At 43.6% G+C, this 60,348-nt stretch overlaps 1 protein-coding gene and 1 non-coding gene across 2 annotated transcripts; one reads left to right on the top strand and one right to left on the bottom strand.

Moving 5' to 3' along the window:
• Positions 1-11,740: 11,740 nt before the first annotated feature.
• Positions 11,741-12,100, bottom strand: LOC137300320 (histone H2A type 2-B-like). The gene has a single exon (XM_067969409.1). The coding sequence runs from the start codon at positions 12,098-12,100 to the stop codon at positions 11,741-11,743; it is 360 nt and encodes a 119-aa protein (XP_067825510.1).
• Positions 12,101-13,271: 1,171 nt separating this feature from the next.
• trnag-ucc (transfer RNA glycine (anticodon UCC)) lies at positions 13,272-13,343 on the top strand. Its single transcript has one exon. It is a non-coding gene; the product is annotated as a tRNA-Gly (tRNA).
• Positions 13,344-60,348: the final 47,005 nt, after the last annotated feature.

Genomic DNA, 60,348 nt, shown 5'->3' with positions numbered 1-60,348 from the left:
CTCTGGTACCGAGTGTGAGTGTGGGATTCATTGTGTATGTCTCATTCTCTGGAACAAGGTACAAGTGAAGGATTCATTCTGTATTTGTCAGTCTCTGGTACTGAGTGTGATTGAGGGATTCATTCTGTATCTGTCAATCACTGGCATGGTGTATGACTGTGGGATTCATTTTACATCTCTCAGTCACTGTTCTCTATGTGAGTGTGGGATTGATTCTGTATCGGTCAGTTTCTCGTAATATATGTGAGTAAGGTATTCATTCTGGGGCTCTCAATCTCTGGTACTGTGTGTCAGTGTGGGTTTCATTCTGTATGTGTCAGTCTCTGGTACTGTGTGTGAATTGGGATTCAGTCTGTGTCTTTGTCTCTTGTACTGTAAGTAAATGAGGGATTCATTCTGTTTCTTTCAGCCTCTGGTACTATGTGTATGTTTGGATTCAGTCTGTATCTGTCAGTCTGTGGAACAGTATGTGAGTTAGGGTTTTGTTTTGTCTATGTCAGTTTCTGCTACTGTGTGTGAGTGTGGGATTCATTTTGTATCTGTCAATCTCTGATTCTGTGTGTGAGTGTGGGATCCATTATTAACCTTTAAGTCACTGGTACTGTGTGCATTTGGGATTGATTCTGAATCTGTCAGTCACTGGTACATTTTGAGAGTGCGGGATTCATTCTGTAACTGTCAGTCTCTGGTAATGTATATGAGTGTGGGATTAATTTTGCATCTGTCAATCTCTGTTCTGTATGTGAGTGTGGGATTGATTCTGTATTGGTCAGTTTTTCGTAGTGGATGTGAGTAAGGTATTCATTCTGGGGCTCTCAGTCTCTGGTACTGTGTGTGATTGTGAGATTACTTCTGTATCTGTCAGACTCTGGTACTGTGTGTGAGTGTGGGATTTATTCTATATGTGAGCTGGGGTTCGGTCTGTGTCTTTCAGTCTCTTGTACTGTAAGCAAGTGAGGGATTAATTCTGTATCTGTCTGCCTCGGGTACTATGTGTATGTTGGGATTCAGCATGTTTCTGTTGGTCTGTGGAACAGTGTGTGAGTGAGGGATTCATTCTGTCTCTGTCAGCCTCTGGTACTGTGTGTGAGTGTGGAATTCAACCTTTATCTGTTAGTCTCCGTTGCACAATGAATCTTAGTCTCAAAGTATCAGTCAGCCTCTAGCACTGCATGTGAGTGTGGGCTTACTTCTGCGCCTGTCATTCTCTGGTACCGAGAGTGAGTGTGGGATTCATTCTGTACCTGTCATTCTCTGGAACAATGTACAAGTGAAGGATTCATTCTGTATTTTCAGTCTCTGGTACTGACTGTGGTTGAGGGATTCATTCTGTATCTGTCAATCTCCGGCATGGTATGTGAGTGTGGGATTCATTCTCTATCTGTCAATCACTGGCATGGTAAATGACTGTGGGATTCATTTTGCATCTCTCAGTCACTGTTCTGTATGTGAGTGTGGGATTGATTCTGTATTGGTCAGTTTTTCGTAATATATGTGAGTAAGGTATTCATCTGGGGTTCTCAATCTCTGGTACTGTGTGTCAATGTGGGATTCATTCTGTATGTGTCAGTCTCTGGTACTGTGTTTGTGTTGGGATTCAGTCTGTGTCTTTGTCTCTTGTACTGTAAGTAAATGAGGGATTCATTCTGTTTCTGTCAGCCTCTGGTACTATGTTTATGTTTGGATTCAGTCTGTATCTGTCAGTCTGCGGAACAGTATGTGAGTGAGGGATTTGTTTTGTCCATGTCCATTTCTGGTACTGTGTGTGAGTGTGGGATTCATTCTGTATCTGTCAATCTCTGATACTGTGTGTGAGTGTGGGATTCATTCTGTATCTGTTAATATCTGATATTGTGTGTGAGTGTGGGATCCATTATTTACCTTTAAGTCACTGGTACTGTGTGCATTTGGGATTGATTCTGAATCTGTCAGTCACTGGTGCATTTTGTGAGTGTGGGATTCATTCTGTATCCGTCAGTCTCTAGCACTGTATTTGAGGGTGCGATTCATTCTGTATCTGTCAGTCTCTGATACTGTGTGTGAGTGTGGGATTTATTCTGTATCTGTCAGTCTCCGGTACCATGTATGAGTGTGGGATTCATTCTGTAGCTGTCATTCTCTGGTACTCAGTGTGAGTGTGGGACTCATTCTTTACCTGGTCAGTCACTGCGACTGTGCATGAGTTTCGGATTCATTCTGCACCAATCAGTCTCTGGTACTGTGTATGAGTGTGGGATTTATTCTGTATCTGTCAGTCTCTGTTCTGTATGTGAGTATGGGAATGATTCTGCATCTGTCAATCTCTGGTATGGTATGAGAGTGTGGGATTCATTCTGTATCTGTCAGTCTCTGGTTCTACATGTGAGTGCAGGATTCATTCTGTATCCATCAGGATCTGGTACTGTGTGTGAGTGAGGGACTCAACCTGTATATAACAGTCTCTGGTATTGCATGGGAGTGAGATTCATTCTGTATCAGTCAGTCTCTGTACTGTGTCTGAGTGTTGGTTTCATTCTGTATAGGTCAGTCTCTGGTAATGTGTGTGAGTGTGGGATTTATTCTGTATCTGTCAGTCTCTGGTACTGTGAGTGAGGGATTCATTCTGTATCTGTCAGTCTCTGTTACTGTATGTGAGTGCAGGATTCATTCTGTATCTGATACACTCTGGTATTGTATGTGATTAATATATCTTCTGTATCTGTCAGTCTGACGTACTGTTTGTGAGTGAGAGATTCATTCTGTATCTGTCAGTCTCTGATCCTGTGTATGATTGAGGGATTCATTCTGTATCTGTCAGTCTCTGGTACTTTGAGACTGAGATTCATTCTGTATCAGTCAATCTCTGGTACTATATATGAGTGTAGGATTCATTCTGCATATGTTACACTCGAGTATTGTATGTGAGTAATATAACTTCTGTATCTGTCAGTCTGAGGTACTGTTTGTGAGTGTGAGATTCAATCCATATCTGTCAGTCTCTGATACTGTAATTGAGTGTGGAGTTCTTTCTTTACCTGTGAGTCACTGATACATTGTGTGAGTGTGGGATTCATTCTGTATCCATCAGCCTCTGGTACTGTATCTGAGTGTGAGGTTCAATGTGTTTCTGACAGTCTCTGGTACAGTGTGAGTGTGGGATTCATTCTGTATCTTTATGTAATTTGTATCTCCATTTACACTATGCAGTTCAAAACTGTAGCATTAATATCTTAATGTAAAAATAGTTTTTTGCACCTTATTTAATTGGTAGATATGGATATACTTATATATGCATATGATGCTGTAGGTTTTAATCGGGTAATGTGTGTGCTTTTTGGACTACTATTAAATCTGTATCTCTGAACACAATTTTGAATGACACTCTATCTTTCAAACTGATATGGTGACATTTTTACAGTGGTACATCATGTGTAGCTCTGTCTTTACTAATAGAATTGATAATATGTCTTTCAATCTGATGCTATGTGATTTTTGGATGGTATGTAAAGTGTAACTCAGTCTGAACTAATGTAGGTGACTGTGAGATTCATTCTGTGTCTGTCAGTCTCTGGTACAATATTGGAGTGTGGGATTCATTCTGCATCTGTATGTAATTTTTCTCTCAGGTTGCATTATGACGTTTGAAACTTTAGCTTTAATATCTTAATGTATAAACAGGTTTTTAATCATTATTCAATTGGTAAATATGGATACACTAGCATTTGATGCTGTCTGTTTACATCAGATAATGTGCGTACTTTTTAAACTACTATTAATTTTGTATCTGTGTGTGCACAATTGTGAATGATAATGCATCTTTCAAACAGATATGGTGACATTTTTGGATTAGATTGTAATGTGCAGTTCAATCTGTACTAATGGAATTGATACTGCATCTTTCAGACTGAAACTATGAGATATTTGAATTGGTACATAATGTGTAGCTCAGCCTGCACTAATGGGATTGATACTGTAAATTTCAATCTGATACTGTATCAGATTTTTGGACTGGTATGTTAAGTGAAACTTAGTCTGCCCTGATATAGGTGGCTGTGGGATTCATTCCGTGTCTTAAGTTTCTCCGGTACTGTATGTGAGTGTGGGTTTCATTCTGTATCTGTCAATCTGGAACTGTGTCTGATTCTGTATCTGTCCATCTCTGGTACTGTGTTTGAATATGGGATTCATTCTGTATCTGTCAGTTGAAGTCACAGATCAGCCATGAACTTATTGAATGGCGGAGCAGGCTCGAGGGGTCGTACGGCCTGGTCCTTGCTACTATTTCTTATGTTCTTATGTATGTGAGTGTGAGATTCATTCTGTATCTGTCACTCTCTGGTACTGTGTGTGGGCATGAGATTCATTCTGTAACTGTCAGTCTCTGGTATTGTATGTGAGAGTGGGATTCATTCTGTATCTGTCAATCACTGGTACATTGTGTGAGGGCGGGATTCCTTCTATGTCTGTCAGTCTCTGGCACAGTATCTCAGTGTGAGATTCATTCTTTACCTGTATATAATATGTACCAGTTTACAGTATGGCGTTCAAAACTGTACGTTTAATACCTTAATGTGTGAATTTTTTTTCCAAGTGTTTAATTGGTCGATATGGATAAACTTTCAAATTTGATGCCGTAGGTTTTAATCAGATGATGTGTGCATTTTTGCACTAGTGTTAAATCTGTGTCTCTGTCAACACAATTGTGAATTACAATGTATCTTTCAAACTGATATGGTGACATTTTTGAACTTGTATACCATATGTAGCTCAGTCTGCATGAATGGAGTACTGTATATTTCAGTCTGAATCTGTATCAGTTTTTTGGACTGGTGTATAATGTGTAGCTCGGTCTGCACTAATGTAGGTGACTGTGAGATTCATTCTGTGTCTCTCAGTCTGTGGTACTGTGAATGAGTGTGGAACTCATTCTGTATCTTGTCAGTATTGTGTGTGAGTTTGTGATTCATTCTATATATGCAGTCTCTGGTACTGTGTGAGTGTGAGATTCATTTTGTATATGCAGTCTCCGGTACTGTGTGACTGTGGGATTCATTCTATATATGCAGTTTCTCATACTGTATGTGAGTGTGGGATTCACTTTGTGTCTGTCAGCCTCTGGTATTCTATGTGAGTGTGGGTTTCATTCTGTATACAATGTATCTGGTACTGTATGTGTTTGGGATTCATACTTTACCTGTCAGTCTCTGGAAATTTATGAGTGTGTGGGATTCATCCAAATATGCAGTCTGAAATGTGAGTTTAGGATTCATTTTGTATCTTTCTGTTCCTGGTACTTTATAGGGGAGTGGGATTAATTCTGCATCTGTCAGTCTCTGGTACTGTGTGTGAGTGAGGGATTCATTCTGCATCTGTCAGTCTCTGGTACTGTGTGTGAGTGAGGGATTCATTCTGCATCTGTCAGTCTCTGGTACTGTGTGTGAGTGAGGGATTAATTCTGCATCTGTCAGTCTCTGGTACTGTGTGTGAGTGAGGGATTCATTCTGCATCTGTCAGTTTCTGGTACTGTGTGTGAGTGAGGGATTCATTCTGCATCTGTCAGTCTCTGGTACTGTGTGTGAGTGAGGGATTCATTCTGCATCTGTCAGTCTCTGGTACTGTGTGTGAGTGAGGGATTAATTCTGCATCTGTCAGTCTCTGGTACAACATGTTAGTGTGGGATTCATTCTGCATCTGTCAGTCTCTAGTACTGCATATATGTGTGGGATTCATTCTGTATCTGACTGCCTCTAGTACTGTATCTGAGTGTGATATACATTTAGTTTCTTTATGTAATGTTTCTCTCAGATTACATTATGGCATTTGAAACTGTTATCTCAATTTATTATCTCAATTTTTAAATAGTTTTAATTGGTAAATATGGATACAATTTCAGATTTGATGCTGTAGGTTTGAATCAGATAATGTGTGCACTTTTTGGACTACTATTGAATCTGTATCTCTGTGAATACAATTTTGAACGATAATGTATCTTTCAAACTGATATGGGACATTTTCTAATTGGTATGTAATGTATAGTTCAATCTGTACCAATGGAATACTGTTTATTTCAGTCTGAATCTGTCTCAGAAATGACAATGTATCTTTCAATCTGACACTGAGATTTTTGGATTGTATGTAATGTGTAAGTCAGATTGCACCAATGTAGGTGACTGAGATTCATTCTGTATCTCTCAGTATCTGTTGATTTATGCAAGTGTGGGATTCATTCTGTACCTGTCAATCTCTGGAACTATGTGTGAGTGTGAGATTCGTTCTGTATGTGTCAGTCTCTGGTTCTGTATGTCAGCGTGGGATTCATTCTGAGCCTGTCAGTCACTGGTACTGTGTGTGAGTGTGGGACTCATTCTGTATCTTGTCAGTACTGTCTGTGATTGGGCTATTCATTCTATATATGCAGTCTTGGTTATTACATCTCTCAGTCTCTGTAACTGTATGTGATTATGGGATCCAGTTTATATATGTAAGCAAGAGATTAGTTGGGTATCTGTCAGTCTCTGGCACTGTCTGTGAGTGTGAGATTCATTTTATATATGCAGTCTGTCATATTGTATGTGTGATGTGGAGATGCCGGTGATGGACTGGGGTTGACAATTGTAAACAATTTTACAACACCAAGTTATAGTCCAGCAATTTTATTTTAAATTCACAAGCTTTCGGAGGCTTCCTCCTTCCTCAGGTGAACGATGTCGAAATGAACGAGGATTTCATTTCGACATCGTTCACCTGAGGAAGGAGGAAGCCTCCGAAAGCTTGTGAATTTTAAATAAAATTGCTGGACTATAACTTGGTGTTGTAAAATTGTTTACATATTGTATGTGAGTTTGGGATTAATTCTGTAGCTGTCAGTCTCTGGCTGTGTGTGTGTGTGTGTGTGTGTGTGTGTTTCATTCTGTATCTGTCTGTCTCTGATACTGTGTCAGTTTGGGATTAATTCTGTATCTGTCAGTCTCTGGTTGTGTGCGTGCGTGCGTGTGTTTGTTTCATAAATTACCTGTCAGTTTCTGGTACTTTATGAGAGTGTGTGGGATTTATCCAGATATGCAGTCTCTGACATTGTGTGAGTATGGGATTCATTCTGTATCTTTCCATTCCTAGCACTTCATGTAAGTGTGGAATTAACTCAGTATTTATCAGTCCCTGGTACTGTATGTCAGTGTGGGATTTATTCTGTGCCTGTCTGTCTCTGGTACTGTATCTGTCTGTGAGATTCATTCTGTATCTGTATGTAATTTTTCTCTCAGATTGCATTATGGCGTTGAATAATGTAGCTTTAATATCTTAATGTTTAAATAGTTTTACTCATTATTTAATTGATAAATATACACTTCAGATAATGATGCTGTAGGTTTCAATCCGATAATGTATGCATTTTTGGACTCATTAAATCTGTATCTCTGTGAGCACTATTGTGAATCATAATGTATCTTTCAATCTGATATCGTGACATTTTTGAATTGGTATATAATGTGTAGTCTAAAGTAATGGAATTGATAGTATATTGTTCAGTCTAATGCTGTAGGAGATTTTTGGACTGGTATGTAATGTTTAGCTCAGTCTACACTAATTGAATTAATACTCTAACTTTAAATCTCTTACTGTGAGCGTGTTCTGAACCGGTATCTAATTTGTTTCACAGGTTTACTATCTTTCAGCATTTCTTAATCTGATACTGTACGTGAGTTTTGGACTTGTATGCATTTTGTATCTCATGGTACACTATTCGAATGGATACTGCATGTATTAAACTCATGTGTGTGTTCTGGGCTAGTATTCAATTGGAACTCAGAGTATATTATTGGGATTCATTCTGTACCTTTCAATCGAGTACCATGTGTGATTTCTATCCGGTACTTAATTCGTAGCTAATGTTGCCTTATTATGAGATTGACACAGTGTCTTTCAATCTGATAGTGTGATTTTGGACTGGGATTTTTGTATCCACCTGTCAGCGGTACTGAGTTCGGGTGAAATGGAAACAGTGTCTGCCTCACCTGCTCTGTTTGACTGTTGGATTGAAAATGTGTCTCTGGAACTTGGGATCAGTGTGGGACTAAATACTTCTGCAGTCTGAGACTGTGGAACTGATGATTTGTCTGTGCTCTGTGTGTGTGATAATGTACCTACTGTTGGTAAGAAGGAGCTGGCTGCACTGTTCCTTGTGCTTCGGGTGGAGGAAATATCACATTTATTCTGGGCTCTTCAAGTGTTCGCCTGTCAGAAGAAAAAGTATCTTTTGTAACTCAAGAACAGGTGAGATAGAAAATACAAAAGTGATCAATTTAATATCCACAAATGAAAACCAATGATACAAACAGTGTCAGTGTCTGACTCCACTGCAGTACTGCAGCGCTCAGCATCTGCATACCAGGTGTGTTGGGCTGTTTTACAACAATTTAGTGACATCCTGACACAACCCAGCCCCCGCACTGATCCATGAATGGGACTAAACGATGGGGCAGGGAACTTTGTACAGGTCAAGTTTCTAATCCCCTTTCCATGGGATCAACCGTTCAACCAAAACCAAACAGGTGCTGTTTAAAATGTGTCCTTCACACTTCTCACCTGATGCCTGCAATAGATGCTCTTTGTATAACTCCCCACATCCTTAATGTCGGGCTGTATTTCCACAGTTCACTGTCCAATAACAACAGAGTGAGACTGGCACTGAACCAGGAGCATTCACTGCTGGCCTGGGGAGAGAAAGCAGCCATGATTTTAAATAGCAGGTTCTTCCCATTCTGTCTCCCTTACCCTGGAAACACCCTGTACACACAGCCGAGTGTAGCTTCTCCCTTCCCCCGCTCACTCCATGTTCCGGGACCAGTTCCTGATCCACTCCACCTCTTACAAACAGGCCCCGGACTCCCCCTGAACTTCCCCCGGACTCAATGCCGATCTCTGAGCCCATCTGCGGACGCGGTCCCGGAGCGATGAGCTGCTGTAACGAGGCTGCTGTTTGCTCCCTTACTCCGGGGACCGTGATCTCTCCATTCCCGGCTGTTTTAAACCATCCTTCATGTTCCTATGTTTCTTCCACTCACTTTGGGAATGGCGCCCACAGGCTGAGCTGGGGGAGGGGGAGGGGGAGCGCGCATGTGCACCTCTGCACAGTAACAGTGCTGGGGATGGGGACGATGCACGCATGCGCAGATATCTGGTTTAATTCCAAATACAAAAATCGATGGGAACTTTCCCCAGGTGGAATTTTTCAGAGTCTGAGCAAAGGAAGTGGGGCTGGGGGAAAGGTCAAAGGGAATGGGGTCCACAGGCAGAGCAGGGACAGGCACCAGAATGTAAAACAGATGGGATTCCACCAGTGCCTAACGCTGGAATCCAGACTGACTTTACAATCTCTAACTATTAAACTAAATGTTTCCATCCCTGCTGTTTCTCTCGGTATCTTTTGATGATAAAGAGCCTTTCAAAGATAAAGTGGGCGGCTGTGAAATGAGCCAATGGGTTCTATTCATTCTTAGACTCTTCACTGATAAAACTTACGCGTAACGAAGAAACTGGAGGGGGGATTTCTCAAACCAATCCTGGAGAAACATGGGAGGAAAGAGTGAGTCGGTGGGACCGGTTTGTTGGGACCGTGTTGGTTTAATATCTGACAGCAACAGTCCAAGATTAATTTAATCTGAGTGAAACTCTCGATCACTGATTGTAATACCGAATGGTCCTGAGCAGCAAAACTGCAGACAGTACAACAGGCACGATAGGGTAAATGTGGCCCATTGTTTTTTGTCACTGAGTGTGGGAGTAATAGTGTGTCTGTCTCTGGTACAATATCAGTGAGAAATGGGATTGCATCTTTTATCTCCCCAACGGGATCATTCTGGATAAAACGAAACTTTACAGGTCAGTCTGCAACTGATACTGTGTATGTCTGTCTGTCACTGTGTCTGTCCGCTCATTCTGTCTCTCTCTCTCTCTCGCGTGTCTGTCTCCCTCTCCCTCTCTCTCTGGTGCTGTGCATTAAGGTAGGGTACTGATGTTGAGCATGATAGGAATACACTGAAAGGAAGTGTAAGACTGATTCTCTCTTTCTCTAGTGCTGGAAATGCAGGTGGGATACTGCCTGAAATAAAACAGAGAGAATGGGATGTCCGGGCCGAGTCTTACTGCAACTGGGGATGTTTTCGGCTCAAGTCCCAGTTCATGGTCATTTTCGTTTGACAGCATGGCAGGTAGTGTAAATAAATACAAGAAATCTGGTGATATGTGGACTGGGGTCCAAAAGTCACCGTTTAAAGTATCGGACTGTGTCGCTTCCCGACTCCAGTCTCATTAATACCCCCTCGTCTACAACGAGCTAAAAGCAGCTCAAAGCAACACAGCGTGATATCAGCGTCTCCCTTCAGACAGTAACTAGCCCTTTCACAGAAACAGTGGGTGACTCAGAAAAGAGCCTTTACACCGAGTTACCTTGAAACTACGGCACAGAAAAAGGCCATTCAGCCCAACTGGCCTATGCTCCACACGAGCCTCCTCCCTCCCTGCTCCATCTAACCCTATCAGGATATCCTTCGATTCCTTTCTCCCTCATGTGCTTATCTCGCTTCCCCTTAAATGCACCTGTTCTATTTGGTTCAACTAATCCTTGTGGTAGCGAGTTTCAGATTTTTACCACTGTCTGGGAAAAGAAGTTTCTCCTTAATTCCCTATTGGGTTTATTAGCGACTATTTTATATTTATTACCTGTAGTTCTGGGCTCCCCACAAGTGGAAACATTTTCCCTACGTCTACCCTATCAAAGCCTATCATTAACTGAGAGACCTCTGTCTGCTCACCCCTCAGCCTTCTCTTTTCTAGAGAAAAGAACCCCAGTCTCTTCAGCCTTTCCTGATAAGGATATCTTCTCATTTCTGGTATCATCCTTGTGAATCTTTTTTGCACCTTCTTCAATGCCTGTACGTCATTTCTATAATATGGAGACCAGAACTGTGCACAATACCCCAAGTGAGGTCTAACCAAGGTTTTATACAAGTTTAACATAACTTCTTTGCTTTTCAATTCTATCCGTCAAGAAATTAATCTTAGTGCGTGAATGGCCCTTCTTATGGTCCTATTAACCTGCGCCGCTACTTTTGTAATTTTTGTATCTGTACCCCTGGATCCCTTTGCTCCTCTATCCAATTTAGACTCTTATTATCCAAGCAGTATGTTATCTCCTTATTCTTCATTCTGCAAGTTTATTAATGTCCTCTTGCTTTTTGACGCATTCTTCCTTTGCATTAATTAACCCCCTCCACACAACCCCAAACCAATTTGATATCCGCAAACTTTGAAATTGTACTCCCGATTCCCGAATCCAAATCGTTAATGCAAAATGTGAACAACAATGGTCCCAGCGCTGAACCCTCTGTTACACCATTTCCCACGTGTAGCTCCCCTTAACCGCTATTCTCCGTTTTCTGTTTTGCAGCCAGCGTGCTATACATTCTTTTTTAATTATTCGTTCATGGGATGTGGGCGTCGCTGGCGAGGCCGGCATTTATTGCCCATCCCTAATTGCCCTTGAGAAGGTGGTGGTGAGCCGCCTTCTGCTACCTGTCCACTGACTCCACATGCTCTGAACTTAGCCATATGACTTCACTGCGGCATCTTATCGAAGGCCTTCTGAAAATTCAAATATATTACATCTACTGCATTAACCTTGTCTACTCTTTCCGTTACTTCTTCAAAGAATCCAATAAGTTTGGTCCTGTCCTTTGTGTTATCAGATTAAATCTTGGTCGATTTACGTGCTCTTGGAGCTCACAGTTTTTTTCGGCAGCACCCCGCCCTGAGCGATGGTCACCCCTGCCAGCAGCTTTTTGAGCTCCTCGTCGTTAAGGACGGCCAGCTGCAGGTGTCTGGGGATGATGCGGGTCTTCTTGTTCTCGCGGGTCGCGTTGCCGGCCAACTCGAGGATTTCAGTCCACAGACACTCGAGCACAGCGGCCAGATAGACCGGGGCTCCGGCACCCACACGTTCAGCATAGTTCTCCTTTAGCAGGAGCCTGTGAACACGGCCCACAGCGAACTGCAGTCCGGCCCGGGATGAGCGAGACTTGGCCTTAGCCCGAGCTTTACCGCCGGCTTTTCCTCTTGCAGACATTTCCACAATCTCACAAACACTTTCACAAAGAATGAAGACTTTTCACCAAATTCGACCGACTTATACCTTCTGGAGGAATACATTTGGAGCACGTGTGATTTTTCGCTCACCCTCACTGATATTCTATCTTTCAACTGCTGTAATATTGTGATTTAGCAAAATTGCTACTCCTCCTCCTTTCTCTGTTTCCCTTTCCTTTCTAAAGATCTTATAGACTTGAATATTAAGCTGCCATTCGTTCCCAGCTGGTGGTCAGGTCTCCCTAATGATTTAATGTAATTATTTGATTTTATTTAATGGCAACATGTACTTACAGCTGGTCAAGTATTGTAGTTCTGGACTACCTCTCCAAGTATTGTAGTTCTGGACTATCTCTCCAAGTATTGTAGTTCTGGACTATCTCTCCAAGTATTGTAGTTCTGGACTACCTCTCCAAGTATTGTAGTTCTGGACTATCTCTCCAAGTATTGTAGTTCTGGACTATCTCTCCAAGTATTGTAGTTCTGGACTACCTCTCCAAGTATTGTAGTTCTGGACTATCTCTCCAAGTATTGTAGTTCTGGACTATCTCTCCAAGTATTGTAGTTCTGGACTATCTCTCCAAGTATTGTAGTTCTGGACTATCTCTCCAAGTATTGTAGTTCTGGACTACCTCTCCAAGTATTGTAGTTCTGGACTATCTCTCCAAGTATTGTAGTTCTGGACTATCTCTCCAAGTATTGTAGTTCTGGACTATCTCTCCAAGTATTGTAGTTCTGGACTATCTCTCCAAGTATTGTAGTTCTGGACTATCTCTCCAAGTATTGTAGTTCTGGACTATCTCTCCAAGTATTGTAGTTCTGGACTATCTCTCCAAGTATTGTAGTTCTGGACTATCTCTTCAGTCCGATACAAGGTGAAGAATTACAGGCTGTTGTGTAATTTCCATTGATTGAGGGTTGGCGACATCTACTGGGCGGAAACAGGAACTGCAACAGAGGGAGAAAGGATTCGTGAGAAACCAGCTTAAATAAAATAGAGAATCCAACAGCCTGCTGTGACTTTTCAGGCTCTGTGGTTTTGGAACTATTTTATTGTCTGCGACAAAGTCACAGTCACCCAAAGTGAGGGGGAGGGGAGGGGGGGTCAGTCCCCAACCTCACAGAAACACTCTACGTCTTTTCTATGGTGAGCGATGGTGGTATAGTGGTGAGCATAGCTGCCTTCCAAGCAGTTGACCCGGGTTCGATTCCCGGTCATCGCAAATCTAATCCACTTCCTTCAGCATCGAAGTTTGAAATCCAATTTGATGCTGTTCAGTTAGATTTTGTTTCCAAAACATAAACGGATATAATTTATAGAAAATGCTTTCAAAGTTCATTTTTTTCCTATACAATGAATAAAGAGCCAGGTTTGCTGACGACACTAAGTTAGGTGGTACAGTAAATAGTGGAGATGGGAGCAGAACGTTGCAAGGGGATATTGATAGATTAAGTGAGTGGACAAAACTGTGGCAGATGAAGTTCAATATGTGGAGGTGTGAGATCATCCACTTTGGACCTAAAAATACAAATCAGAGTATTGTCCAAATGGCGAGAAGCTAGGAATTGTGGAGTAGCAGACATATTTAGGGGTCTAAGTACAGAAATCAGTAAAAGCTAGTGGATAGGTACAAAAAAAAGTAGTTAAAATGGTAATGGCATTTTGATCTTTATCTCCAGGGAACTGGAATAAAAAGGAGTTGATGTTATGTCATAGTTATAGAGAGCTCTGGTTAGACCCCATTTAACGTACTGTTTTCAATTCTGGGCTCTATACGAGTCTCCTCCGACCTGAATTCATCTCACCCTATCATTACTTCCTTCCAATCCTTTCTCCCTCCTGTCCTTATCTAACTTCATTTTAAATCCATCTCGGGTACTGCATGTAAGTGTGGGATTCATTCTTAATCTGTCGTCACTGGTACTGTTGTGAGTGTGGGATTCATTCTGCATCTGTCAATCTCTGGTACTGTGTGTGAATGTGGGATTCATTCTGTATCTGTCAATCTCTGGAACAGTGCACAAATCTGGATTCATTATGTATCTATTTAATTTGCATCTCAGTTTACAGTATGGTACTTGAAGCTCTATCTTTACTGTATTAATGTATAAATAGTTTTGTGCCTAGTAATTAATTTATAAATATGGATAATTTCAGAATGTCTGGCTGTTGAGTTTAACGAGACAATCCGTGTGACTTTTGGGCGAGTATTAAATCTGTACCATGGTGAACACAAATAGAATTTATACTGTATCTCAGACTAACACTGTATGAGATTTTTGCATTGGTGTGTAACGTATAGTTCAGTCCGCACTAATGAAACATAGAAACACAGAAAATAGGAGCAGGAATAGGCCATTCGGCCCTTCAAGTCTGCTCCGCCATTCAATATGATCATGGCTGAACCTTTATTTCAATGCCATATTCCTGCTCTCTCCTCATACCTCGTGATGCCTTCTGTGTCCAGCAATCTATCTATCTCCTTCTTAAATATATTCAGTGAGTTGGCCTCCACAGCCTTCTGTGGTAGCGAATTTCACAGGTTCACCACCCTTTGTGTGGAGAAATTTCTCCTCATCCCCTCGTATCCTGAGACTGTGACCCCTCGTTCTGGACTGCCCCCTCCCCCCTCCCCCCTCCGCCAGCCAGGGGAAACATCCTCCCTATATCCAGTCTGTCTAGCCCTGGAATTGCTACTGGGTTTGTTCATATGTTTCATAATATGGGTGAGTGATCAGGAAGTATCTAATCTGTTTCTCAGAATACAATTTCTTTCAGCATCTCTCAATCAGATACGATTCGTGAGTTTTGGACTTGTATATAATTTGTGTCTCAGGATACACTATTGGAATGTTTACTGCAACTTTTATATTCATAATGTGCGTGAGTTGTTGGCTGGTATTTAGTATGAATCTTGGGTGCATCATTGGATTTATTATGTATCATTTAATCCCATACCGTGTGTTACTTCTGTCTGATATTTAAAATGTAGCTAAGGCTGCACTTTTGTGAGATTGGCACAGCGCCTTTCAATCGGATAGTGGGTTTGATTTTGGATTGGGATTTATGCATCGATCTGTTAGCGATACTGAGTTGGGGTGAAATGGAAACAACGTCTGCTTCGCCTCCTTGTTTGTTGAATTGAAAGAGTGTTTCTGGAACTTGGGATCAGTGTGGGACTGACTAGTTCTGCTGCCTGAGACTTTGGAACTCTTGACCTGCCTGAGACTCTGTGCCTTTTGGGTGATAATGTACCAACTGTGTGTGAGAAGGATTTGGCTGCACTGTTCCATGTGTCTAAGGTGGAGGAAACATTGCATTTATTCTGGGTCTTTCAAGAGGGAAGAAAAAGGATCTCTTGTAACTCAAGAACAGGCGAGGTAGAAAATAAAAAAAGTGATCAATTTAATCTCTCTCTTAATAATAATCATCATAATGAAATCCAGCGATAGAGTGTCAGTGAATCGCATCTGATTCAGAAGGTGGTGGGTTAATGCCCCACTCCAGAGGCTTCAGCCCATTATCTAAGCCGACGCACCCAGTGCATAACTGTATTTCGAAGATGAGCAGTGGAGTTCTTCCCCGTGTCCTGGCCGATATTTACGCCTGAACTAACACCACTAAAACATGATCCCATTGTTGCTTTTGAGAGCTTGCTGTGTGCAAATTGACTGCCTCAATGTCTTTCATTACAATAATGACTAGCCTTCAAATACAAAATAGGGAAGAAATTGCATTTATATAGCGCCTTTTATGAACTTAGGAGGTCCCAATCTGCTTCATGGCCAATGGATTACTTTTTAAATGTCGTTAATGTTCCAATGAAGGAAACGCGACAGCCAATTTGTGCACAATAAGTTCCTAATATGTTTTTGTGTTTTTTGTTGAGAGATAAATATTGGCCAAGACATCAGGAAGAACTACGCTGTTCTTCTATGAAATGGTGTCATGGGATCATTTATGTCCATCTGAGAGGATAGACGGGACCTCAATTTAACATCTCACCTGAAAGAAGGTACCTCAGACAGTGCAGCGCTCCTTCAGTACTGCACTGGGAGTGAGTACCTACATTTTATGCTCAATCTCTGGAGTGGGGACATGAACGCACAATCTTCTGACTCAGAAGGAGAGAGTGCTGCTCACTGATCAATGGGCAGAGGTTACCGAATGTTGCCAGAGATGAGGAACTTCAGTTATGTGGAGACACCAGAGAAGCTGGAATTGTTCTCCTTAGAGCAGAGACGGTGAAGGGCAGACTTGCTGGAATGGGACCAGGGATGAGGGACTTCAGTTATGTGGAGAGACTAGAGAATCATAGAATCATAACATTTTACAGCACAGAAGGAGGCCATTCGGCCCGTCGTGCTTGTGACAATTTAGTCCCATACCTCGGCTTTTTCCTCATAACCCTCTCATTTGAAAGTTCCTATGGAAACTTTTTCCACCTTTACTGGAAAGTAGCGGCGTGGCACTGTCGGGACTGTAGCTCAGTGGTAGAGCTTATGCATGGTAAATACGAGGTTCTGAATTCAATCCATACTATATCCAAGCAATTTTGCAGGGAAGTTATTGGAACTCAGGAGCAGGCCATTTCTTGCTCCTCGAGCCTGTTCTGACATTCAATGAGATCATGGCTGATCTGTGCCCTAGCTCCATATATCTGCCTTCGCCCATATCCCTTAATACCTTTGGTTCACAAAAGTCTCTTCATACCCGATTTAAAATTAAAAATTGAGTTAGCATCAACTGCCATTTGTGGAAGAGAATTCCTAACTTCTACCATCCTTCCCGTGTTTCCTAAATAACCCCTGAAAGTCCTGGCTCTATTTTTTAGGCTATGTCCTCTGGTACTAGACACCCTAACCAACGGAAATAGTTTCTCTCTATCTACCCTCTCCGTTCCTCTTAATATCTTGAAAACTTCGATCAAATCACCGCTTAAATTTCTAAATTCCAGGGAATACAATCCTAATTTGTGTAATCTCTCCTCGTAATTTAACCCTTGGGTCCAGGTATTATTCCAGTAAATCTACACCGCACTCCTTCCAAGGCCATTATCAGAACATAAGAACTTAAGAAATAGGAGCAGGAGTAGGCCACATGGCCCCTCGAGCATATTCCGGCATTCAATCAGATAATGGCTGATCTTCGACGTCATCTCCATTTTCTGCCCGATCCCCGTATCCCATGATTCCCCTAGAGTCCAAACATCTATCCATCTCAACCTTGAATACATTGAATGATGCAGCATCCACAGCCCTCTGGGGTAGAGAATTCCAAAGATTCGAAACCCTCTGTGTAAAGAAATGTCTCCCCTTCTCAGTTTTGAATGGCTGACCCCTTATCCTGAGAATACGCCCCCTGGTTCTTTAGCCAGGCAAACAGTCTCTCAGCAAATACCCTGTCAAGCCCCCTCGTAATCTTATATGTTTCAATAGAATAATAGAATCATAGAATCATAAAAAGGTTGCAGCACAGAAGGAGGCAATTTGGCCCGTCGATTCTGTGCCAGCTCTATGCAAGTGCTATCCAGCTAGACCCGCTCCAGTGCGCTTTCCCCGTAGCCCTGCATTTTTTCCTTTCAAATACTTATCCAGTTCCCTTTTGAAAGCCATCATCGAATCTGCCTCCACCAGCCCCTCAGGCAATGCATTCCAGATCCTAACCCGTGTAAAAAAGTTTTTTCTCATGTCACCTTTGATTCTTTTGCCAATCATCCTTGACTATTCCGCCACTGGGAACAGTTTCTCTCTATCTACTCTGTCTAGACTCTTCATGATTTTGAACACCTCCATCAAATCTCCTCACAACGTTTTTGTTCCAAGGAGAACAACCACAGCTTCTCCAGTCTATCCACGTAACTAATGTCCCTAAACCCTGGAATCACTCCAGTAATTCTCTTCTGCACCCTTTGTAAGGCCTTCACATCTTTCCTAAAGTGTGATGCCCAGAACTGGACACAATACTTCAGTCGTGGCCGAATCAATGTTTTATAAAGGTTCATCATGACTTCCTTGCCTTTGTATTCTATGCCTTTGTTTATAAAGCCCAGGATCCCTTATGCTTTTTTAATCACTTTCTCAACCTGCCCTGCCACCTTCAACGATTTGTGCACATAAACAAAGAGGTCTCTCTGTTCCTGTACCCCATTTAGAGTTGTGACCTTTAGTTTATATTGCCTCTCTTTGTTCTTCCTACCGAAAAGTATTGTTTCATTTTTCTTTGTTAATTTTCATCTGCCACGTGTCCTCCCATGCCACCAGCCTGTCTATATCCTCTTGAAGTCTATCACTTGCCAACGCACTGTTCACTACCCTTCCAGGTTTTGTGTCATCTGCAAATTTTGAAGTTATGCCCAAGTCCAAATCATCAATATATATAAAAAAAGCAGTGTTCCCAGCATTAATCCCTGAAGGACACCACTGTACACCTTCCCCCAGTCCGAAACCGTTCACCAGTATTCTCTGTTTCCTGTCCCTTAGCCAATTCTGTATCCATTTTGCTGCTGCCCCCTTTATTCCATGGACCACAATCTTGATGATAAGCCTACCTTGTGGCACTCTATCAAACACCTTTTGAAAGTCCATATACACCACATCAACTGCATTGCCCTCATCTACCCTCTCTGTTACCTCATCAAAAAACTCTATCAGCTTAGTTAATCATGATTTATCTTTAACAAATCCGTGCTCGCTTTCCCGAATTAATCCATCCTCGTCCAAGTGACCGATAATTTGGGACAGAATTAACATTTCTAAAAGTTTCCCCACCATCGAGGATTAAAGTGACTGGCCTCTAATTGCTCAGTTTGTCCTTACACCCTTTTTTGAACAATTGTGTAATATTTGCAATTTTCTAGTCCTCTGGCACCACTCGTATCTAAGGATTTTTGGAAGATTATGGTCAGTACCTCTGCAATTTCCACACTTAATTCCCTCAGCAACCAAGGATGCATCCCATCCGGACCAGGTGACTTATCTACTTTAAATACAGCTAGCCTTTCAAGTACCTCTTGTTTATCAATGCTTTGCCCATCCATTATCTCAACTATATCTTCCTTTACTGAGACTGTGGCAGCACCTTCTTCCTTGGTAAAGACAGATGCAAAGTATTCATTTATTACCTCAGCCATCCTCTCTACCTCCATGTGTATTTCACCTTTATGATCCCTTATCGGCCCCACCCCTCCTCTTACTACCCGTTTACTCTTTACATGCTTGTAGAAGACTTTTGGATTCACTTTTATGTTGGGCGCCAGTCTATTCTCATATTCTCTCTTTGCCCCTCATTTCCTTTTTCACTTCCCCTCTGAACTTTCTATATTCTGCCTGGTTCTCACTTGTGTTATCAACCTTACATCTGTCATATGCACCTTTTTTCCATTTAATCTTACTCACTATCTCTTTTCTTGTCCAAGGAGCTCTGGCCCTAGTTGCCCAACCTATTTGACTTGTGGGTATTTGCCTATACTGTCCTCGAACCATCTCCTCCTTAAAGGCTGCTATTGTTCAATTACAGTTTTGCCTGCCAATCTTTGATTCCAATGTACCCAGGCCAGATCTGTTGTCATCTCATTGAAATTGGCCCTCCTCCATTTGAATATTTTTACATTAGATTGGTCCATGTCATTTTCGTAGCTATTCTAAACATAATGATTCTATGATCGCTGCTCCCTAAATGCTCTCCTACTGAAACTTGCTCCACTTGGTCCACCTCATTCCCAGGAAACCAATTCCAGCAATGCCTCCTTCCTCGTTGGGCAGGAAACATACTGGTTGAGAAAGTTATCCTGAACACATTTCAAACAATCCTCCTCCTCTATGCCCCTTATATTATTATTGTTATCCCAGTCTATATTAGGATAGTTGAAGTCTCCAGTTATCACTACTCTATAGCTTTTGCATCTCTTTGGAATTTCCCTGCAAGTTTGCTCCTTTACATCCTTTCAACTGGTTGGTTGCCTATAGAATACACCCAGTAGTGTAATGGCACCTCTTTTATTTCTTAACTCTAAACAAATAGATTGGGGCCTCAACCCCTTCAGGCCATCCTCTCTCTCCATTGCTGCAAAATTCCCCTTAATCAATAGTGCCACGCCATCTCCTTTCTTTCCTTCCCTATCTTTCCTGAACACTTTGTATCCAGGAATATTTAGTACCCAATCCTGCCCGTTTTTGAGGCAGGTCTCCATTATCACCACGACATCGTAGTCCCACGTGGCTATTTGCGCCTGCAGCTCACCAACCTTGTTTACCATGCTTTGTGCGTTTACACACATGCACTGTAAACCAGTCTTAGACTTTATTTTACTCTCTCTTAGTCTGATCCCACCTTTTCTTTATTCGTTCATGGGATGAGGGCGCCGCTGGCAAGGCCAGCATTTATTGCCCATCCTTGAGCCGCCTTCTTGAACCACGTTGAATACTGTACTATTACAAACATTAGTGCTATCTTACCAACGCCCCCCCCCCCCCCACCCCGCCGCCGCCGATCCTTTGTGCCCCTTGTTTCTTCTTTCCATTGCTACATTCTGGTGCCCAGCCGCATGCGAAATTAGTTTAACCCCACCACCGCCAAATCACTAGCGAAATTCCCCACAAGGACATTGGACCCAGCTCTGTTGAGGTGCAACCCGTCCGGCCATTACAGGTCCCAACTTCTCGAGAACTAGCCCCAATGCCGCAGGAATCTAAAGACCTCCCTGCTGCACCATCTCTCCAGGCATGGATTCAACTGCTTTATCCTCCTATTTCTATACTCACTAGCGCGTGGCATCGGGCGTAATCCGGAGATTACTATCTTTTGAGCTCCTGCTTCTTAATCTCTTTCCTAACTCCTTAAAATCTGCCTGCAGGACCTCATCCGTCTTTCTACCTATGTCGTTTGTACCAATATGGACCACGACCTCTTCCTGTTCACCCTCCCTCCCAAAATGTTCTGCAGCCACTCAGTGACATCCTTGACTCTGGCACCAATTAGGCAACATAACATCCTGGAATCATGTCCCTGCTGCAGAAACCCCTGTCTGCTCACCTAACTATAGAGTCCCCTTACACTGTTGCTTCCTGAACTTTCTCTTATACCGCCAACCCCCTCCCTCGCTCCGATACAGCTAGCCACCCATAGTGTGTGGACTTGACTCTGGCTGCACTCTGCAGAAAATTGAATACTGGTTAGAGAGTGAGATGCACTCAGGGGTCTCCTGTACTATCTGCCTGGTCCTCCTTGTCTGTCGGTGGTCACCCAGTCTGTCTCTGCTGCGGGGTGACCACCTCCTGAAACGTGCTGTCCATGTAGTTCTCAGTCTCACGGATACACTGCAGTGCTGCCAGCTGCTGCTCAAGCTCCGAAATCTGGAGCTCGAACTCCACCAGCTGACGACACTTCCTGCACCTTTGTTTGTCCAGACACGGAAAGCATCCTGGAGTCCCCATATGGCACAGGTCGTGCATTCGACGGGTCTGAGCTGCCCTGCCATGCCTCGATTTATTAGATTGTTTACTAACCTTATCAAAAATAAATTAAGCCTTAAAAAGCATTCAACAGAAGAAGAAACGCTCATCAGCTACCAGCCAAACAGCTCCTTCCCCTGTTTAGTTAGTTTTATTAGTCCAATTAATAAACTAGTTCAAGTTATTAAATTTAATAAAATAACAACAATTTTACGCTCCCAACTTTTAATTTAATTTCACCCACTTCCCTAACTCAAAGGGAAAAGAAAAGCTGTAAAACTTACCAGCCAATCACCTACCTGTTGTCCTGTGACATCACACCTTGTTTTTTCCCCCCATTCCTACCGACTATCTCAGCAAGTTACACTTGTTCAATGAGATCTTCTCTCATTCTTCTAAATTCCATAGCATATGGGCCCATTCTACTCAACCTCTCTTCACAGGACAACCCTCACATCCAAGGGATTAATCTTGTGAACCTTTGTTGAACCGCCTACAAAGTAATTTTATCCTTCCTTAGATAAGGAACCCAAAACTGTACCTACTGCTTCAGGTCAAGCACTGTAAAACTGTAGTAAGACTTCCGTATTCTTGTACTCCAACCCCCTTGCAATAAAGGTCATCATGCCATTTGCTTTCCTAGTTGCCTGCTGTACCCTCATAATTTTTTTTGTGTTTCTTATACACCCTCAAATCTCTCTGAACACCAACATTTAATAGTTTCTCACCATTTAAAAAAAATACTGTTTTTATTTTCTTCCTACCAATGTGAATAACCTCACATTTCCCCACATTATACTCCATCTGCCACCTTATTGCCCATTCACTTAACCTGTCTATACCCCTTTGCAGACTCTTTGTGTCTTCCTCACATTTAGTTTCCCACCTAGCTTTGTATCGTCAGCAAACTTGAATACATTATTCTCTGTCCCTTCATCTAAATCATTAATATAGATTGTAAATAGCTGAGGCACAAATACCGATCCTTGTTACATCCCACTAGTTATAGCCTGCCAACCTGAGAATGACCAATTTATCCCTTCTTTCTGTTTTCTGTCTGTTAACTAATCCCCTATCCATGATAATATATTACCCCTTACACCATGAGTCCTTACCTTATGTAACAAACTTGTATGAGGCACATTATCGAATGCCTTTTGAAAATCCAAAAATGCGACATCCACTGGTTCCCCTTTATCTACCCTATTAGTTACTTCCTCAAAAAACTATAACAATTTTGCGAAATACGATTTCCCTTTCATAAAACCATGTTGACTCTCCATAATCACATTATGCTTTTTTAAGTGCCCTGTTACCACGTCCTTAATAATGTATTCCAGCATTTTCCCGACAACCGATGTCCGGCTAACTGGCCTGTGGTTCCCTGTTTTCTCTCTCCCTCCCTTCTTGAATGGACGGGTAACATTTGTTATCTTCCAGTCCACTGGAACCGATCCAGAAGCTAGAGAATTTTGGAAGATCATAACCAATACACCCAATATCGCTGCAGTCACCTCTTTTAGAACCCTAGGATGTAGTGCATCAGATCCAGGGGATGTCGGTTATTAGACCCATTAGTTTTTTCCAGTATTTTTCTCTACTGATATTAATTGTTTTAATTTCCTCACTCATATTTACCCCTCAGTTCCCCACTATTTCTGGTGTGCTTTTTGTGTCTTTACTGTGAAGACACAGACAAAATATTTGTTTAACGCATCTGCCATTTCCTGATTCCCTATAATAATTTCTCCTGTCTCAGCCTCTAACAAACCAACGTTTACTTTTCCTGCTCTCTTCCTTTTTACATACTTGTAGAAGCTCTTACAATCGTTTTTATATTGCTTGCTAGTTTTTTTTCTATATTCTATTTTCTCCCTTTTTATCAATTTTTGATCGTCCTTTGTTAGTTTCTAAAACTCTCCCAATCCCTAGGCGCATTACTCTTCTTGGCAACATTATAGGCCTCTTTCAATCTAATACTATCCTTAACTTCTTTAGTTAGCCACGGGCGGATCACTTTTCCATGGAGTTTTTATTTCTCGATGGAAATATCGATGGACTTATTGAGAATATTGAAATATTTCTTTAAATGTTTGCCGTTGCTTTTCAACTGTTAAACCCTTCAGTTTAATAGTCTACCTTTGACAACGCGCCCCTCATACCTATTTAATTAGCTTTATTTAAGTTTAAAACTCTAGTTTATGACTTAAGTACGTTACTTACAAGCTCAAGGTGAAATTCCATCATATTGTGATCAATTATATCCTTCCTAAAGTGCGGTGCCCAGAACTCAACACAGTATTCCAGGTGTGGTCTAACCAGAGCTTTATATAATTGTAGCATAACTTCTACCCCTTGAATTTTAGTCCTCTAGATATAAAGGCCAGTATTCCATTAGCCTTTTTGCTTATTTTCTTTACCTGACCATGACATTTTAATGATCTATGTACATGGACCTCTAAGTTTCTTTGGATCTACACTGTTTCGAGCTTTTCACCATTGAGAAAGTACTCTAATGTATCCATTTTAGGTCCAAAGTAGATGAGCTCACACTTGCCCACGTTGAAATCCATTTGCCACAATTTTGCCCATTAACGTAATCTATTAATACCTCTATAATGTTATGCTTCTATCTACACTGCCTACAGTGCTGCCAACCTTTGTGACACCAGCAAACTCTCTATCCCATTATCTATGTCCTTAACAAATACAGTGAATAGTTGAGGCCCCAACACAGATCCCTGTGGGACAACACTAGTCACATCCTGCCAATTTGAGTACCTCCCCATTATCCTTACCCTCTGTCATCTCTCGCTCAGCCAATTTCCTAACCATATCAATAATTTGCCATCAATTCCATGAGCTTCAACTTTAACCAACAGCATCTTATAAGGGACTTTATCAAATGCTTTCCGGAAGTCAATATAAACAACATCCATAGGCATTCCCTTGTCCACTACTTAAGTCACCTCTTCAAAAAAATGTATTCAGATTCGTCAGGCGTGACCTCCCTTTGCAATCCATGTTGGCTCTCTCTGACCAACTGAAAATTTTCAAGGTGTTCAGTCACTTTATCCACAGAAAAACAAATGGTGCGTTTTATATTTGTCTGTAAGTCCAGGCCCCGCAGCAATATAGCTGCAGAATCTTTAAATAGCTTCATAGCCGGACTTCAACTCATGCTCCATAAGCAGTTTAGCTCAGCCTATAGCAGAATGACGCCAAAAGCCGACCGCAATGTGTTACGGTGTTAATGTCGAGCGAGCAGTCCGCTCTTGTTCCTGGTTAACGCCGTGTCATTCTTTCAGCTCGCTTTCCGAATCAAATTCCAAATCTCAGCCTGGACACTGTGTCTCGCATTTTCAAGGCTGGGACAACATGAAGAGTTGCGAGTCTCTGTGAGAGAAGCAGAAAAAATAAAGGATCATGGGAATATTGTCAATATTTTGGGCCCAGGGCTCATTCGCTGACATTGGGAAAGGAAACGGTTGCTGGTGAACTGAAGCTGGCACTGAATATCGTGAAAACACACGTTCACTGGGAGAAATCATGGTTATTTGTATAAATAGATTGATTTTCTTGCTGGGACTGTAGTTCAATTTTGGGTAGCATGCTTTGCATGTATAAGGCTCCGCTGTATCTCCGAACATTATAAGGGACTTTATCATATTGGTTTAAAATTTAAATATTTTTTTTTCTTGAATTGGTCTTAACTGTATGCATAAGTTCGGGCAAGATTCGATTTACCTTGCAAAACCTTCACATAAGTAAATGGAAAAATGCACGCACTATTTCAATGGCATCAGGTCACAGCTCTTCAAGGTGTTTTTACTGAAACACAAAGCAAAATGTGGAGCAGGTTCTGCAACAATCTTTTCTGAAATGAACATCACAAATTAAACTCTCCAGTGGCTGGAGTCATACCTAGCACAAAGGAGGATGGTAGTGGTTGTTGAAGGCCAATCATCTCAGCCCCAGGACATTGCTGCAGGAGTTCGTCAGGGCAATGTCCTGGGCCGAACCTTATTCAGCTGCTTCATCACTGACCATCCCTCCATCATGAGGTTAGAAATGGGGATGTTGACTGATGATTGCACAGTGTTTAGTTCCATTTGCAGCCCCTCAGAAAATGAAGCAGTCCGTGCCCGCATGCAGCAAGACCTGGACAACATCTAGGCTTGGGCTGATAAGTGGCAAGTAACATTCGTGCCAGACAAGTGCCAGGCAATGACAATTTCCAACAAGAGACAATCTAACCACCTCCCCTTGACATTCAACGTCATTACCATCACCGAATCCCCACCATCAACATCCTGGGGGTCACCATTGACCAGAAACTTAACTGGACCAGCCACAAGAGCAGGTCAGAGGCTGTGTATTCTGCGGCTAGTGATTCACCTCCTGACTCCCCAAAGCCTTTTCACCATCGACAAGGCACAAGTCAGGAGTGTGATGGAATACTCTCCACTTGCCTGGATGAATGCAGCTCCAACAACACTCAAGAAGCTCGATACCATCCAGAACAAATCAGCCAACTTGATTTGTACCCTATCCACCACCCTAAACATTCACTTCCTTCACCACTGGAGTAGCGTGGCTGCAGTGTGGACCATCCACAGGATGCACTGCAGCAACTCGCCAAGGCTTCTTCAAAGCACCTTCCAAACCCGCGACCTCCACCGCCGAGATGGACAAAGGCAGCAGGTACATGGGAACAACATCACCTGCGCGTTCCCCTCCAAGTCACACACCATCCCGACTTGCAAATATATCGCCGTTCCTTCATCGTCGCTGAGACAAAATCCTGGAACTCCCTACATAACAGCACTGTGGGAAAACCTTCACCACGCAGACTGCAGCAGTTCAAGAAGGCGGCTCACCACCACCTTCTCAAGGGCAATTAGAGATGGGCAATAAAAGCTGGCCTTGGAAGAGACGCCCACATCCCATGAACGAATACAAAAAAACTGCCCTCCGCGCATCAGGTTATCTCCTCCCAAGCTCAAGGACACGAAGTATTCTCGCAGAACTCTGCGACAACGTGTCTGATCACTTCCAGTCCCGCCCATCTGTAAGCAACGCGACCGACACCTACCTGTTCGATAGAAAACCACTTGAAACAGGAACACTGGTTCGAGCACTGTCCAAGGAATCTCCCTACCATCTGTTTCAAAAGCCTCGTTTCTTTTGCTCTGAGTGGCGAGTTTGATTTCCTCGGTATATCCACAGTTGTACCAGGTCCGCTGACTACAGGGTCCATTGCCTGCTTGGCGCATAAACGGAGATGATTTTAAGCAGTCGAAATCATTGGGAAACTGTAAGGCTTAGAAGGTTTGGGTTTGTTTAAAACAACAAGCATTGGCCTTTTCGGCAACATCCAAGCAGAGAGATAGCCAATTCTGGTGAAATGAAGCTGACAATGAACATTATGAACGCATGGGATCACTAGCGGATAACACGGTCATTTACCAGAAAATAACAATGCCACGCTTTAGTGGATGTAGCTGAGTGGTGAAGCGCATGCTTTGCATGTATAAGAGTGTTTGGTTCAATTCCCAGCATTTCTAAATAGTGTTGTGAGAAAGTTATCCACAGATCGTCAAACTGTGCTGCTGTTTCTTATAGTTAAGTCTGGAGCCCGCTGCAATAAAGCTGCAGAATCGTTCAATCACGTCATAAAAGGCCTTCACCTCACCTTCCCTAAGAAGTCTCTCCACTTATCAGATATCCCTCATTCCGGGTACCATTCTAGTAAATCTCCCCTTAACCTTTCCTTCTTTAAAGAGAACAATCCCCGCATCTCTCGTCTCTCCATATAATGAAGACCCGCATCCTGGTACAATTCTACTAAGTCTCCTCTGCATCCTCGCTAAGGCCTTGAAAGACTTCTTAAAGTGTGGTACCCAGAATTGCATTCAATATTCCAGCCGCGGCCTAGCCAGTAATGTAAAAAGTTTCAGCATTAATCTGGTGCAGCCGGGACTTGGGGAGGGACGGTGATTTCTTGATTATGGTTTTTTTATTTGTTCATTCGATGTGGGCGTCGCTGGCGAGGCCGGCATTTATTGCCCACCACTAATTGCCCTTGAGAAAGTGGTGGTGAGCTACCTTCTTGAACCGCTGCAGTCCGTGTGGTGAAGGTTAGGTATGAAGTTCCAGGATTTTGACCCAACGACGATGAAGGAATGGTGATATACTTCCAAGTCGGATGGTGTGTGACTTGGACGGGAACGTGCAGGTGGTTTTGTTCCCATGAGCCTGCTGCCCCTGTCCTTCTAGGTGGTAGAGGTCGCGGGTTTGAGAGGTGATATTGTAGAAGTCTTGTCGAGTTGCTGCAGTGCATCCTGTGGATGGTACACACTGCAGCCGCCCTGCGCTGGTGGTGAAGGGAGAGAATGTTTAGGGTGGTGGATGGGGTGCCAATCAAGCGGGCTGCTTTGTCCTAGATGTTGTCGAGCTTCCTGGGTGTTGTTGGAGCTGCGCTCATCCAGGCAGGTGGAGAATATTCCATCACACTCCTGACGTGTACCTTGTAGATGGTGGAAAGCTTTTGGGGAGTCAGGAGGTGAGTCACTCGCGGTAGAATACCCAGCCTCTGACCTGCTCTTGTAGCCACAGTATTTATGTGGCTGGTCCAGTTAAGATTCTGTTCAATGGTGACCCCCAGGATATTGATGATTGGGCATTCGGCGATGGTAATGCGGTCCTTTCTCAGCTCTGAATGAGAGTAACTGGTTTTGCCTCAAATTCTTTAGAAACGTGAAAAAGGAGCAAACTCCCGTACTGAAACCGATATTGAATATTGTGAGCACATTGAATATCTGGGCATCTCCTTCTCTCTGAGAAAAGAAGATACACATTTGTATTTTATAATGACGCTCTCTTTGCCTTTATCGAGGGTGTAACTGAATGGTAGATCGTATGTATGAAGTCCCGGGTTCCACCTCCGGCATCACCAAATAATTGTATTTTGGAACTTATGGATACAATTGTTGAAAAATCTAACGTTGAGGACTGCATGTAAATCAATGGAAGAGCGCGCGCGCTATCTTATGGTTTTCAGTAGCAGATCGACAAGGCATTTCTTCACTGAAGCGATTTTTCAACACAAAACCAAAAGGTGGGGAGAGTTCTTTTCTAAAATGAGCCTCACTGCTCTCTGCGCCTCATCTTGACTTTCCTAAGCTCAAGGACTCGAAGAATTGTTCCAATCCTCTGCTACAACATCCGTGATCATTTATGGTCCCGTCCAACTGTGAGCAACGCGACCAACACCCATCTGTTTGATGAAAAAAATACGTGCAACAGGAACGTTGATTCGAGCACAGCCGAAGGAGTTGGCCATCTTTACCAGAACCTTTTTAATTAGTCTGAATGGCGAGACTTGGTTCCTTCTATTCATCCAGAGTTGTATCAAGCCTGAAATATTCAGGGGCTGTTGCCGGCCTGCAATCAGAAGGAAATGTTTTCAAGACATTAGGAAGTAGGATGCGAAAGTCTTTTCTAATTGTTAAAAGGACCTTGGTATCTGGGAATGTCGCTCAGTTCTGGAAAGTATGGTCCACGTGTAGAATTATAGAATCATGCCGGCACAGGCACGATGGGACCAATGGCCTCCTTCTCTCTTGTATGATTCTATAATTGAAAGAGCTACCTAATTAGCCCACTCACCTGCTCTTTCCCCATTGACCTGTGATTTTTTTTTCCTGTTAAGATATTTACCCAATTTCCCTTCGGAAGCAATTAGTGCATCTGTTTCCACCATCCTTTCAGGCAGCGCATTCCAGATCATAACATGTTGTTGCACAAAAGAAATAATACTCATCTCCCCTCTGGTTCTTTTGCCAACTGTCTTAAATCTGTCACCTCTGGTTACTGACCCGCCTGCCAGTGGAAATAGCTTCTCCCTACCTAATCTATGAAAATCCCTCATAATTTTGAACACCTCTATTAAATCTCCTTTATCCTTCGACTTTGATGAAGTAACGGAGAGGGTTGATGAGGATAGTGCATTTGATGTTATGTATATTGACTTTCAAATGGCAGTTGATAAAGTACCAAATAATGGATTTGTTATCAAAATTATAGACCATGGGACAGTGGCAGTGTGGATCCAAAATTGGCTAAGGCACAAAAAGCAGAGAGTAATGGTGTACGGTTGTTTTCAGATTGGACGGAGTTATACAGTAGTGCTCCCTAGGGGTCAGTATTAGGACCACTGTTCTTTTTGATATGTATTAATGACATGGACTTGGGTATGGAGGGCAGAATTTTAAAGTTTGCAGATGACACGAAACTCGGAAATGGAGAAAACAATATGGAGGACTCAAAAATCTTCAGGAAGACATAGCCAGAGTGGTGAAATGGGCAGAGACCTGGCAGATGAAATTTAATGCAGAGAATCGTGAAGTGATACATTTTGGTAGGAAGAGTGAGGAGAGTTGATATAAACTAAATGGGACAAATTTAAAGGGGTGCAAGAATAGAGAGAAATGGGGGTGCACATTCACAAATATTTGAAGATGGCAGGACAAGTTGAGAAGACCGTTAAAATAGCATTTGGGATAGAGGTATAGATTACAAAAGCAAGGAAGTTATGCAAAACCTTTAAGAAAAAAATAGGCTAGGCCTCAGTTGGAGTATCGTGTTCAATTCTGGGCACCACACTTTAGGAAGGATATTTAATCCTTAGAGAGGGTTCAGAAGGGATTTACTATAATGGTGCCAGGGATGAAGGACTTCAGTTCTGTGGTGAGACAAGAGAAGCTGAGATTGATCTCCTTAGAACAGAGAAGGTTAAGGGGAGATTTGATAGAGGTGTTCAAGTTCAGGAATGGTGTTGATAGAGTAAACAAGGAGAAACTGTTTCCATTGGCAGTGGGGTCGGTAACGAGGGGAAAGAGATTTAAGTTGGTTGGCAATGGAGCCAGAGACGTCACGAGGAAACATTTTTGTTTACACAGCGAGTTGTAATGATATTGAGTGCACTGCCTGAAAGGGTGATAGGAGCAGATTCAATGGTTATTTTCAAAGGGAATTTGATAAATACTTGAAGGGAAAATGATTGCAAGACTTTGGGAAAAATGTAGAGGAGTAGGACTCATTGAATAGCTCCTTCAAAGAGCTGGCACAGGCAAGATGGGCCTCCTCCTATTTTTCTTATTCGTACATGGGATGTGCGCGTCACTGGCGAGGCCGGCATTTATTGCCCATCCATAATTGCCCTTGAGAAGGTGGTGGTGAGCCGCCTTCTTGAACCGCTGCAGTCCGTGTGGTGAAGGTTCTCCCACAGTGCTGTTAGGAAAGGAGTTCCAGGATTTTGACCCAGCGACGATGAAGGAACGGCGATATATTTCCATGTCAGGATGGTGTGTGACTTGGAGGGGAACGTGCAGGTGGTGTTGTTCCCATGTACCTGCTGCTCTTGTCCTTCTAGGTGGTAGAGGTCGCAGGTTTCGGAGGTGCTGTCGAAGAAGCCTTGGCGAGTTGCTGCAGTGCATCCTGTGGATGGTACACACTGCAGCCACTGTGCGCCGGTGGTGAAGGGAGTGAATGTTTAGGGGGTGGATGGGGTGCCAATCAAGCGGGCTGTTTTATCTTGGATGGTATCGAGCTTCTTGAGTGTTGTTGGAGCTGCACTCATCCAGGCAAGTGGAGAGTATTCCATCATACTCCTGACTTGTGCCTTGTAGATGGTGGAAAAACCTTGGGAATTCAGGAGGTGAGTCACTCGCTGCAGAATTCCCAGCCTCTGACCTGTATTTATGTGGCTGGTCCAGTTAAGTTTCTGTTCAATGGTGACCCCCAGAATGTTGATGGTGGGGGATTCGGCGATGTTAATGCCGTTGAATGTCAAGGGGAGGTGTTTAGACCCTCTCTTGATGGAGATGGTCATTGCCCTACAATTGTCTGGCATGGATGCTACTTATCACTTATCAGCCCAAGCCTGGATGTTGTCAATGTCTTGCTGCATGCAGGCACGGACTGCTTCATTATCTGACGGGTTGCGAATGGGACTGAGTACCGTGCAATCATCAGCAAACATCCCCATTTCTGACCTTATGATGGAGGGAAGGTGATTGATGAAGCAGCTGAAGATGGTTGGGCCGAGGAACTCCTGCAGTAATGTCATGGGGCTGAGATGATTGGCCTCCAAAAACCACTACCATCTTCCTTTGTGCTAGGTATGACTCCAGCCACTGCAGAGTTTTCCCCCTGATTCCCATTGACTTCAATTTTACTTGGGCTCCTTGGTGCCACACTCGGTCAAATGCTGCCTTGATATCAAGGGCAGTCAATCTCACCACACTTCTGGAATTCAGCTCTTTTGTGCATGTTTGGACCAAGGCTGTAATGCGGTCTGGAGCCGAGTGGTCCTGGCGGAAGTCAAACTGTGCATCAGTGAGCACGTTATTGGTGAGTAAGTGCAGCTTGATAGCACTGTCGACGAAACCTTCCATCACTTTGCTGATGATTGAGAGTAGACTGATGGGGCCTTAATTGGCCAGATTGGATTTGTCCTGCTTTTTGTGGACAAGACATACCTCGGCAATTTTCCACATTGTCGGGCAAATGCCAGTGTTGTAGCTGTACTGGAACAGTTTGGCCAGAGGCACGGCTAATTCTGGAGCGCAAGTCTTCAGCACTATAATCGGGATGTTGTTGGGGCCCATCGACCTTTGCTGTATCCAGTGCAGTCAGCCGTTTCTTGATATCACGTGGACTGAATCGAATTGGCTGAAGACTGGCTTCTGTGATGGTGGGAATATCGGGAGGAGGCCGGGATGGAACATCTACTCGGCACTTCTGACTGGAGATGGTTGCAAACGCTTGAGCCTTATCTTTTGCACTCTCGTGCTGGACTCAGCCATCGTTGAAGGTATGGATGTTTACAGAGCCTCCTCCTCCCGTTAGTTGTTTGATTGTCCACCACCATTCACGATTGGATGTGGCAGGACTGTAGAGCTTTGATCTGATCCGTTGGTTGTGGAATCGCTTAGCTCTGTCTATAGCATGTTGCTTCCGCTGTTTAGTATGCATGTAGTCCTGAGTTGTAGCTTCACCAGGTTGGCACCTCATTTTTAGGTACACCTGTTGCTGCTCCTGGCATGCTCTTCTACACTCCTCATTGAACCAGGGTTGATCCCCTGGCTACTCCCTCCTGACTGTATATCACTTTTCCGTCACCTCTGGTCAGTCTGTCCTGATGGTAGGACAGGACATACCCAGGGATGGTGATGGAAGAGTCTGGGACGTTGGTTGAAAGGTTTGAATCTGTGGGTATGGCTTTGTGTGGCTGCTGCTTGATTAGTCTGTGCGACAGCTCTCCCATTTATGGCACAAGTCCCCAAATGTTAGTGAGGAGGATTTTGCAGGGTTGATTGGGCTTGGCTTGGCTTTGTCATGTCCGGTGCCTCGTGGTCCGATGTTGGGTGGTCCGTCCGGTTTTATTCTTATTGTGACTTTTTGTAGCGAGATTGTACAACTGAGTGGCTTACTCGGCCATTTCAGAGGGCAATTAAGAATCAAGCACATTGCTGTGGGTCTGGAGTCACATATAGGCCAGACCGGGTAAGGACGGCAGGTTTCCTTCCCTGAAGGGCATTGCTGAACCAGATGGGTTTTTACGACAATCCCGTAGTTTCATGGCCACCATTACTGATACTAGTTCTTTTTAATTCCAGATTTTTATTTAATTAATTGAATTTAAATTCCTCAGCTGCCGTGGCAGGATTTGAACTCATGACTCTCGGTTACTAGTTCAGAAAAATAACCAGTATGCGACCGTACCATAGGGAAATGTGGAGTTATTCATTTTGGTAGGAAAAATAGAAAAACGAATATCTTTTATATGTTCAGAAACTATTAAATGTTGGTGATGAGAGGGAGTTGGCTGTCCTTGAACACGAAACACAGAAAGTTAACATGCAGTTACAGCAAGCAATTAGGAAGGTAAATTGTATGTTGGCTTTTATTGCAAGGTGGTTGGAGTACAAGATTAAGGAAGTCATGCTGCAACTGTACAGGCTTTTGGTGAGATAACACCTGGAGTACTATCTACAGTTTTGGTCAACTTACCTAAGGAAGGATATACTTGCCTTACAGGTGGCGCAATGAAGGTTTACTACATTAATTCCTGGGATGAGAGGGTTTTCTTGTGAGGAAAGATTGAGTAGAATGGGCCGATACTCTCTAGAATTTAGAAGAACGAGAGGTGAAATCATTGAAATATATAAGATTCTAAGGGGGCTTGAAAGGTTAACTGCTGAGAGGATGTTTCCTCTGGCTGCAGAGTCTAGAACTAAGGTCATAATCTGAGGATAAGGGGTCGGACATTTATGACTGAGATGAGGAGGAATTTCTTCTCTCAGAGGGTTGTGAATCGTTGGAATTCTCTACCCCAGAGGGCTGTGGATGTTGAGTTGTTCAGTATTATGAATGGTTAAGAGCGATAGATTGTTGGACTCTACCTGAATTAAGGTATATGGGGATCGGGCACGTAAGTGGGGTTGAGGTCGAAGATCAGCAATGATCTGATTGAATGACGGACCAGGCTCGAGGGGCTGTATGGCCTTCTCCTGCTCCTATTTCTTATGTTCTTAAGTTTATTTTCTTATACACGCCGTAAACGTCTCTCTCCATATAGACTCTCCTACCCATATCGTCGAACTTTCTATCCTCATCTCTTATCCCATGGTCTAAATCACAGATTAGGTAATCACCACCCCTCCATTGTATCCCACACCACCTGCAACTTACCAACTCCACCGCCTTCCGTGAGAAACTCTCCCTAACTCACTTACAACTGCCTGGTCATACTTCAACATATCCACCTTTCCATTAACTACGATATTTCTGTCGCTGTCAATCTCGTAACCATCACCCCACTTCCAACTTTCATTCCCTGTCCCCACTGAAACCTATATTCTGACCCACCTTGCTATGTCCCCATTTTCACTCCCTTAAGTCCAAAGGGCACAGCGCTTAATCATAACTGGCACACAATTGGCTGGATCAAATCAAGCACTGTTAGTCAGAGCTCTCTTCTGCAAAAACCAGGATCACCATGGAGACCAAATGTATCCCGTGGCTTATTTTGTCCACTACTAATCGCTTCCTTAAATCCTTATTCCCTACCCCCATCCGCACACTCAACTCACCTCCAAAAATGGGTGAGGATCTCATGGAATTCTTTGTCACTAAGATTGAGATCATCCATTTTGATACCTCTGCCGTATTCCCCTTTTCGCTTTTCAACTAAACCAAACCTTCTCACAGACGCCTGCTACCCTAGCCCTGATCCCACGTCCTTTTCTATTATCTTCTCCGACGCTCTCTACGAGCTTTATGCTGTATATGGAACCCACCACCTGCTCCCGCTAAACTTCCGACCACCCAAATCCCCTTATTCCCCTCATGTCTAGCTGACATTGTAAATAGTTCCCTCTCCTCGGGTACTGTCCTATTCCCTTTCAAAACAGCAGCCATTGCTCCTTCCTCATAAAAAACCCCGTCTCGACCATATTTACAGCCTCGTTTACAATATCCCTACCCTCCCTAAAGTCCTTGAATGAGTTGTCTCCAAACATATCCGTACCCATATTTCCAGCAATTCCATTTTGAATCCATCGCATTGGATTTCCGCGCAAGTCACAGCACTGAAGTTGGGCTTAACCTGCCTCAGGTCGCGGTTCTTCGAACGCTCCCGTTATCAGTCACGTGGCTGTCGGGTTGAACGCGACTCGAAAAGCTCCGGCACATTGTAGCAGAGGCCTGCAAGATTATTTCGAGTCCTTCAGCTGCAGAGGAGGGCCACATGTTGATGAGAACATTGAGTCTCATTTCACCAAAGACGGACGCAGGACATGTCCCAGGTGCGGGCTTGTGTTTAAAGATCGCTTCACTAAAAACACCTTGACGAGCTGCCCTTGGGGGACGTTGAATCATAACCTATGACGACCGTTAGATTTTTCTCGAAGTTAGGAAAGTCCTGCCTGTCTTTATGTGTAAAGGTGAGGCGAGTCCAAGAGGATCTTCTCACAAATGTATCCAAAATTCGAAATATAAGTTGTTTGGAGATACAAGGGATTGGCAATAAAAGCTGGCCTTGTCAGCGACGCCCAAGTCCAAAGAACGAAAGAAAAAAAGGATTGAACCCGGGTCTGATGCGCTCTACCACTGAGCTACATCCACATCGAAACGTTATTGCTACTTTAGAAGTAAACAAGTCTGTTTTCAGCTGTATCTCTCCCAGGCAACCAGCTGCCCAGCTATCCCGAGAACTCACAATGTTTAACCTCTGCTTCAGTTAGCAGGGTTTCTGCTCCTCTATAGGAACACTTGGGTCTTTTCCAGATATTCGTGGACCTGGACAATAGTTCAAACAAAGAAAGTCACCCCTGTGAGGTATTTTCCTTAATCAAACTGATTATTTAATAATTTTAAAAGGAATAAATAAGCATGAAGCAACTCAATGCATGCGTGGCTTACTCTACCCTATACCTACAAGACGGTATAAAGTAAAAACAAGTAGCATATACAACCTCTATAAAACATCAAGGCAGCCGCCTAGAAGTAGGGTATCGATCGCTGCGGTAACAGGTCATTGAGGGCTGTGTCGAGTGATGTATCCAGTGATATATCGAGGTTCTGTGTTTTCTGATCAAGGTTTGCCTCTTTGTTGAAGTTCAGAAGTAAATTATCGAAGTGTTCATTGTTGGAGTGTTAATTGTTCAACTGTTGCTCCTGCAACTGTTGATTATTGAAGCTTCGACAATGTCCTATCTTTATATGGTTTTTAGCTGATAGGGTGTGCTCCAAGTTACCAGGAGGCACAGTTTGGCCACTTACCCATCGTTGCATTAATAATGGATGGTTAGTTGGGCCACTCAAGAACCGTGTGAATCCAGGTGCATTCAGGGGCTGTGAGAACCAGATTGTTGTTGAGCATTAAAGACGCCCTGAGAACCTATGCCGTTAGAAACTTCCCGAACTTCTCGACAGCAGTCATCGTTTCAGTTGTTTATCCTTTGTATTTATGGTGAGAAAAGAAGACAGGTTCAATCTCTCTTGAAGCCTCTCAAAGCTTCTGGAAGATTACGAAAGCTTCTGTCCTTCGTGTTTATCAGTCGTTACTGAAAACCGTAGCATGTTGATGTTGCAGTTTTAAACTGATGATCAAATGTCCAGTTTAAACTGACTGCACTTTGCTGTCTTTGCAGTTGTAATTTATACTGTTCAAATGTCCAAAGGTAATGTCAAGGGGCAAGGTAACCCTTGCTTTGACATGTGCTATTCTTAAAGGGACTATTTAACCCTTTACTTTGAGTCGTCCAGTAGATCTACCATGCACATCACTGTCCAAATTTAATGTCAAAGGACGAGCTCTAGTGTACTGTCCAAATGAATGCCCAAATCCTTAAAGGGACTAGTTATTACTTCAACAATAACTTCCACTTGATTCTGGTCCGAGTGGTAACAAAATAGCAAGCTTTAATAGATTGTCTCACAACAGTAATACATTAAAAGACAACCAATCAATACATCCTGATTATAGGTGTAAAACAATTGTTTTCAGATTACATTAAATGACAAGCAATCAATTCCTCCGAATTCAGAATGATCAGACCTCACCTCCACGGACTGTCTTTGGCAATGGAGTTCAGACCCTTCTCCTTCAAGGCCTCTAACTTTTGAGACGGATCATGCCCTATCTTTGTACTATTCGGCTGCATTGTTCAGCAGGTAACCTTATAGAGTGATAGAATCATAGAAAATTTACGGCACAGAAGGAGGCCTTTCGGTTCATCATGTCCGTGACGGCCGAAAATGAGCCTCCTAACCTAATCCCACTTTCCAGCACTTGGTCCGTAGCCTTGTAGGTTATGACACTTCAGGTGCATATCCGGGTACATTTTAAATGAGTTGAGGGCTTCTACCTCTACCACCCGTTCAGACAGTGAGTTCCAGACCCCTAGCACCCTCTGGCTGAAAACATTTTGTCCTGTACTCGCTATATGTCCTGCTAATTAAGATTAGTAAAGTAAAATACTGGAGAAATGAATCATATAGAATCATAAAAAAATTATGGCATAGAATGAAGCCATTCGGCCCATCGTATCTGCGCCGGTCGAAAATGATTCACCCAGCCTCATCCCACTTTCCAGCGCTTGGTCCGTGGCCTTTTAGGTCACGGCACTTCAGGTGCATATCCAGGTACTTCTTAAATGTGATGAGGAATTTCAGCCTCGATAACCCCTTCAGGCAGTGAGTTCCAGACCCCCACCACCCTCTAAGTCAATTTTCTTTTCCTCAGCTCCCCTCTAATCCTTCTACCAATCACTTTAAATATACGTCCCTGTTTATTCAGGCGGCATAGTTCAATGGATCTAAAAGCCGACAAATTCCCTGGATCTGATTGGCTTCATCCGAGCGTTCTAAAAGTGGTGGGCGCAGAGACTGTGGATGCATTTGTTGTGATCTTCTAGAATTCCCTAGATTCTAGAATGGTCTCCTTGGATAAGACGGTAGGAAATGTATCCCTGCTATTCAAGAAAGGAGGGAGAGGGACAACAAAGCATTATAAACTAGTTAGCCTGATACCAGTAGTAGAGAAAATGCCAGAATCTGTTTTAAGGACGTAGTAACAATGTACTCAGAAAATCATAATATGATTAGGCAGAGTCAACACGGTTTTATGAAAGGGAAATTATATTTGACAAATTGATTCCTGGGATGCGAGGGTTGTCTTATGAGGAGGGATTGGTTAGATTGCGCCTATGCTCTCTGGTGTTTAGAAGAATGAGAGGTGATCTCACTGAAACATAAAATATTCCGAGAGAGCTTTACAGGGTAGATGCTGAGAGGTTTTTTTTTCCCTGGTTGGAAAGCCTCGAATTAGGGGGCATAGTATCAGGATGATTGATCGAACATTTATGAATGAGATGAGTAATTTCTTCACTCAGAGGGTTGTGAATCTTTGGAATTCTCTACCTCAGAGAACAGTAGATGCTCAGTGGTTGATTATATTTAAGGCTGAGATCGATAGATTTTTGGACTTTAAGGGAATCAAGGGATATGGGGATCGGGCGGGAAAGTGCAGTTGAGGTTGAAGATCAGCCATGATCTTATTGAATGGTGGAGCAGGTTCGAGGGGCCGTATGTCCAACGCCTGCCCCTATTTCTTATGTTCTCATGCTCTTAATTCTATTAGAAATGTTTGTGGGTTCAACTATCAGGGTAGATAAGAGGCAATTGGTGGATGTATATATTATGAATTTTCCTATGGCATTCGATAAGGTGCCACACGATTATAAGAACATAAGAACATAAGAAATTGGAGCAGGAGTAGGCCAATCGGCCCCTCGAGCCTGCTCCGCCATTTGATTAGATCATGGCTGATCTGTGATCTAACTCCATATACCTGCCTTTGGCTCATATCCCTTAATGGCTTTGATTGCCAAAAAGCTATCTATCTCAGATTTAAATTTAACAATTGAGCTAGTATCAATAGCCGTTTGCGGAAGAGAGTTCCAAACTTCTACCACCCTTTGTGTGTAGAAATGTTTTCTAATCTCGCTCCTTGGGGGTAATATATTAGCATGGATTGAGGATTGGGTAACGGACAGAAAATAGAGTGCAGGAATAAAGGGGTACTTTTCAGGTTGGCAGGTTGTAAATAATGGGGAACTGCAAGGATCAATGCTTGCGCCTAAGCTATTTACATTATATATCAATGAATTACATGACGAGATGGAGAGAAATATATCCAAGTTTGATGATGATACAAAGCTAGGTGGGAAAGTAATCTGTGAGGAGGACGCAAAGAGGCTGCAAAGTGATATAGACAAGTGAGTGGTCGAGAATGTTGCAGATGGAGCGTAATGTTGGGAAATGTGAAATTACCACGTTTGGTGGAAGAAAAGAAAAGCAGATTTTTTTTAAAGTGAGAGACAAACAATGTTGGTAGTCAGAGGGATTTGGGTGTTCTTGTACACGAATCACAGAATGTTAACATGTTGGTAGTCTAGTGAATAAGGCAGACGAGGAATAGACACGTGGAAGTATGATATCATAAATATTAATGAAATATTGTTTAAAGAGGAGCAGGAATGGCAGCTCAACATTCCTGGTTTCAAGGTTTTCAGACGAGATAGAGAGAGGGATAAAAAAGGAAGGGGTGACAATATTGGTAAAGGAAACAATTACAGCTGTAAGTAGGGATGATATGTTAGAAGGATCATCAAATGCGGCCATATGGGTTGAACTAAAGAACAAAAAAGGGGCAATCACACTACTGCGCATGTACTATCGGCCCCCAAGCAGTCAGAGAGAGATATAAGCGCAAATGTGTCGGCACATTTCTGAGAAGATTATTTTTATTCGTTCATGGGATGTGGGCGTCGCTGGCAAGGCCAGAATTTATTGCCCATCTATAATTGCCCTTGAGAAGGTGGTGGTGAGCCGCCTTCTTGAACCGTTGCAGTCCGTATTGTGAAGGTTCTCCCACAGTGCTGTTTGGTAGGGAGTTCCAGGAATTTTTCCCAACGACAATGAAGGAACGTCGGCATATTTCCAAGTCGGGATTGTGTGTGACTGGGAGGGCAACGTGCAGGTGGTGTTGTTCCCACGTGCCCGCTGCCCTTGTGCTTCTAGATGGTATGGGTTGCGGGATTGGGAGGTGCTTTTGAAGAAGCCTTGGCGAGTTGCTGCAGTGCATCCTGTGGATGGTACACATTTCAGCCACGATGCACCAGTGGTGAAGGACGTGAATGTTTAGGGTAGTGGATGAGGTGCCAATCCAGCAGGCTGCTTTGTGCTGGATGGTGTCGATCTTCTTGAGCGTTGATGGAACTGCACTCATCCAGGTAAGGGGAGTGTATACCATCATACTCCTAATTTGTGCATTGTAGACAATTGAAAGATTTCGGGCAGTAAGGAGGTGAGGTCACTCGCCACAGAATATCTAGCCTCTGAACTGCTGTTGTAGCCGCATGATTTATGAAGCTGGTCCAGTTAAGTGTTTGGTCAATGGTGACCCCCAGGATGTTGATGGTGGGGTATTCGGCGATGGTAATGCCTTTGAATGTCAAGGGGAGATGGTTAGACTCTCTCTTGTTGGAGGTGGTCATTGCCTGGCACTGTCTGGCGCTAATGTTACATGCCACTTATCAGCGAAGCCTGGATGTTGTCCAGGTCTTGCTGTATGGGGGTACGGATTGCTTCATTTTCTTTGGGATTGCGACTGGAACTGACACTGCAATCAATAGCGAACATCCCAATTTCTGCTCTTATGATGGAAGTAAGTTCATTGATTAAGCAGTACAGCTACAACACTGGCATCCACCCGACAATGTGGAAAATTGGCCAGGTATGTCCTGTCCACAAGAAGCAGGACAAATCCAATCCGGCCAATTACCGCCCCATCAGTCTACTCTCAATCATCAGCAAAGTGATGGAAGGTGTCGTCGACAGTGCTATCAAGCGGCACTTACTCACCAATAACCTGCTCACCGATGCTCAGTTTGGGTTCCACCAGGACCACTCGGCTCCAGACCTCATTACAGCCTTGGTCCAAACATGGACAAAAGAGCTGAATTCCAGAGGTGAGGTGAGAGTGACTGCCCTTAATATCAAGGCAGCATTTGACCGAGTGTGGCACCAAGGAGCCCTAGTAAAATTGAAGTCAATGGGAATCAGGGGGAAAACTCTCCAGTGGCTGGAGTCATACCTGGCACAAAGGAAGATGGTAGTGGTTGTTGGAGGCCAGTCATCTCAGCCCCAGGGCATTGCTGCAGGAGTTCCTCAGGGCAGTGTCCTAGGCCCAACCATCTTCAGCTGCTTCATCAATGACCTTCCCTCCATCATAAGGTCAGAAATGGGGATGTTCGCTGATGACTGCACAGTGTTCAGTTCCATTCGCAACCCCTCAGATAATGAAGCAGTCCGAGCCTGCATGCAGCAAGACCTGGACAACATCCAGGCTTGGGCTCATAAGTGGCAAGTAACATTCGCGCCAGATAAGTGCCAGGCAATGACCATCTCCAACAAGAGAGAGTCTAACCACCTCCCCTTGACATTCAACGGCATTACCATCGCCGAATCCCCCACCATCAACATCCTGGGGGTCACCATTGACCAGAAACTTAACTGGACCAGCCATATAAATACGGTGGCTACGAGAGCAGGTTAGAGGCTGGGTATTCTGCGGCGAGTGACTCACCTCCTGACTCCCCAAAGCCTTTCCACTATCTACAAGGCACAAGTCAGGAGTGTGATGGAATACTCTCCACTTGCCTGGATGAGTGCAGCTCCAACAACACTCAAGAAGCTCGACACCATCCAAGATAAAGCAGCCCGCTTGATTGGCACCCCATCCACCACCCTAAACATTCACTCCCTTCACCACCGGCGCACTGTGGCTGCAGTGTGCACCATCCACAGGATGCACTGCAGCAACTCGCCAAGGCTTCTTCGACAGCACCTCCCAAACCCGCGACCTCTACCACCTAGAAGGACAAGGGCAGCAGGCGCATGGGAACAATACCACCTGCACGTTCCCCTCCAAGTCACACACCATCCCGACTTGGAAATATATCGCCGTTCCTTCATTGTCGCTGGGTCAAAATCCTGGAACTCCCTTCCTAACAGCATTGTGGGAGAACCGTCACCACACGGACTGCAGCGGTTCAAGAAGGCGGCTCACCACCACCTTCTCGAGGGCAATTAGGGATGGGCAATAAATGCCGGCCTTGCCAGCGACGCCCACATCCCATGAACGAATAAAAAAAAAAGCAGCTGAAGATAGCTGGGCCTAGTACACTGCTCTGGGGAACTCCTGCAGGAATGTCTTGGGGCTGAGATGATTGGCCTCCAAAACCACTAACCATCTTCCTTTGTGCTTGCTAGTGCAACATTATGGCAGTAAAAGTATTAACTGGGATACAATCAGTGTAAAAGATATATAGGGCACAGATTCCTAAAATGCATTCAAGAAAGCTTTTTTTTTAACTAGTACGTATCAAGGTCAACAAGAGAGGGGGCAGTTCTGGACTTAATACTGGGGATTGAAGCTGGACAGGTGGAAGCAGTATCAGTGGGAGAGCACTTTGGTGGTTAGATAATTCAGTTAGATTTCGCATAGTTATTTAAAAGGACAAAGATAGAGGAGGAGTAAAAGTTCTCAATTGGAGAAAGGCTAACTTTACAAAGGTGAGAGTGATTTAACAAAAGTGGACTGGAAACAGATGTTGAAGGTAAATCAACGTCAGACCTGTGGGAGGCATTCAAGGGGGAGATAGTAAGGGTTCAGAGTAAATATGTTCCCACAATGAGAAAGGGTGAGGATGCCAAACCTAGAGCCCCCTGGATGTCAAGGAGCATACAGGTTAGGATAAGGCAAAACAGGGAAGTTTATGTCAGACACTCAGAGTTCAATACTGCAGAAAGCCTAGTGATGTATAGGAAGAGCAGGGGCGAAATTAAAAGGGAGATTAGGAAAGCAAAAAGAGGGCATGAAAAAACACTGAGAAGTAAAATCAAGGAAAATCCAAAGATGGCCTATAAATACATAAAGAGCAAAAGGATAACAAAGGAAAGAGTAAGGCCTATTAGAGACCAAAAAGGCAACCTATGCGTGGAGAAGGAAGATGTGGTTATGTTTCTTAATGAATACTTTGCGTCTGTCTGGTCAAAAGAGGGGGACGGTGCAGACATTGTAGTTAAGGAGGAGGAGAGTGAAATACTGGGTGGAATAAATATAGCAAAGGAGGAAATAATACGGGGATTAGAATCTTTGCAAGTAGATAAATCAACAGACCTGGATGAAATGTGTCCCAGGCGGTTAACAGAAGCATAGGAGGAAATAATAAAGGCTCTGATTTTCATTTTCCAATCTTCTCTGGCTACAGGCGTGGTGCGGGAGGATTGGAGGGCTGCTAATGTTGTACCGTTGTTTAAAAAAGGAGAAAAAGTTAGACCGAGTAATTACAGGACAGTCAGACTTTCCTCGGTGGTGGGTAAATTATTGGAAAGAATTCTGAGGGAAGGTATAAATCGTCATTTTGAAAGGCACGGACAGTCAGCATGGACTTGTTAAGGGAAGGACGTGTCTGACTAACTTGATTGAATTTTTTGAGGAGATAACGTGGGGGGTCGATGAGTGTAATGCGTTTGTTGTAGACTGCATGGATTTTAGCAAGGCTTTTGACAAGGGCCTACATGGCTGACCACACGGACTGCAGCGGTTCAAGAAGGCGGCTCACCACCACCTTCTCAAGGGCAATCAGGGATGGGCAATAAATGCTGGCCTCGCCAGCGACGCTCACATCCCATGAACGAATAAAAAAAGTGTTGGCAAATTGGATTCAAAATTGGCTCACTGGCAGGCAGCAAAAGGTATTGGTTGACGGGTTTATTTGTGACTGTTAGGATGTTTCCAGAGGGGCTCCGCAGGGCTCAGTACTCGGTCCCTTGCTTTTTCTGGTAGATATTAATGATACAGACCCAAATATAAGGGGCATGATTAAGAAGTTTGCAGATGAGGCAAAAATTGGCCGTGTGGTTAATAGTGAGGAGGAAAGCTGTAGACTGCCGAAAGATATCAATGGACTGGTCAGGTGGGCAGAACATTGGCAAATGAAATTTCAATTCGGAGAAGTGTGAGGTAATACATTTGGGGAGCGCCAACGACGCAAGGGAATAAGCAATAAATGGGAGGATACCGAGAGATGTAAAGGAACAGAGGGACCCTGGAGTGCATGCCCACAGATCCCTGAAGGTAGCAGGACAGGTAGATAAGGTGGTTAAAAATGATACGGGTTACCTTCCTCTATTGACCGATGCATAGAATATAAGAGCAGGGAGGTTATACTAGAACTGTGTAAAAGACTAGTTGGGCCACAGCTGGAGTACTGCGTACAGTTCTGGTCACCACATTACAGGAAAGATGTGATTGCACTAGAAAGGGTGCAGAGGAGATTTACGAGGAAGTTGCCAGGACTGGAGAATCCTAGACATGAGAAAAGATTGGATAGCCTGGGATTGTTTTCACTTGAATAGGGGAGGCTGAGGGGTGATTTAATTGAGGAGTATAAATTTATGAGGCACCTAGATAGAGTGGATAGGAAGGACCCATTTCCCTTAATATTGGGGTCGGTGACAAGGGGACAAAGATTTATAGTAATTAATAGAAGGATTAGAGGGGAGCTGAGGAGATTTTTTTTCACCCAGAGGGTGGGTGTTGGGGAGGGTTGGGGGGGGGAGACCTTGAACTCACTGCCTGGATGGGTGGTAGAGGAAGAAATCCTCAACTCAGTTAAAAAAGTGCTTGGATGTGCACTTGAAGTGCTACAACCTATAGGGATATGGACCAAGTGCTGGAAAATGGGATTAAGCTGTATAGCTCTTCTTCGGCCGGCACAGAAACGATCGGCCGAATGGCCTCATTCTGTGCCGTAAATTTCTATGAAGAGCATGCCAGATGCCCCGGTGGTGAAGGGAGTGAATGTTTAGGGTGGTGGATGGGGTGCCAATCAAGCGGGCTGCTTTGTCGTGGATGGTGTCGAGCTTCTTGAGTGTTGTTGGAGCTGCAGTCATCCGGGCAAGTGGAGAGTAATCCATCACATTCCTGACTTGTGCCTTGTAGATGGTGGAAAGGCTTTGGGTGATCACGAAGTGAGTCAATCTCCGCAGAATACCCAGCCTCTGATCTGCTCTTTTAGCCACAGTACTTACGTAGCTGGCCCAGTTAAGTTTCTGGTCAATGGTGAACCCCCGGATGTTGATAGTGGGGGATTCGGCGATGGTAATGTCGTTGAATGTTAAGGGGGTGGTTTGACTCTGTCTCTTGTTGGAGATGGTCATTGCCTGGCACTTGTCCCGCTCGAATGTTACTTGCCACTTATGAGCCCAAGCCTCGATGTTGTCTAAGTCTTGTTGCATGCGGGCATGTATTGCTTCATTATCTGAATTGTAGCAAATGGAAATGAACACTGTGCAATCATCAGCGAACATCCCCATTTCTGACGTTATGATGGGGGGAAGGCCATTGATGAAGCAGCTGAAGATGGTTGGGTTTCGGACACTGCCCTGAGGAACTCCTGCAGCGGTGTCCTGGGGCTGAGATAATTGGCCACCAATATCCATGACAATCTTCCTTTGTGCTAGGTATGACTCCAGCCATTGGAGAATTTGCCTCCTGATCCCCTTTGACTTCAGTTTTACTTGGAGTCCTTGATGCCACACTTGGACGAATGCTGCCTTGATGTCAAGGGCAGCCACTCTCACCTCACCTCTGCAATTCAGCTCTTTTGTCCATGTTTAGACCAAGGCTGTGATGAGTTTAGGAGCGAAGTGGCACTGGTGGAACCCAAACAGAGCATCATTGAGCAGATTATTGGTGAGTTAACAAAGTTGACGACACCTTCCATCGCTTTGCTGACGATTGACAGTGGACGGATGGGGTAGTAACTGGCCCGATTGGATTTGTCCTGCTTTTTAGGACAGGACATCTGGGCAATTTTGTTCGTTGTCGGGTAGTTGACAGTGTTGTAGCTGGACTGGAACGGGGAACGGCTGCTTCTGGAGCACAGGTCTTCAGTACTATACCCATGAAGCTGTGGTGATCATTAGCCTTTGCTGTGCCCAGTCCACTCAACCATTCCTTGTTATCACATAGAGCCAACAGAATAGGCTGAAGACTGGTATCTGTGATGATGGGGATTCTGGAAGGAGGCCGAGATAGTGCATCCACTCGGCACTTCTGGCCGAAGCTGGTTGCGAACATTTCAACCTTTACTGTTGCGCTCAGGGAATCAAGGGAAGTGAGGGCGGGTGGGGGGGGCGGTGGCGGGGGGTGCAATTGAGTTAGACGTTTAGCCATGACTTTATTGGCCTACCCCTGCTCCTATTGCTTACATTCTAATGTTCTCATGTGCTGGGCTGCGCTCTCATTGAGCATGGAAATATTCATGGAGCTTCCTTCTCCAGTTATTTGCTTAATTTTCGACCTCCATTCGTGACTGGACATGGCAGGATTTCAGAGCTTTGACTTCATCGGTTGGTTTTGGGATTGCTAATCTCAGTGCATTGCATGGTACTCTCACTGTTTATAATGCATGGTAATCCTTTGTTGTGGCTTCAAAAGTTGGCACCTGATTTTCAGGTAGGCCTGGTGGTGCTCCTGGCATGCTCTTCTACATTCCTCATTGAATCAGGTTTGGTCACCTAGCTTGAGGGTTATGTCGTGCCCTGCGGTGACAAGATTGTGGTAGCATACAATTGTGCTGCTGCTTATGGCGCACAGCGTCTCATGGATGCCCGGTTTTGAGCTTCTACATTTGTTATTAATATATCCCACACAGCATGGTGGTAGTACCAATCGACACGATGGATAGTGTTCTCAATGTGAGGACAGGTCTTATTCTCTGAGTATGTCAGACTGTTGCTTGACTAGTTTGTGAGGCAGCTCTCCAAACTTCGACACCATTACCCAGTTGATAACTGGGAGGAACTTGCAGGGTCAACTGGGCTGGGTGCGCCATTTTGTATCCTATTTCGATACCTAGGTCGCAGCCGAGTGGTGCTTACAGTTTTATTCTTGTTTTGTTACCATGGAGTGGTTTAGAAGGCCATACGAGAGGGCAGGAAAGAATCAACCACATTAGTATGGGAATAAAGTCACGTACAGGCCAGATTCGATAAGGACGGCAGGCTTCCTTCCATAAAGGACATTAATGAACCCGTTGGGGTTTTACGAAAATCGAAAAGCATCATTGTCACTTTGGGTAGATATTGACTTTTTGAGATAGTTTAAAACGTGTGATAGCGAGTTGATAGCTAAAAATAAAAATCAGGAACGATGTTAAACGGGCTACATACTCGTTATCACCGGTTTTACGCTATGGCGTCAGTTTATTACAGTTGGTGCTGAGCTGGTTTTGAAGCTATTGATAATTTCTAGACTTTTGGATACTAAGGGAAAATGGAGTTGATGTCGAAGATCTGCCATGATTTTATTGAATGACGGAGCAGGCTCGAGGGGCCGCACGGCCTATTCCTGCTCCGATTTCTTATGTTCTGATGACACAATCTCAAGACCTCCCCCTTTTCTGATACCAGATTTTTATTTTCGCATTTTTGAACTGAATTCAAATTCTCAAATTGCAATGGTTGGATTTGAACTCAGAAGTTTTGGATTACTAATCCAGTAAAATAACCGCTGTGCCAATGTAATAACTGATCTGATTTACTGCCCACCCGCTGTTTCATTGGTCTTTCAATGTTGTGACACTGCAAAAGTTCCTCATTATATTTAATACCCTTTGCTGTGTTAATGTGCTTTGCCCCAGAATCCCTTTTGCCCACATTTTCCATTTACATATTGCTGTCCTAGAGAAGCATTAAGTGGGGATACCTCCTTACTCTTTTAAATTCTTTTGGCAGGTGGCGATGTGACCTTGACAGAGAAACCAAAAGTTCTGAACCAAATAATATTCAACATGGCCAACAATGTCCCCTCTTCCATTAACCAGCAGACAAAAATATCTGCTCTCTCGTGGGGTAAAAACCATGATCAGTTTCCTACAGACCACTACTTCATCCTGGGTTCGGATATCGTCTACAATATTCCACTTACTGATGAAGAACCTGCAACATCTGAGCAACCAAAACAATATCATTGACCTCTGCTCGAAGGTGCTTCAGGCCATTGGATACATCGATTGAAATGCGAAGCTTATTCCACAGCATTTTAACTCCGAAATTGTTCACACAATCCCAGGTGGAGAAATCAACCTGTAAAAAGTTACCAACAAAGGTCCTGGCGCTTATTAGTGATGGAATTCCAAAAATAGGGTGGAGGCAGTTAAAGGTCTCATAACGGGAAAAAAGCAAGGGGCAGACGGGCACAAGAGGCCGCAGCAAGAGGACTGGATGGTGTAGGAGGAGGCTGCAGAGAGAGAGAGGGAGTGGGATTTCCAGTTAAATCTAACACCCTAACCTGAGACCCTTACACTAACCATAACCCTAAACCTGACATCCGAACCCTGATATTGTAGCCCTCGACCAATCCTAGCCCTAACCCTAACTAACTGACCAGTCCCCTAACTCATTAACCCTAACCCTATTATTGTCAGTGTATCCTGACTAGAGTAGTGGCAGGCAGGGAAGGTTAGGGGTTAGGCTTATGAACCCTGAACAGAGTCAGCTTACCCTGTATCTAACTTGAGTCTAACATAGCAGAACACAGCACGTGACCTACAACTTCCCCTCCTGAAGCGTGGCTCTCCTATTACATTCATTTTTGTATGATGATTGCATCAATGGAAGCTTAAATTGAACCAGTTGAAGATTGCAATGATGTTGTGCAGCAGAAACTATATTAAGAGATCAATACTTCAGAACACACTACCTAACAGCTAATGAGACACATAGAATGCAGCGGTTCAAGAAGAAAGCTCGCCAGAACCTTGTCAAGGGCAACTAGGGAGGGGCAATGTATTCTGGCCTTGCCAGCGATGCCCACATCCTGATAATGAATATTAAAAAGTAAAAGAAAACTTGTGAAGTTCTCTGTTTCGAATTAGCCCTTTGCCACATTTTGCAGTGAGCTTCAATATATAAAGAACAAATGCATTTACAAGAAGATTCATTCGCAGAGATCTGGCTCAGTCTTAGCACGATACCAGCTCGACACACGTAACTGACATAGTTCCACCCTACCCCAATTTGAACCCAGGTGTGAGAGGGTGAAAAGTCAGTATCTGACACATTGTGACACTCCCATGGCTGGAGGTCAGATAGTACAGCTAGAGACAATACGGCTAGGTTCAGCGCAGCACAGCTGGAGACGGTACGGCTACGTACAGGATAATACAGCTGCAGGAAGATAGTACAGAAGCAAGGAAGCTATGCTAAATCTTTATAAAACACTGGTTAGGCCTTAGATGGAGTGTTGTGTTCAATTCTGGGCACCACTCTTCAGGATGGATGTCAAGGCCTTAGAAGTGGTTTACTGGAAGGGTACCTGGGATGATGGACTTCAGTTATGTGGAAAGACTGGAGAAGCTGGGATTGTTCTCCTTAGAACAGACAAGGTTGTGTGGAGATTTGATGGAGGTGTTCAAGATCATGAACAGATTTGATTGAGTAAATAAGGTGAAACTGTTCCCAGTGATAGAAGGGTCGGGAACAAGGGGATACAGATTTAAAGTGATCCACAACAGAGCCAGAGACGACATGAGGAAACATGTATTTAGTCGGTCTATCCCTCGCTCACTTTTTAAGCAATGGTACAACGTTAGCAGTCCTCCAATCCTCCGGCACCACGCCTGGATCCAGTGAGGATTGGAAAATGATGCTTGGAGCCTCTGCTATTTCCTCCTTTGCTTCTTTTATTAGCCTGGGATATATCTTATCCGGACCTAGTGATTTATCTAATTTCAAGGTTGGTAATCACCTTAATACTCCTTCTGCAACTATATTTAATCCATGCAATATTTCACACTCCTCCTCCTTAACTAAAATGCCTGCATTATCCATCTCTTTTGTGAAGACAGACGCAGAGTATTCATTAAGAACCATGCCAATATCTCCCGCCTCCACACATAGTTTAGCCTTTTGGTCTCTGATAGGCCCTACTCTTTCCTTTGTTATCCTCTTGCTCTTAATGCATTTATAAAACATCTTTGGGTTTTCCTTGATTTTACTTGCAAATATTTTTACAAGCCCTCTCTTTGTTTTCCTAATTTCATTATTAATTTCACCCCTGCACTTTTTATACTCCTCTAGGCTATCTGCAGTATTGAGTACTCGGTGTCTGACATAAACTCTACTTTTCTGCCTTATCTTACACTGTATGCTCCCTGACATCCAGGGGGCTCTAGAATTGGCAGCACCAACCTTTTTCTTAGTGGGAACATGTATTTTTGTTATTCGTTCATAAGATGTGGGTGTCGCTGGCGAGGCCAGCATTTATTGCCTATCCCTAATTGCCCTTGAGAAGGTGGTGGTGAGCCGCCTTCTTGAACCGCTGCAGTCTGAGTGGTGAAGGTTCTCCCACTGTGCTGTTGGGAAGGGAGTTCCAGGATTTTGACCCAGTGACGATGAAGGGACGGCGATATATTTCCCAGTCGGGATGGTGTGTGACTTGGAGGGGAACGTGCAGGTGGTGTTGTACCCATATACCTGCTGCCCTTGTCCTTCTAGGTGATAGAGGTCGCGAGTTTGGGAGGTGCTGTCATGAAGGACAGTTTCTGTAGCGCATCCTGTGGACCCCTTGTATCTCCACCTTGAACACCTCCCACTGCTCTGACATTGATTTACCTCCAAGTAGCTGTTTCCAGTCCATTTTTGCTAATCACTTCTCAGCTTAGGTAAATTAGCCTTTCACCAATTGAGAACTTTAACTCCTGTTCTTTCTTTGTCTTTTTTCAATAGCTCTGCCACTCCTTCCACCTGCAAAGTTTCATTTCCTAAAACTAAATCCAGAACTGCCCCACTATTGTCGGGCTTGCTACGTACTGGCTAATAAAGTTCTCCTGAATGCAATTTAAAAATGATGTGCCCTTTATCCTTTTCAAACTGTTTGTATCCCCGTTAATATTAGGGTGGTTTAATTCCACATTATTATTGCCCTATTGTTTTTCCACTTCTCAGAAATTTGCCTACATATTTGCTCTGCTCTCTTCCTCTGACTGTTCGGGGGTCTATAGTACACGCCTAGCAGTGTGATTGCCCATTTTTGTTCTTTGGTTCAACCCATTTGGCCTCATTTGATGATCCTTCTAACATATCATCATTCTTCATAGCTGTAATTGTTTCTTTAACCACAAGACTGAGTGATGTAATTGTCCAGACATCACCTTTCGCACTGGCAAAATTAAACTCAAAATTAGATTAACCCAGAACAAACATCAACTGGCTCGCCTGTTTGATCTGCTACTGTTCTGTTAGTCTTCACTTACACACACCAGGCTGATTAAAATGAGTTGTTTGTTTATTATTATTTAGTGTTTTATGGATGTTAATCTAATTCCTGTCCTGCCGCCCTGTTTTTATTTGTAACTGTCTGAGTTTCATTATCCTTGTCTCTCAGTTTATATCTCTCATTCTCCAGTCTTTCCCTATGTGTTTTTCTGCCTCATTACTTCAAGCCTCTTTTAATTTCTCTCTCTCTCTATTGCCGTTTTATATCTCTTTTTGCCTTCACCCTTTGCTTTCTCTCCATGGGTCCCTCCATCTCAATGCTGCTGCATGATTTGTCTCGGTATCTGCCTTCTTTGTCTCCTCTGTCCATTTGCCTCATTCTCACTCTGGCTCGTTCTCTGCTATCTCTGTCTATCCCTTTTATTTTGCATTTCCAGCCCGTTCACTTCTCTTGCTCTCTCATTCTGCCCGTCTCTTTCTGTCTACCTTTGACTATCTCTGAGTCTGTGGGTGTACCTCTTCCTTTTTTTCCTTCTTTCTGTTTGCCTTTTTATCTCGGTCTTTCTGCACCGTCCCGTTTGTTTCTCATTCTGTTTCTCACCGATTTGTCTATATCTTTCTTGATATCACTAGTTTTATCTCTTTCTATATCTCTTCTAATTTTCATCTATGTCTGTTTTACATTCCATGTATCTCTCTCTTGTCTCTCCTTTTCTCCTTCTCTCACTGGGCCTTGCTATCTATGTTCCGTCTCTCCATTTACCCTCTGTGCCTTTCTCTCTCTCTCTCTCTCCCTCTCTCTCCCCTGTTCCTCTTTTTCTCAATTTTTATTTCGTTCTGTGTGCCTTTTTCCCTCTCTCTTCTGTCTCTCAATTTCTCCAGTTCTGCCTCTCTCTCTCATTTCTCTCACTTCTTTCCTCTATTTATTTTTCCGTTTTGTCTCAGTTTCTCAGTTTATCCCTTTGTCTTCACCAACTCCTTCTATTTTGGAATTCACAATGTACTTTAATAATTTGTTTACAGACGATATTTATCTATATATAAATGACCTGGATTTGGGTATACAGGGCATAATTTTAAAGATTGCAACTGACAAGATACTCGGAAAAGTAGTAAACAGTGAAAAGGATAGTAACGAACGACAGGAGAACATAGACAGGCTGGTGAAATGGACAGACACATGGCAGATGAAATTTAACGCAGAATGAGGAGAGGTAATATAACGCAGAATGAGGAGAGGTAATATAAACTAAATGATACAGTTTTAAAGTGGGTGCAGTAACAGAGGGACCTGGATGTTTACATGCAGAAACCTTTGAAGATGTTAATAAGGCTGCTGGAAAAGAACACGGAGTCACTGCCTTTATAGATAGAGGCATGGAGTAAAAAAGCAATGCAGTTATACTAAATCTTTATAAAACACTCCATCGGCCATAACTGGAGTATCATGTCCAATTCTGGGCACCATACTTTAGAAGGATGTCAAGGCCTTAGAAAGGGTGCAGAGGAGATTTACTAGAATGGTTACAGGGATGAGGGACTTCAGTTACGTGGGGAGACTGGAGAGGCTGGGGTTGTTCCCCTTACAGCAGAGAAGGTTGAGAGGAGATTTAATAAAGGCTTCAAGACTATGACGGTTTTTGATACAGTAAATAAGGGAAAGTGTTTCCATTGGCAGAAAGGTCGGTAACCAGAGGACAGAGATTTGAGGTAATTGGCAAAAGAACCAGAGGTGAGAAGAGGAGATTTTTCTTTAGCAGTGATTTATTATGATCTGGAATGCACTGCTTGAAAGGTGATCGAAGCAGAAGGAGTAGTAAGCTTCAGAAGATAATTGGATAATTACTTGAAGGGGTGTAAAATGCAGGTCTATGGGGTAAGACCAGGATAGTGGCACTGATTAGATAGCTCTTTCATAGAACCAGCACAAGCACGATGGGTCAAATGGCCTCTTCTGTGCTGTAAGATTCTATGATTCCATGATTCTTTGACTACATGTTATTGTACATTTGTTGAACATTATATTTTAGCAAGAAAAAGACTTAACAGTAAATTAGAAATTTGGAAATCAATATAAAGACACTGTCTTCATCTATTCAGACACTTATATAGTCGTTACATTCATTATCTGATTTGCCTACACAACTCTCTCCACACTTCAGAAGTAATTCATCGTGTGAAGTGTTTGATAATTTAAAAGGCACTCTGCAAATTCCTTAGTAATTAATTGCATTCCATATTTTTAGACCAGAAAATATCAGCATCTTTATTTTGTTGTCTCGCTTTGTTTCTTTTGCTGCCTATCGCTCCCTGCACTGTTTCTTTCTTTGCTTCTGGGCCTCTTTGCTTGACTGATTCTGTCTGTATCTCTCAGTTTCCATCTCTCTTCGTAATTTTCTCTGTGTGTCTCTCTAACTTCATGTCTAACTTTCCCTCTGCCCCTTTCAGTTTCTTTCTCAGTTGGTGCACCTATTTCTCTCAACTTCCTCTTTTGCACACTCCCTCTCGTTCTTTTTATTAATCTGTGTAATTCATTTTCTGACTCTGTTATTTTAATATATCCTTGCTCCTTTCATGTTTGTGCCTTTTCTCCGTGTATTTCTTTCTAAATATGTTTTACTCTTTATATCTTTCTCCATCTCTCTTGTTTTTTTTTATTTCTCTTTCGGCCTTCTCTCTGTTTCTGCTCCAGCTTCATCTAGATAACTTATTTTCTGACTCATTATTTCCTTGTAACATTAATTTGTTACCTACCTTTTCTCTCTGCTTCTTTCCACTCTTCAGTCATTTTCAGTTCCTGTTTCTCTAAGCCTTCATTTCTATCTCTTTCTTCCCTACTTCTTTGTGACTTCTCTGCTTTTTTGCCCTTTTTTGGCTCTCACGGTCTCATTTATCTATCGTCTATCATCTATCTATCGATCTATCTATCTATCATCTATCTATCTAATATTCTATCTCTCTATCTATCTACCTATCAATATATTTGTCTGTCTGTCTGTCTATCTATCTATCTATCTATCTACCTCTGTCGTTTCTCCTCGTCGGTTATCTCTCTCTCTCTCTGTCTCTCTCTCTCCCTCCATTTATGTGAAGTGCACCCATTTTGATGAGGCCAACAGCAGTGATTTTGATTGGCAGCTTTGCCCATTTTGCAGGGTGGCCATTCAGCTGAAGTCCAGCTGAGCTCTTTAGTGCTGCCTTTTTCAGAAAAAAATATTCATGTGTCATCTGCAGAACAAATCCTGCCTTAATAGGTCAGATTATCAATAAAATATATCCGGACCAGATTCAAGATCATTTCAGGATTATGTACTGCTAATATAAAATGTACTTTCTGTCCCCTGGGCACTGCAGGGGATACTGCGTGAAACTCTTCAGCTCCTTCAATGATTTAACTAATTTAACAATTAAACTCAAATGGGATTTAACAGCGTTCTTCATCTACTCATTGAATTGAGTTTGACTCAGGACATAAACCCACTTGTCTGTGCAGGAACTAAGAATCTGAAGCATATTTCTGTGTATTCTGTGATTTAAAAAAAGAGGATCATTGATGGAGTAATGGCAAATCTTTGTAATTCGCGGATAGAGGTAAAATAAACCAGAGTCACCCAAAACAATATAAAACTGCCCGATGTACTGAAGGGTAAAATTATGTTATTTTTCAGTTCTCCATCTCCGGATCCTCGTGATTCTCTCCATTGCTGCAGCACCGGAGTCCTCTACGGACTCAACTGGCCGCTAAATTGTGTCTGACCTTCAAACTATTGAACAGTAAAATCAGCAAGATCGGGAGACAAGGGGTTAAGATGCGGCGAAGCATGCCATATACAGCCAGTGCAGGGGAAATATAGGAGCTCGGCTTAACCAAACTAATTCATGGGAAAATTATCAATTATATACACAGATTCAATTGCCAAGTACCAGGGGACACTCTCTAAACAGCCCAGGACATTTACAGTTCCTTTAACCACTGCCGCCATTTTCTCGGTGCAATATTTTGTTTTCAGTTTCTCACAACAAATGGTCACGAAATCGATCCAAGGTGAAAGAGACTGTGAACCAGACAGAAACCTCTGTGGTTGAAAGCCAGGAGGTAAACGAGACTAAACACAGGAGTAATTCTAACGAAATTGGGAAATAAATCTCACCAATGTACCTCAATACGGTATCTGTTATGTCGACCAGGCGATCGATCGCTGCCATTCCCAACAGGAAGCGAGTGATATGTTTGGAGAGGCCGCACTTTACTCGGGACAGGATTACAATCGCCACAAATTTAACTGTAAGAGAGAGAAAAGGAAATAGGGAAATTACTGCTCAGACCTGGAGCCAAAGCAGCAGTTTGAGAGGAACTGGGGTGAAATTTCCATCATTGTTGTTGCATCGAAGAGTGTAAAGTGATTAATTGCAGCGCTTCGAGTGGAGAACTGTTTTTAAACACAATTATCAATAATAAATTTGGAAATGGCTACAGAAAGTGAATAAAATGAGCACCGGAACCACTGCAAGAGTCCAGTGAGGGCCCAGTGCCGATTGCGAAGGGAGAAGCGTTTACACTGAACGGGAATACAACGGGTTCAACCCGGATTTCAGCTCCATATGGACGGTAAAGAGAGAAAAGGTCGGGAAAGCGAGGGGACAGGGGAGGTGCAGCTGGTTTGTTGCTCTGGATTAAGAGAACCGCCAGGGGCTGGCAATAAAAGGGAAGGCAGCGGGAGACCGAGCCAGTGAGTGAGATTGGGAGGGAGATAAGGAAAAGGGTATTTAGGAGCTGGAAGCGAGTGAGTAGCAGATGGTTTGGGAAAGCGAATAAATTCAAGCAACGGAAGAGCAGACAGTGGAATCAATGCAGTGGGAGGAGAGGCTGGGATTCGCAGGGAGAAACTGCAGCAGAGTTTTGGAGGAAATCTAATCTATAGGTCCCACTAACACAATCCAACTAATACATTCAACAGTAAAATTCTATTTTTAGTGGTGTCAGGGAACGATTGTTGTGTATAAAATGTGTAAAAAGTGATGGAAGGTATCGTCGAGCGGCACTTACTCACCAATACCCTGCTCACCGATGCTCAGTTTGGGTTCCGCCAGGACCACTCGGCTCCAGACCACTTCACAGCCTTGGTCCAAACATGGACAAAAGAGCTGAATTCCAGAGGTGAAGTGAGAGTGACTGCCCTTGACATCAAGGCGGCATTTGACCGAGTGTGGCACTAAGGATCCCTAGGAAAATTGAAGTCAATGGGAATCAGGGGGATAACTCTCCATTGGCTGGAGTCATATCTAGCACAAAGGAAGATGGCTGTGGTTGTTGGAGGACAATCATCTCAGCCCCAGGACATTGCTGCAGGAGTTCCTCAGGGAACTATCTTCAGCTGCTTCATCAATGATTTTCGCTCCATCACAAGGTCAGAAATGGGGATGTTCGCTGATGATTGCACCGTGTTCAGTTCCATTCGCAACCCCTCAAATAATGAGGAAGTCCGAGCCCGCATGCAGCAAGACCTGGACAACATCCAGCCTTGGGCTGATAAATGGCAAGTAACATTCGCGCCAGATAAGTGCCAGGTAATGACCATCTCCAACAAGAGATAGTCTAACCACCTCCCCTTGACAGTCAACGGCATTACCATCGCCGAATCCCCCACCATCAACATCATAGGCGTTATTATTGACCAGAAACTTAACTGTGGCTGCAAGAGCAGGTCAGAGGCTGGGCATTCTGCGGTGAGTGACTCAACTCCTGACTCCCCAAATCATTTCCACCCTCTACAAGGCACAAGTCAGGAGTGTGAAGGAATACTCTCCACTTGCCTGGATGAGTGGAGCTCCAACAAAACTTAAGAAGCTCGACGCCATCCACGACAAAGCAGCCCGCTTGATTGGCACCCCATCGACCATCCTAAACATTCACTCCCTTCAACACTGGCGCACAGTGGCTGCATTGTGTACCATCCACAGGATGCACTGCAGCAAGTCGCTAAGGCTTCTTCGACAGCACCTCCCAAACCCGCGACCTCTACCACCTCGAGCGCAAGAGCAGCAGGTACATGGGAACAACACCTCCTGCACGTTCCCCTCCAAGTCACACACCATCCCGACTTGGAAATATATTGTAAACAATTTTACAACACCAAGTTATAGTCCAGCAATTTTATTTTAAATTCACAAGCTTTCGGAGGCTTCCCCCTTCGTCAGGTGAACGATGTGAAATGAAATCCTCATTTCACATCGTTCACCTGACGAAGGGGGAAGCCTCCGAAAGCTTGTGAATTTAAAATAAAATTGCTGGACTATAACTTGGTGTTGTAAAATTGTTTACAATTGTCAACCCCAGTCCATCACCGGCATCTCCACATCATGGAAATATATCGCCGTTCCTTCATTGTCGCTGGTCAAAATCCTGGAACTCCCTTCCTAGCAGCACTGTGGGAGAACCTTCACCACACGGACTGCAGCGGTTCAAGAAGGCGGCTCACCACCACCTTCTCAAGGGCAATTAGCGATGGGCAATAACTGCCGGCCTCGCCAGCGACGCCCACATCCCATGAACAAATAAAAATATAGAGATCTATGCACTAAAACGCCCAGATCTATTTCTTTCTCCACGTGCCTTAATGCTTTTCCCTGAAGGGTGTATGTATGTTCAGCATTCACCCTGCACTTTCTCAAGTTAAACATCATTAGACAGTCATGAGCCCAATTCCCCAGAGCATCAAGGCGCGCCTGAAGCATTCCAGCATCGTCTACAGTCTCACAAATCTTAGTATCATCTACAAACTTGCGGATGGTGCCCCCAACACCTGCAGTAAGGCCACAGCTGGAGTATTATGCGCAGTTCTGGTCATTCCATTACAGGAAGGGCGTAATTGCTCGAGAGAGAGTGCAGAGAAGATTTACAAGTATGTTGGCAGGGCTTGAAAATTGCAGCTACGAGGAGAGATTGGATAACTGGCGTTGTTTTCCTTGGAACAGAGGAAGCTGAGGGGTGACTTGGTTGAGGTGTACAAGTTTATGAGGGGCCCAGATAGAGTAGACAGGAAGTACCTATTTCCCCTAACAGTGAGTTCAAGAACTAGAGGACATAGATTTAAGCTGATTGGCGGAAGGATTAGAGGGGACATGAGGAAAAACTTTTTTACCCGGAAGGTGGTGGGTGTATGGAATTCGCTGCTCAAATTGGTGGTAGAGGCAGGGACCCTCAACTCTTTTAAAAAGTACCTGGACCTGCACCTAAAGTGCTGTAAGCTGCAGGGCTATGGACCGGGTGCTGGAAGGTGGGATTAGAATGGGCACCTGGTTATTCTTTGAGCCGGCGCAGATACGGTGGGCCGGCGCAGATACGGTGGGCCGAATAGCCCCCTTCTGTGCTGTATTATTTCTATGGTTGTATGGTTCTATCTACATCATTAATAAAAATAGTAAGGAGCACTGATCCCTGCGAGATACCACTGATGACCGGTATCCAAAAGTATCTAAATCCATCAATAACTACTTTTTGCCTACCGGCCTTCCGGCCAGTTCTCAACCCAGCTCAATGTATTAGCACTAATACCAGAGGCTTCGATCTTTTAGACAATCCTCTTGTGCTATACCTTGTCATAACTTTTTTGGAGCCCTCCGATGTACAGTCTCGCATGCCAGGTGTGAAAGGAAAATGGAGAGCCTGGAAAGGGCTGCAGCACTGAAGAGGGGGATAATGTGGTCCATGAAACGAGGTGACCATAAGAAAAAGTGGAGATTGGGGAGATTCAACCCGTAACAGGCAACCGAATGCCATTTTCCAGATCAAGAACCGGGTGGAGAAATGTGCCCTGTGAAACAGGAAAAATATACTGTTGTTCCAAACAATGCAAGACACGGCAGCAAACATTCCATAAATCCATTGCTTCACACACAGTTGGAGAAATAGATGCTCCCAAATTATAATCCGACTCTCAATTACACCATAGCCTGCTGTAGCCTCCAGTTGAACCATATCTTCTCACATTGTTATACAGCTTTCCTAACGATAGAGTTGAATGGAGATATTGAGAACGTGAGAAACAAAGAAAGAGAGTGTGATAGAAGAAACCGTTTGAGAAATATGGAGAGAGATATATGTGCAGTGCAGTGAGCACAATCCAAAAGAAAAGAGGTCCCTGCCCTCACAGTTCGTCGAACTGCTCCCTCAATGTAACTGGAGCTATAACAAAAGCAAAATACTGCGGACGCTGGAAATCTGAAATAAAAACAGAAAATGCTGGAAATTCTCAACAAGTCCAGCTGCATCTGTGGAGAAAGAAACAGAGTGAACATTTCAGATCAATAGCGAAGGGTTAACTCTGTTTCGTTCTCCGCAGATGCTGCCTGACTTGCTGAATATTTCCAGCATTTTCCGTTTTTATAAGGTAACTGGAGCTGTTCTCCGCTGCAGTGTCTCAATGACCGGCCTTCTCAAACGACAATGAGGCTCCCTGCTATATCCCTCCGAGGATTAGACCTGCCCTGCAAAATAAGGGTACAGCTGGACACAGACAGACCTGCAGCACCCATTTCCCCACATAGACTTTATTCCATAAGAATTCAGGCTTGTAGTTCTAACATTGTAATCGCTGTCCTTCTCGAACTGCTTTCCCGAGGGATTGATTCAGCTCACTATGTTGAACACTGGTCCCTTCCACACTCCGTCTATATTATATTTGTGTGTTCTTAAATGAGAGGGTCAATACCCAGTTACACCAAAAAGGGAGAGAGCCCGACTCCTCCAGTAATTTGACGGTGCTTTAAAATCACTCGATCCCTACATCTGGAATATAGAACGACGAATACTCAGCAAGTCAGGCCGCATCTGCGGAGAACGAAATAGAG

The sequence above is a fragment of the Heptranchias perlo genome, chromosome 2 (assembly GCF_035084215.1).
Source record: "Heptranchias perlo isolate sHepPer1 chromosome 2, sHepPer1.hap1, whole genome shotgun sequence".
NCBI classification, from domain to species: domain Eukaryota; kingdom Metazoa; phylum Chordata; class Chondrichthyes; order Hexanchiformes; family Hexanchidae; genus Heptranchias; species Heptranchias perlo.
Note: the sequence above shows the minus strand (reverse complement) of the source record. Positions and strands in the feature narration are given on the sequence as shown.

Coding starts and splice junctions, on each gene's coding strand:
- LOC137300320 (XM_067969409.1), bottom strand. CDS start 12,100: ATGTCTGCAAGAGGAAAAGCCGGCGGTAAAGCTCGGGCTAAGGCCAAG.